At 39.3% G+C, this 72089-nt stretch overlaps 1 protein-coding gene across 1 annotated transcript; it reads left to right on the forward strand.

Moving 5' to 3' along the window:
* Nucleotides 1-13701: 13701 nt before the first annotated feature.
* DLK1 (delta like non-canonical Notch ligand 1) lies at nucleotides 13702-25414 on the forward strand. The gene is made up of 5 exons (XM_030950403.1): nucleotides 13702-14055; nucleotides 14890-14953; nucleotides 15385-15515; nucleotides 19948-20089; nucleotides 24305-25414. The coding sequence occupies exons 1-5, from the start codon at nucleotides 13983-13985 to the stop codon at nucleotides 25044-25046; spliced, it is 1152 nt and encodes a 383-aa protein (XP_030806263.1). The 5' UTR covers nucleotides 13702-13982; the 3' UTR covers nucleotides 25047-25414.
* Nucleotides 25415-72089: the final 46675 nt, after the last annotated feature.

A 72089-nucleotide genomic window follows, 5' to 3' on the forward strand; every position in this document is an offset into this window, starting at 1 on the left:
GAGAAACCCAAATGCATTCCTCATTGTTTCATCTCTTACGTGTATGTGTATGCAACACTTTGCTTTGACATTGTTTTTGAGCCAATTTGAACCAAAATTCCAAGGACAGCCAAACTTGTTAACAGCAAATAAACAGAGGAAGGAGAGCTCCAGGAGTGTTACGCAGGGAAATCACCTGTTGCTAAGAGCTGCTTTTGTCAAGGGAATAGAGATTTGCGAAGCACGTCCCTCCCTGGGACAGGAATGGATCTATATTCCCAAATCTCCCGAATAATAGCAATAAATTACATCTGATCTAGAGGGATACATTTTATGCTTGCTCACTGACATACATTTTGAAGAGAATTACTATAGTTGTTTAAATAAAAATGTACAGAGCCTGATACAAGACTCTTGTTCTGAATACCAAAGTTCTACAGCAATACAGAATATTATGCTAATAATTATAGTATTAATAATAATATCATAAGCTCTTCTATAACAAAGTACAAAATCAAATACAAAAGTCATCTTTGTCTTGTAGCAAGCTGCAACATTCAGTAAGGCATATGGAAATGCCTCAAAGACTCAGTAAAACCTCAAAGGCATATATCTTATGTGATTTGTATTTGAGAAACCAGTATTTCTTTAAAGGAAGTTGTCTCTGGGTGATAATAGGCTGGTGGTGAAGTATTTTTCCTTTCTACACCAGCTGAGGCAGTTGCTCATGGTAGGGAGACCAAGAGCTGCTTATTTCATCTGTGTTAAACACAGAACAGTCTTTATCCACCATTCTAAACCAGATCTCAGGCATACCTATACATGTTTCCAGTGCATATCCACTTATAGCAGTAATATAAATGGATATGCAGCAGCTTCCACTCCAGAGAAAGTATTCTTCTTTCTGCTGCAATGTGAATACAGTTCTGTCCCTACATCTACAAGAAACTGTTGGTTTCCTTAGGTATTTTATTTGCAGTATTAGAAATTAAATGAACCCCACTGGAATTTAAAAAAGGAATAAATAAATTCCCATCTCATTCATCCAATCCAAGAAAAAACAAAAGGCTAAATTCTGAGAGCAGACCCCTGTCACTTCAGATGAGCTGCACCTTTCATCTGGCAGAGGTCAATGCAGTGCAGTGAAATGATAATGGCCGACTCTCTTATGCTATTTTTTTAGATTATCATCATCCCACAGCAGCCAAGCAGCAAGGCTGCTCAGAGCAGCATTCTGCACTGGGTAACACATTGTCATGGCAACCAAACAAATGGGTCACCCACTCCTGCTCACTCCCATTGTTCCATGGTGAGAGAAATCACAGCACGAGCAGGGATGTCTCTGAGCTTCTGTGAGACTGAGCCAAGTCTCCTTCCCAATCTGCTCTTGGGGAAGCTCTGGGCCTGTGTGCCTGCTCAGGGACATGCAAAGCACAGGTCCATCACCTCAGCAGGTAGACAAGGGCTCAGGAGCAAAAGCAGCTCCCAGAAAACAGTAATGATATCCTCCTAGATCATTACTAGATTTAATTACTAGATAATAGCAATAAACACACTAGAAAAACAATGGCAATAAAGTGGGGATGGTCAAGCCAATCTCATGATGGGATTACCTGGGCAATGTGGTGATTCAGTGGGACAAGTGGATGAGGGAGCTCTATGAGGATTGGGAAGTGGTGTGTCTGTTGAACACTGCTTTCTCCCAGCTCTGTCTGTCCTGTGCTTTCCTTACTGCTCCAGTCTTCTTCTTCTTCTTCCTCACAGTTCTTCTCATTCCCATTCTTTTCTGTGTTCTGTAATAACTCTTTGCTGAAACCTCATCTTCTGCTCCTGTGGTGCTATAGGCTCACACCCACCCTGCCACTCTCCATAGCTTCTGATAGGACGGTTTCCGCATCACCCATATTTCACACTGCAAGATACATTCTCTCACAGGGCTTTGCTTTCAGACAGATGAGAACTTAATCAAGTTTACAGCTATTCCACCTGGAATTGTGTGTGCCAGACATCTGGATGAAGAAATTATTTTCTTGAAGTTTACATAATTACTGTCAGCCAAAATTCATGAAATGTTTCCAAGATTTGGGATAGGGTTGACATGGACATGGGCCAAAATTATTATAATTATTTAAAAATTTAAACAAAATTCCCACATTTTGCTCTATCCCCATAGTACAGAGCAGGATATGCAGTTTATCAGGACATGCAGCAGTTTTCTTCAGAGCATGATTCCTTTTTTTCTTATGAATATCTATTCTTTTCCAAATAAGACATAACCCCTGAAAAAATTGTCATTTGCACACCTCAACAGAAAATTCTTAGTGTTTGCAACGTAAGACCTCAACAGGTATTGTTTATTCTGTGCATGTTGCAGGCCAGAGACTGAGGTGCAGCGTTCCTCAAGGAGAGGATGAGACTGAGACAGTCTGAAAAGGTAAGCAGAGTCTAGAGATGGGAGCTGGATCAAGAGGAAACCGATGAGAAGAGGAGTTTAGTATGATGAGCAGAATCACTGAACCATAAAATGATAAAGGGTTGGGAGAGACCTTAAAGATCATGCAGCTCCAACACCTCTGCCATGGGCAGGGACAACTTCCACTAGACTAAGTTACTCAAAGCCCCATCTAATGGGCTTGAACACTCCTAGGGATGCGACATCCACTTTTGTGGGCAACCTGTGCCAGTGCCTCATCACCCTCACAGTAAAGAATTCTTCCTTATATTTAATCTGAATCTACTCTATTTCATTTTAAGACATTACCCCTATCCCCACACATCCTGATAATGAGTCTCCCATCATCTTTCCTGTAGAAGAAAAAGATGGCTCAAAGCCAGTGGGTAGATATTTTCAGAGTGAGGACTGAAGGAGAAGAACAGCACAAAGTTTAGGAGAGGAGAAAGTAGGAATGTTACTAAAGGAACACTGATGTGAAAAATCCAGGAAAGCATAATGGAGACTAAGCTATAAAATACTCTAAAGAAGAAATGCTGGAAACATGGAGCAGAAAGGATTGATCTTAAGGAGAAACAGAGAGAACTATGCCTGGAATGGAATTAAAAATTCATGTCTCACCATTCACATGCTCTCAGTGAATATGTGTAAAACTCCTCAGCAAAGGCTCTCATTGCTTCATCAAGAATGGGGACCTGCCATGACTGGGAGTTCCCTCACCAGCTTCAAGCTGCAGAGTTCTGAGAAGTAGCTGTAATTGTTGCCAGCATGCAGACAAACAATGAAGACAAGAGCCTGATATCACATTATGGGATATTCTGCTCCTATTTCTGATTCAAAAACAAGTAAGCCATCAAAAAAGGGCAAAAGTCATAATATTAGCTTCAAGCTACTTTTACAGCATCATGAAGCTCACATAACAGTGGCAATGCACTTCTTGCACTTTCCCCTGCAATCTTTTTTCAACCGACTTATATGTCTTTTTATGGTGGAAGGTTTACATAAATGTCATGCACTTCAACTGCACCAGGAATCAGGGCTCAGTGTCATGGAACAGCATGTTGTGAACATGAGCCAAGGCTGTGCTGTGAGAGGTGCCCAGTCCACAGGCCCACAGGTCAGAAGCTCTGTACAGAGGGGAGCAGGAGGAGAAAGACTGACCTCACTTTAAAGCTTCTGCAGAATTGTGCTCTACCCCGCCTCTCTCCATGATATTGCCAGCAATGCCAGGCAAGTGGCTAGAGCCAAACTGTTCATGCATGGCAATTGCATCTACTCATTTTCTGGTCTCTCACTTGAGCCTGAACTGATAAGGTGCTGTGCACCATGGCCTTTCACGTCTTTGAGAGCTGTGGTTTGAGTGTCTAATGTGCTAAATGCACCGAAAAAAGGCTTCCATTGGCAACACAGAACAAGTGGGAGCTGGGCTTTTTTATTTCTTTTGTTTCTCTGTTCTCCAGATATAAATTGGATGTACTAGTACTGCCTTATGTTACAGAGATGCTCTGAAAATATGTTCATTTATATTTTTGTAGCAGTTGGACTCTAATAAAAACAGCATGAGGGGTCTCAGAAAAAGTTCAACAACTTTTTAGAACAGGTTTTGAAAAATGCAAGAGGTAAGGCACAGGAGCCACATGAGTAAACAAAATACTGAAAAGCTATTTAAAAAGTGAGCACTCAATCAGGCAGATGTGCCAAGGAAAAACACAGTATGTGTAATGATGAGATTGCAGATGAAATTAGAAAGCATAATCACAAAAGGCCAAATTAAGCTTGCTTCATTTCCCATCCGTTGAGGGCTTGACTTTTCAGCCTCAAAAGCAATATAATTATACAACATTACACAGGTTTTGTACATACTTTTACTTTCTTCAGCAGACACAAACAGATGCTGAGGCAATAAGAAAGCCCCATCCCTCAGAGTCATGGGGATAGTGAACTCTTTCCTGTATCATCCTGGTCATGTTATTTTGTTGTGGTTGTGTCCCAGTTTGTTGTCCTGCTTTCATTATTGTGTTCTTTCACATTTTTTCTGAGTAAAAAGTACCTCTCTATCTTCTTATTTAGTCCCTTTTGCAGTCAGATTACAGTCGTGATGGCAGCAGCAAGATCTTTAATGCAACAAAAATGTTACATCATCTTAGTTTTGTCAAAATTCATAGGAGGCACTATCACAGGCACTGTTATTTTAGAAATGCAATGTAAAAAGACAGCCCTTGAACAAAGACATTTATAAACTCAAAGTAAGACACAGCTATAAAAGCAAGACACAAACGCATAACAAAGACACAAGCAGATGAAAAAGTAATAAAATACACTGCTAATAACAGAAAAAAATCAGTAGTTCTCTGCATTTATGAAAACATAATTGAAAGCACTGTTGTGCCTTTCATATCAGACCTGCTTTACACTGCTTTCCAAAGCTGCAGTTAAAGGAAGAGCTATTTATTCTCTTCCTTGTCACTTGGAGGCTTTTACCTATAGTAAGCAAAATGCAAGCCAGCAATCATGTAATATATTACAGATTCTTTGTTCTGTTTCCAGTTCCCAAAGCCCTGTTATGTCCATTGTTTTTCCACCATCTACAAATTTAATTTCATAAAGTATAACAGGGAGACTAGAGCAAAATCTATATGGTAGTAATGGTGAGCATTACTAAATCAAAAAACTAAGTGATTCCATGTTATTGTATTATGCAAGAAAACAGGATTCAAAAGATTTGTAATACATTTCTGTTTGAAGATTCAAAGAGAATAGCTGGAAAAATGCACATTTGAACAAAATGCCTAAGGATTATGGCACTTGGCAGAGAAATATCATAATTGTGCGTACATTCAAATTCACGAGCAATATGGAGATAAAACATTTAATTAATTTAGAGAAACAAGAGTGAGCAACGTATAGCTACCATAGTTCATGCTGGCAGTAATTAAGATTATAGAAGACAAACATAAAAATATCACTGTTCTATTAACATGAGCACAGAAGATCCATAGTTCATATTAGTTCAGGAAACTGAAACTGTGCCCACATCTGACAAAAAGAACCAGTATTTCCCTTGCCAACAGCCATCGTTGGAAATTCAGAATGTGAGGGAACTCTGCATTTAGTTCCAATTTTTATTACGGCCTGTACCAGAGAGTTCCTTTTCTTTTTATGCCCAATTTCTTTCTTCCTCTTTCACTGTTTGGAGTTCACGCCAAAGGTGAACCTTATTATTAAGGTTCTTATTATTAAATATAATAATAAAACCTTTATTATTAAATATAATAATAAAAAGAAGAAAGAGGGATACAGAAGATCTGATCATGCCTGACTTGGCCACAAGTGGGAGTTTGAACCTGTTACTTTTTTTCCCTGTGCCTCAGCTTTTGTCTCTGTGAAATGGAACCAAAAACAAAGCAGTGCAAATGCAGGATCTCAGCAAACTCGTTCTTCCTTATCAAGGTATTTACTTTTATATAATTTGCAAAAAAAAATCCTATTATTCAGATAAAAAAATCCTGTTAGTCAGTTTTTTTTTGGAAAAAACAAACCACAGTTAATTAACTCTTGCTTTGGCCACCTCACTTAATTTTCACCACCAAGGATTGGAGGTGTTTCCAGCACAACAACAACAACAATTACATTCTTGCTTAATTAATTTCTAACATTTATCTCAAACCATGCTTTATAAAAGAATTCCTATCACTCAGCATTCTACATTAATAGGTACTAAATACTGGATAAACTTCCTAAAGTAATTAATTTGTTTCATTGAAAATTTTTCACTGAAAATTGCATTCCCAAAGTTATAGATTATCTTAGATCTGACACTGGAATTACAGGGCAAAAAGTCACGCTTTTTATTATGCAAAAATTTTCAGGCTTCCTGACTGCAAGTATTTACCACCATTTACAATTTAAAATATATTATCGTGGCACCATTAACAAACATTTGTCCTACACTTGAAAATTCTTCCAACATAAGGCTAGAAAAAAAAATTACTGGGAAGTGCAGAGCTGACACATGAACTTAACTAAAGGAAACAGGTTGTATATCTTTTTGAAAATTGCTTTCTTGATATTACTTGTGTATAAAGTGTTGACAATTTGCCAATCTCTGTTTTCCTTGGCCTTGATGCTAGACTGAGGGAAAGAGCTTCTGGCTATGGCAAAAATGACTGTTGCTGGCCTATTCTGCTTTATAATTCCCCTCAGATATTCCTTCTGGTTTGGGTTCTTTTTAATTCTCAAATAATTATTTTTATGGCACCAATTGTTACAAAATCTTATCCTCACATTTACAAGTGGAATGATACTCTTGAGGCCATTTCTTCATGAGTCTCTCACCCAGGAGAAAAAAAATGCATTGATAGAGAACAGTAGAAATTTCATCAAAATTGATCATTTTCAAGCAATGGTTATATAATATCCTGTAACAAATTAAAGATTAAATAGACCTAGAAAAAATGCAAGGTAACCATAATAATGCAAATATAATGTAGTTTAGGTTCCATTTTATAGCTTAATGATATCATTAGAGAAAGCAATGAAAGCCATAATGATAAGACACCACATTAAAAAAAAGTAGCAGAAGAAAAACTAATTAGAAACAGTATGGAAAAGGAAAGAACTGTACAGCCTAGAGACATGTATAATATAAGAGGGAAGAACTATGAAAAACCCCATGAAACAAGACAATTACAGAGTTAAGCTCACCTGATTTCTAGAATTAGTGTGTGTGTATTTAAAAAAACCCAGAAATTTGAGAAAATAAACACATATTTTGAAGCAAGCTGAACAAAAACCAACTATCCAAACAACACAAGGCAGAGGAGTGATCTGGTCTCTTTGTGAGAAGAAAAACAAATTAAAAACGCCGGAAACATTTTTTGTCATGTGACAGAATCAGCAGAACATAGCCATATGTGAGGGTGTATAAATAACAGCAATGGATCTGTTACAACTTGTATATAATGGAAGAAAATGCAGCATCTTTCCCTTAAAATGGCTCAAAATCAGAGAAAGCACTAAGACTGAAAATAACAGCTCGCTTCTGTAGTTTGCAAAAAATCCAGCTGAGATCAAGACAAAATTGAAAACTGAATAGCAACCAGAGCTCTGACAGCAGTAATGAGTCTAGAAAGGCATGTGGATTATTTTTCATTTATTTTTTGTCACCTAAAGCCTCCATCAGGGACAGTTCAAAGCTTTAAAAACAGCAGGTGCCTCTAAGTATTAGAGTTCAGGTTGAAACTGTTTGTATCAGAGCACACTGGAATTTTCAGAATTTAAAAGTTGTACATTGTCAGAGTACCTCTACTCTGTTTTAATAAATGATGATTTTATAAGATATTTCTTCCTGCATTTATTTTTCTGTTATATACTTCCTCTAGATCTGTGTGTTTTCCTGTTCATGCTCCATATATAGTTAGCACAGAGAGAGAGAGAAAGCTCTTATAAAGACTAAATTTAAATAAATTTTACACACACTCAGATATATATGGCAATGCTTCCTCTTTCTGTATTATTCATATGTGGACAATTTTCTAAAAGATCTGAATAGTGGTTCAATGCTGAATTTCCTCCTCTCTCAAAAATTTAGTCCTGGATGGCTCTCTATCATTTCAAACTCCATGAAGATAAAACTAAGCTACTCATTTTGATATAAGTCTGTCTCACAGTGAATTGTCCATTTTTCTTTATAAATGTCCCTTCCAGTCAGAAGACAGAATAATTTATGCTGTCAGTTCAGAAAACCATAAGAACATTGTGCTTTAACAGAGAGATTGTTTTTCCCTCTCTTGCTTTCTCCCCTTTGGAGAAAACACAGTCAGCCCCTGTCCAGAAATGTAGTCTCAGATCTAGTTATGTTTTATGTAGGAAGTAAAATTATTTTTCTAGCCTCAGGCAAATACTTTAAAATATATTTTAAGATGCAATTCAACTAACAAGGCCAGAAAAATTGTTCTGTTTACTGGCTGACCAGTAAGAATCTACACTTGTATTCACTGCACCAAATCTTTCACAGTGCAGGAAAATGAAAATACAACAAGGTGATGTGATTTACAAATTGAGCATTATCTGCATCTCCAGGTTGGTATAGCAGGTTGGATGTATCAGACATGCTGTGATAAAAACTTCCTAATTACCATTGACATCTGTCAGGCTGTCAACTACCTTTTAAAAATCCCTAGGATTCAGGCTTTTTAAATAACAGTTTGCAAGGGAATGTTTGCCTGACCAGAAGATATCACAGGACCATAACTGATGGCTTTGAAAGGGACATCTTGGTTAAGCTAATCCAAACACCTGCTTCAAATAATTATGGTTTTATATTATCCTCATAAGTGTACTTAACCTTCCCTTAAGACACCTAAATAATTATTTTGCCTCTACTCTGGTGGCAAATTTTTATACTGTCTGATCAACCTCAGTGTTAGAAAAAAATGTCTATATACCCAGGCTAAATTAATTATTCTTCCAAGTACAGTACTGGCCATTACTTCTGTCTGCTAGAAATTCTTGCATTTTTGTCTTTCCTGGTTTCACACATCATGATGGATCTCTCTTTTATAATTTCTCTGGTTTATACCAAAAAATCTAGTCATGATTCTCACAGTGTCATTTAATGAACATGCTATTCTATAACTCTCTATGTTATTCTATACTTCAAGAACAGGCACCCCACTACTACTATATACTCTTCCAGATCTTGGAAAAATGCCTTTGCTTAGATTTCTTTAAATATACATGTATTCTTTTTTGTAACAGCTTAAGATTTCATTTTTGTTTGCATTAGTGACAGTCATGTCTTTTTTTAATGTATTTTATTTTATGCCTATAGTCCTCCAGTTTCTCAGCTTTTTATGCTGTGAAATAATAGGATGGAAAAGCTACTAGAAAAAAAAGTTTTTTGCTGTTGTCTTGCTTTGCTTTTTATGTATTATTTCTTGACTTTGCATTTTAATTGCTAAGTTCATGCATCTGACAGAAGACTCTGAATGTAGAATCTTACTGAAAATTTCTACATTTAGGTCTATTTCCTTAAAATATCAAAGCAGAGCTAGACTGTGATCTCAGGGATGGCAACATCTCTGACATTCCTCACACAGAGAAACGGGAAAATCACATCTATTTTTTGATCAAGGTTTGCTACAGACAGTAGAAAGCTGCTCTAGTGATGGAAGTTTTGCCTCAGTCTTCAGAGCAGCCAAGATTTCATATAATATACTTTCCAAAACAGCTGGCAGAATTCTCTGTGCTATAGTAATTGGGTGATAGATAGCACTGAGCTACTGCTTTGACAATAGTGAGAGAGGGAGGCTGTGAGGATATTCTGTACTAGGCTAGGGAATGAGTTTGGCTTTAACTCCTGTAAATTATTGCTGTATATTTGAGCTCTACACATTTTGGCAACCAATCCAATGGGGAAAATTTACCATGCTAAAAATAATATATTTTGGCAATCTCTAGCTCACTGGTGATAGCTGCAACTTCTGTGTGCAGTGAAATCTATTCTGTGAAGAAAAACTTTCTGGTTTATACAGCCAGAACTGGACAAGGTGCCTGTCTCCCCACTGACGCCTGCAGGCATTCACCTGTTGTCTTTTGTGAGTGCACAAACATGTTTTTGAAAGGGTATGGTGACAGCAGGAATAATTTCATGTTTTTCTTGTCAGTCACCTGCCAGCGCAGTGCACTGAGTCAGCTCACTGAGGAGCCAGAGGCAGCACAAGCCAAGCTGCCATGGGGGCACAAATGCCACTGTGCATCTGGGACATGGCAGGGGTGAGAGGGAAAGGAAAGAGAGGATGTCCTGCCCAAACCCAGCAAGTTTCTAGGCTGGTTCAGTCCGTCTGGTCCCAGCACACCTAAGGATAGGACAGCCTATCCAGAATGAGTGAAAAATAGTTCCTTAGGGCTCCACCTGCATCAGATGGGCTTTCTTCTAATGGACAGCACTAGTCATTGAGTACAAACTTGTAAAACCAGGTGACAGAGCCTAAACTTTATACCTGTGTATATTCATGGCTGATGAGGTCACTTCAAGGGATGAAAGATGACCATCTCCACTGACAGTTTCTGGTACAGTAATTCACAAAGTGCCAGGCAGGGGGCACTGCCCTGTAATTGACATTTTTCCCTTTCTCTTTGCAAAATGTATCGGAGTAGTCCAAATTAATCAAAGTTATTTCGCCCCATCATGTGTGGTCTCATTTGGTTTATGGTTTCTTTGTGACACTGCTGATAGCCTCAGATTCCAGCTACCAGAGTTTTCAGGGACCCTCAGGAGCTGCAATACCAATTAATTGCTTTGTGTTTCTTGTCACTGATGCAGCTTCTCCATCCTCAGATTCTTGCAACAATGAAATAAAAATGTGACTGTACTTCTCTTCAGTCAAAATATGTTAGAGTAGTAGGCAAACAGGATGTTGGGAGTACAAGAGCTCCTAGCCAGGACATAGCTTCAAGTATTTCTTGTTGTTTCTGCATTTTCAGACTTTGCAAAGCTCCTTGAAAGTTGCGGACCAGAAGGATGAAGAACTCTGTCTCTATGTTCAGTGTGCAAGAGGAAGTTCTTGCCAAGTTTAATTCTCAATCTCAATTTGCCTTTTCCATTATTTCAGTCCATGAACATGTTTCTTATTCCTGTGTAAGAATGAAGGATAGTTGTGCGCTATAAAATACAAGAAAATACATTTTCTTGTATTTTATTAGTTTCTGGACAAGGATCCTTAAAGACTTTTTTCTTGATTCAGTTGTTGCTGTCAATTTCTTGGATCATTGATGCCCCTGATTCCTATAATCAGTTCCAAAGGAAATCTCCCAAGATTTCCATGAAACTGTCTGTTTCCCAATAATCACAGTTAGGAGATCACTAGACCAGTGCTTCCCAATCTGTACTCACCACTCAAGTATATTTAGGTGAAGAAATAAGTGCAGTCTTTACACCTTGGATGATCTCCATACCCAGACATCTATTACATGAGATACTTTCCTTTCCAATTTCTAATGGAAAGACCCAAAAAGGTAAAAAAAAGTTAAGGTTATCCTGAGTAGAAATCACTAAGATCTGAAACAGAGAACACAGTTACAGTAATTTTCAAGAAGTATTATGGAGACAATGGATGTTTGGATCAGACTGCTTTTGGCAGTAAACAAGCCAAGTAAAAATGATTTTCAGCTTGATTTACTCAGGTGGAAGGAGGGGAGAGAAGAGAATTAGCCTGGATTTACAGAATGCTGGGTTTCTGTTCTGAAATTATTTTTGGATTAGTATCTGGGCAGATTCTGTTCCAACAGAGAGACTCTACTCTAAAAGAAAAGGATTATGACCTCTTAGAAATGAAATTAGCAAGTTTTGCTTAGATAACAGTTGAAAAAAGTAGAAGATATGGGAAAATTAAATTTTTCCCTATTTTCTGCAATCTGAGGCATCCCTGAGACACAGGAGAGGAAGAAGTAGAGTTGTTCTAAAAATTTGGTAGTTTTTGCTTAACAGTGTATCAATTAAAAAAAGCCTGAAAAGCCTGAAAAATTCAAAAATTGAAGTTTGCAATGACCATTACAACATTGTACATAGCATTGTGAGAAACAGATTTTCCTAATGATCTTTTGTAAGATGTCAGTTTTGAACAATACAGCACATATTCAATAGTTATCTCAGAAAATAGAAGAAATGTCTCATCATATGTCAGAACCTCTATTTACAATGCAAATTAGAGAAGATAATTTGACATTGATGAGTGTACGAATAAAACCTTTGAATTCTACAGATCCTTTACTCTTAAGGTCTGAAGAAAGAATACAAGGAGAAATTTCTAGTATAGAATGCAGAAAGATTAAAGCCTTCCTTTACTAGCTGGTCATGGTAATACTGGAGTATCACAGAAATGTCAGAATGCTTGGAACCCTTTTAACTACCCAGGTTATCTCTTGGTCCAAAAATGCAAAAAGGTCTAACCTGGCAGGGCTTCTACATCAGCAAGCAGAGAATTTACCACCTAAGGGAAGAATAAGCAACCTTGGACCTATCACAACCTGAGTGTGAACAAATAACTAAGAATAAAAGCAAAGTGAACAGACAAAGAGCTGCTACTATTTACCCTACAGAAGCACAGACTCACAGAAGAGCAGGGTAAAGGACTTAGCAGCCATCATTAGGACTCCACATTCTCTAGAGTACCATTGACAATACCCCAGCAAGACTTGGTCTGGTGAGCCACAGCAAAAGCTGTGAGGCAAAGTAGTCTTTTCAAAACAGTAAATGTTTCAGTAAAAGGAAAGCAAGACAAGCAGAAAAGGCAGGGATGCAATCTGTGCCGATGGAGTCAGATAGGCATAGCTTATCTCAGATACCAAAGCTTCTGGAGGACCTAGAAGAAGTAGAGTCTGCCTCTCACACCTCACTCCCTGAGTGGTCTCTTTTAACCCAACCCTCATTTTCTACTCTTCCTTTCTCTGTCCTTCACTTCCTCTATTCTTGCTTAAAAGTAAAACGCAGCATTGTTAGCAGCAAACTTTTTCAGCCTACATGACATCGCTGCCTTGAAATGCCACTACACGGACAATCTGAATCTAATGAGCGTTTTCCAGTGTGCATTTTCAAGCAGGTAATCTTGAATTAGCCCATTGTAGTTTTCTCACCATGGTATAAGGATCTCTAGTTGCTTTCCATAAAGGCAGGCAGATTAGTAAATGAGGTCTCAGGGAAGAAAGCACTGCATCAGCAGGCAAAAAACTGGTCCCTCGGGAATCCTAACGACCAGGCAGAACTTCTTTAAAGGAGAGCAATGAACTAGAAGGAACACAAAGAATAAGAAACAGCCAGTGTATTTCCTTAAGGGACAGCACAAAGGAGGAATAAAGAGATACAAAAGAGAAATGTACACTCACAGAATAAAATGCCGAATTTAAAGTGCCTTGTGCTAAAACTAATGCTTTTTCTTGATTTGTTCCGTGACTGCTAAAGATACACTTAGGGGCGTTTTGGTGGGTTCTTTTTTGAATTCTCAAGCCTCAGAACCAGAACAGTATTATACTTTCCCTGCCTTCACCGGGTCTTTCCTGAAAGTGTTGGAGCTCTGATGGGAATGGCTGAGAATTCTTCAGACTTCTGAAGACAAGCCCCACATTAGGTCTTTGCGGACAGCCAGACTAAGTTTCAAGGAAACCAGAGGCGTGCTTAACACTCCCCCTCGCCCCAGACCTCCCTTCTCCCGCGCCCCTGCAGGATTCCTCCCCTCGCCCGCGGCGGGGGCTGAGCTGCTGGAGGTGCTAAAGCTGCTGGAGGTGCTGGAGGTGCTGGAGGTGCTGGAGTAGCTGGAGCTGCTGGAGCTGCTGGAGGTGCGCGGCTCCCTCTCGGCGGCGTTGGCCTGGGGCTGCCCGGCCCGGTGGGCAGCTCCCCGCCCGCGGGTGGGGGCGGGCAGCCCTCCCCGCCCTCCGTCCCTCCCTGCTCCCGCCCCGTGCGCCCGGGCCCGGCGGCGCTGCGGGCGGGGGCTGCCGCCTGGCCGGCCCCGCGTCCGCCGAGCGCCGCGGGGAGCGGAGCGGCCCCGGCCCGGCCATGGGGCTGCGCGCCGCCGGCATCCTCGGCTGCTGCTGCTGCCTGCTGCCCCTCGTGCTGCCCGCGGCCCCAGGTAAGGACACCGGCACCCTCTGCCCGCCGGGATCGGGAAGGGAGGCGACTTGGGAAACTTTTGGGAGTTTGCCGGGGCCGCGGGGCAGCGGCGATGACCGGAGCCCTCCCGGAGCCCCTGGGCGGAGAAGGCATCGCCAGCCCTCGCTCCAGCCAGGGATGCTGGTGTCGTCGGGAAGCTTTTCCCTGGCAGCGGACGGAGCGCGTTTCTCTGGCGCTGGCGCAGGGTGTCCGTGGCTGGCGGGGATCTTTCACAGGGATGCTTGGTGCAAATGCTTGAGCAAGCAAACAAACCAAAAACTGCGACTGAAATCTCTTCTCCTTAACTTACGTTATTTCTGCATGATTTAATGGAAATGGTTATTTTCATCCGGTGTAGGGTTGAAATGAATTCAGCACTTTTATTGTAAGTAGTTTTAAATGGATTTCTTTTTCTGACTGAAAGTACTTCTGTGTTTCGAGTAGTTCTGAAACAATGCATTTGGAGCGGCATCTCGTGAAACAACATCCGTGAATCTGCTCTGACATTACCCATTTAAAATGGTGTATAGGGACATTACATACACTTTTGGTGTGCTAAAGTAACTTTGTATTCTTTTGTGATTAATTCTGTATGTCGTTTCACTTACCCTACAGAAACATTCTATAACACGTTCCAGATTAGGTTCATTTAAAAATTTTACTATGCAAAAATGTGTCTGAAGAAAAAAGAAATGGAACATTTTACAGACTGGGATTTTTCAAAACATTGTAATGTGTATAGGATATGATACATGTGTATAGGGGGGTTTTGTGGTGATTTTTCTGGTTTGATGTTATAAATCTCTTCTTCCAGGCGTGAGCTGTAAAGCTGGCTGCCATCCAGAGAATGGATTCTGTGAATTTCCCAGTGAATGCAGGTAAAAAGATCTGTCAGACTGGGGTATTAGCACAGGAGTGGTCAGCTTCAATAATTCGTAGTCCTGGTAAGAGAGATAGAAACTGAAATGGTTTGGTCTCTGAAAATATGGAACTGTAATGAAACAGCACTGTATTAGGATATAGTAACTGGAAAGTTTGGATATTTAGATACCTGTTTAGTTTACTTCTTCCAGTATGAAGTATTTACATTGATTAGTTGGGTTTTTTTCTTGCTGAATGAAATAATTTTTTTCACATAAACAGCTTCTAGTATCCCAGAAGCACTGATGGTATGCTTTTGTTCAAATAGTACAATTTGGTATGCAAAAGTTTATTTATTGTGCATTTGTGAACCAAAAAGGGGGGCATCCTTGTAATTATGTTTATTAAAAATAAACTCTGTTTCTATCTTGTCTTTTATCTCTTTCAGGTGCCAACCTGGCTGGCAGGGTGCCCTTTGTAATCAGTGTGTTCCTTTCCCTGGGTGCTTGCACGGCAGCTGCGCCAAGCCCTGGCAGTGCATCTGTGAGGAGGGCTGGGTTGGCAGCCTCTGTGACATAGGTTTGCACATCCTTTTCTCTCCTTGAATGAGTGAGGGGAAGCAGCCCCATCTGGTGTTGGAGACACGCAAAGCCCTTCTGGAGAACTAATTTTAAAATACTGAATATTAGCTCCAGATAATGAGGAGATTCTGGGCAGCACATAAACCTCGAACTTCCATAATAATTTAGGCAGAAGCAATACAGCATCTTTTGTAGTTGGGCATGTATGTGAGCCAAGTGTAAATTCATTATATTTTAAACAGTAATTATCAGGGACAAGGCCAACAAACAATTGCTCCCTTCTTGTTGCGTAAGCCCTTCCAATCAAAATACAAGTTATCTTGTATATTTTAAATAATTTTAAATATTTATGTAGCACATTATATATATATATATATATATGTGTGTATGTGCTATTTTCTTAGTACTTCTTGAAAGGAAAACATTGTGTCTATTTTTTCCTTTACTTAACCCGGTGATGATTTAGTGAAGTAACAATACTATAAGTGAGAAAAAGCTCTTCCTAAACAGGCTGCCATTTCCCCCTCAGGTCTGAGGGAAAAGCACAGCTCTGGCTGCACTCTCTCACCCTTTTCCAGTCAGAATCAGCCAGCTTAGCATCAGCAAGCTGAAGAATTGGCCTTTGTTGAGGTAGTTTATTTTGGCTGACAAAGGCAAACGTTCAGTCAGAGAGATCTGACAGGATGGAAACCACATGAGCATCCAGGAGCATGCATTGCTCAGCCCACATAGCTGCAGCTGGGAGAGGACAAGTGTCCAGGGCCTCATTTTCTCTTCATGCCTTTAGGCTTTTGTTGTTATATGGCTCATAATTTATAGAGCATGCGAGATCTCCAATACATAGCCAAAGTCATGATTGATGACTGATTGAACTGCGTAAGAGTTTCAAGATGACTAAAAGAATCAGAAGGTTTAGGTAGGTCACATCCTTGCAGTGACATGGAATTTAGTGCAAGGTTCTCAGGTATTCATTTACTCATTTACTCAGCAGGTTTTGCAGCCTGAACTCACTGCCTGCACACGTGAGCAGAGAGAGGCTTCCTAAGGTCACTCCTGGTATGTTTGCAGGAGCTGTGGTAGCAGTGGAGACATCTGTGGTGCAGATGTGACTCTAAACTCTCAGATGTTGTTCTGGATGCATCTCACAAATGTGTTTGTACGTGAGACAGACACCTAGATTCTCATTACAGTTAACGAGGAGGAATGAGTCCTTCTCTGATCTACAATCAGAGATTTCTAAAGCTGCACAGAACAGTCCCCCCTCTGCCACCTTAGGAGGCTCAGTTCTGTTGCTTATCAGTGAATAAAAAGTTCCACATTTTTAACGGTAGCATCTTCATAGCTACTTCTAAAAGCTTTAGTTGCATAGCTGAATTTCCTAGTACTAATATATCCTTGCAGTTCTGAGCCTTGCAGTGTTTCCCTCTTGCAATTGCTACTTAGGATGCAAAATAATGCATTGAAAATTGAACCCACATCTTTATGAAAAGACATTCTTTTAACACATACTCATTAAGGAAGTCCTATAATACCAAAAAGGGTATCTCTTGCTTAAGTGCAGGAACTACTCTTTCTCTCAACACTCAGAGTCATCTCAGAGTCTTCTTTGCCAATTTAAATTTAGATCCTCATGAAGAGCTGCTGACAATTTTCAGCCAAAAGGATAACTATTTTTTCATCTGCAGTGATGTTGATAGTCTTTTATCTCAGTGGCTCTGCCTACTCTAAATGCGTTTTTTGCAGTAAGGGATCAAGAGAAGGGTGCTCCTCCTCATCTTCATGCTGTTGGAAAGTTGATAGAAATTATTATCCTGACAATAAAGGACTGAAACCTCAAATGGGTTATTGCTCAGCCCCTGATCCTATCATCCTCTGCCAAAAGTTGGTGTCAGTTTCCTGCCTGTATAAAGTCATTAGAGGTAGTTACAGTTAATTTACAGGTATCATTAAATGAAACTTGATCAGGTTAGGAAACAGTAAGGAAAAAACTAGAAGGGAAAACTGTGGAAGGCTCTGAAGTGCATTGGCCACTACAAAAAACTGAAATATTTCTAAGAGATATGCTCTTAGCAGTCTACTTGCTTGCTAAGCATGGGAGGAAAAAAGATTATTTGGACTGGTGATGATGCCTCTTCTTTTTTGTAGAAGAGTTAGAATATATGTATGATCTCCTTGGCTTTGATCATGGAACTTCCTTTCTGGAGTAGTTGTAGATCACCAAGTGGTTTGCTAATGCCTCTTGATTGTGTGGCTGTTTTTAATACAGGCAGCCTGGTTCTCAGTTCAGGCCAGGAATGACCTTCCTAGTAATTTAGAGACATGCAGGTTATGGGTTGGGCTTGATCCACTGTAAATAGGAGGGCAGAATCAGTGGTAGCATTTGTGACTATTATTGCAGTCACATGGACAGACAAGGCACTTGAAGGAAAACATCTGTGAGTTGGTCTTGGTGTTAACACTGCTGGTTAACCAATTTGCAATGGAGCCTGTCCAACTGGCTCCATGATGCCATGGCATCTTCTCATCTTGTGGAAACACAGCCTTGAAATCTGGTGTGTGCACCCCTGGAACCAGGCTGCACAGCACGGAGTTTCCCTCTGCAGCTGATATACACTGCACAGTACAGGAACCACATCAAACACTGGCCATAACAAAGGGAAAATCAATTGAGTCAATTTGTTTCCAGGAGAAAAATGAGTGCCCAGTCAGAGTGTTTGATCCAGCTTGCTAGATCAGATCTGTCAGCCTGTCACCCCCGGCTGTGCTGACAGAGTCGTGTTAGCGGGCCCATGACTCCTGCTGGAATCCTGGCCTCAATTGGGCTAAAAAATCAACACACAGTGTGAGCTGGGAGTAAATTGTCCTACTTGTCACCAGAGTGCTTTGCCAAGGCCACATGTTGCCAAACTCATCAGAGAGCACAGGTGGGGTCTCTAATGCCTGTGCTATGAATGCATGAGACAGGGGCTAAAAATTGTCCTGTGACAAACTACAACTGAGCATATCTTCCTCATAAAAACACTCAGTGATTGCTTCATGCACTGCAGCATGACAACTTTGTTTGATGGAACTATTAATTATGGGTAATATGATTGAGGCCACTGGTAATATACGTATAAGTGTAACATCCTGGTTTTGCATTTCCATCTGTTACCACTTGGTGGTTGTCCTTTTTAGATGTAAAATAAAATAGAGAAAATGGGCTAATTGAGGCTATTTATGTATCATGTTTTAAAAGAACCTGGTACAACACCCTTTTAAGATGTATTATGAAATTAAATACCTGACATAAATTATTGACAGTAATGTGTATATATACATACTTATTCATAGATGTATTTCAGAGAGTTTCCATGCTCCTGCATCAAAGTTCATGTTTTCTTCTCCATCAAAGTACATGCTTTATTAGCTGCCTTTAGAGTCAGTGAAAACAGCTGGCAAACAACACTGCTTCAAAAAACATTCAAGATTATTTTGGTCCTTGTGAAAATTGGAGTTTATACTTAAAGTGCATGCTAAGTTGTCCTGCAATGAGAACAGCCTAATGCATTAGGAAATAGAACCTTTTGTCCAGGGAAGATTGTATTTGAAAGCTAAGGCTGTTGTTTTCTGTGGTTAAAATTTTGCAGTACCTCATGATATCATCTAAATTTCATGTTGCTGTGGGAAGTAAAATATAAATGCCCTTAAATCCCTTTTCATCTTCTTAGAAAGTGGGCATATGTGTGTGTGAGGCATCAAATACCTTCCAGTCAGCACTTCTCTGCAGCTGTTGCAGTAGCTTGCTAAAATATACACTTGTTTGTTTATTTAGTTTTAATTATTTTAAAAATTCAGTAATCATTTGAGTGGGAAGTGGCTCAGCAGGGCAGTTGCAAAGAAAATGTGTGACTTTGGGTCCAGACGTCATACAGCTCTGTGTTCTGGTACAGTTATATAAGGGTTGAATCTAGCCCAGCCAGAAGATGAAATTTTAACAAATTTTTTTGTAAATTGATGATCTCTGTTTTTATGAAACATTTGTTCATAAGCACATAATGATATGGGCTGGGAGCAGGGAGAATTCCCCATTCCTGATTGCTTTATCAGAATTCAGCTCATGGAGAAGCCAAGATTGTGAAAGTATGGCTAGACTATCTAGAAGTTCTTTGTCCCACACTAATATTTTATTTCTAATACTACTTATTTATAGAATGGAGCAATTAAAACACATTTTGCAAGCAGGAGCTAGAAAGAGCTAGAAATAAGCTGAAATTCCTTGCAATAGTCGAACAACCTGAACTCCATTTTACCAAAGGGGGGAATAGATCAGAATTTATAAAATGCAGGATGAAGTATTGTTAAAGCTGTATTTTATTTGAAGTATTGTATAGCATTCACTAACCCTTTCTTATTAGATTAATCAAGGCCTGTTGGGTATTTTTTAACAGATATTCACCCATGTTCAGCAAAGCCCTGCACCAATAATTCAACGTGTATAGAGACTGGTGATGGAGGATATATTTGTCTGTGTGCCCAGGGATTTACGGGAAAAAACTGCCATCTCAAGAAAGGACCCTGCATTATTAATGGGTAAATATTGATTTCTGGCATGCATTTAAAATCTACACTTCAATTATTCAGAATTCTTTGCTAGGTGGAATTATATCTGTGTTAAAATACACAATGCTTCTGATAGTTGCTGATATTATCAAACTTTACAAATCTGATCTATTAATATTTTAAAGATTTAAGAGATTATCAGTGTGGCTTTCTGTGCACAATCTGAGTACTAAAAGTGCTAATTTGCACATTTTATTGTGGTGAATTTATGCCTTCTCATGATTTTCATAAACAAACTTGAAGTGACTCCTATCTTGTGTTCTCACCTCTAGTGAGGGATAATTTATACACAGCCCAATAAGAGCAGTAGTTAGCACAGAAGCTGTCTGCATGAAAACACCTGGCCCACCAGTCTGTCCTTTTTTCTTAACCAACATATGATAATGTGCCCATAGTTAAATAAAGGAGACAATCTCACTTCCATCAGAGCAGGGAGGACCACTGCTCTCTATTCTTTAAAAGAAATGGGATATTAAGAATAGCAGTGCCAGTAGGCTGAGGGATCCCTCCCTTCTGCTCAGCCTTGGTGAGGCACATGTGGAGTGCTGGGTCCAGTTCTGGGCTACCCAACATAAAAAGGACACAGCCATACTGGAGTGAGTCCAGTGAAGGGCCATGGATGTGATTAAAGAAAGGGAACATCTCTCCTATAAAGAGATACTGAGAGCTGGGGCATTTAGCCTGGAGAAGAGCAGGCTCTGAGGAACTTGTCCATTGTGTGTGAGTACCTGATGGGGGAAGCAAAGATGACAGAGTCAGACTTCTCATAGAGGTGCCCAATGAAAGCTCAAGAGGCAATGGGTACAGGCCAAAGATCTTACAGGAGAGTCACTAGTAGAACTGCTTGAAAAAAAAGGAAGACCTTTCAGTGCTAGAGAAAATGTGAATTTGGGTTTCTGTTCAAATCTAGAAGCATTTGCTGTCATCTGCTCATCAAAGTTCTGATCCCATAAATATACAGAATGCATTTATGGTGGATACAAACTTGGTAAATCTATGACCCTAAAATCACAGTTTTCTTTTAGGAGATTGCCTTCTTGCTCTCTAGCTCTATATGGATACCTCTGGTTCTCTTTTTGCTCAGTGGTAGATAATTATGAGTTATCAGATCTACTTTATGACTGAATCTTCTTGAATATTTGTACACTCTTGTTTAAGGAATATTAACATCTCTCACTCTCTCTGGCAAGAATTGCCATTCTTTCACAACTTCATGTCATTAGAATTTTTTGTCATCACCTTTATTTGGGAGACACTCTCACAGTTTTTTCTGGGTTTACTTTCAGCTTCTAAGATAGCTACTCTGATTTGACTATTTTTATTCATTGACAATGAGGAAATTTAAGTTCCTTGAAAGAGCCATGATCAAATCCAAGCTACTTGCCTATTGTGGGGGATGTGGATAGGTTTTCTGATTTTCACCTGTAGACCAAATATTTCCATAATTCAGTGTAGACATATATAATAGTTATCCCAAAAAACAGGTGAGTTCCAAAAACACAGCATCAACAAAATAATAAAGATTAGTTGCTTGTACTTTCTTAAACACCTTATAACCATTTAAATTGCTGAAATTCCTTTTTTTGTGCTGGCACTCTGTTTTTGGGCTGAATGCTGATGAACTAGCCTGGAAACTGTGAAAAATTTTTCTGAAGAAAGCAACATACTTGAAGTAGTGACTCTTTTTCTCTAGGAAGCTGTCTTTTTCAGGAAAATGAGTAGCAGGCTCTGCAAATCTGCATTTAGTTCAAAAAGACAACTGTTGCCAGCATAAGCACTCCATGTCTGCTAATAATTCACAGTCCACCAGAGAGTGCATCCCACATTGTAGAAAGAGACTGCATCAGATGGTGCCATTTCATTCACATCTCAATTCCTCTCTACCTCAGTGGTAATGTTAAAAATGTTGATATTACTGAGCATTACTGCTGGCTTCTTAGTTAATATTCACAGATGGAACCAGGACAATTCACAAATCAAAGTGTTTATTCTAGTCTGCTTACATGTATCTGCAGTAGTGACCTCTCTGTGATGTTTGGAGGTTTCTGCTTTGAAGCAGAGCAGTGAGTGGTACTTTCTAAAAGAAACCAGGCTATCTGAAAAGCAGAGAAGAATGGTATGGAATGCTTCCTACAACTAACCCTTCACGTACAACACCTTGCTGTGTTAAATGCCAAAAATGCAAAGTAGAAGATTTTATTCAAGGAAATTAATATTAAGGCTTTATTTATTTAAACATATTTAAAATAGACAAATGCAACTCTTTTAGTAAAAAATAAAGAAAATTTTCATAATCCTGCATTTTTCCCCTTAACTGTTTTTGTTTCAATATTTTACATCTCTGAAAATTTCAGAAAAAGGAAAAAATTCAGAACTTATGTTCTCCAACAATTTCTTCCCATTTCCCTAGAAAGTACTGAAATTCAACCCAGCCATGAAGGTCCAAACTTCTACACATTTTCCCATCCAAACCAGCTTGTCCAATTTTCCATGGTACCTGTAAAGCTAAGAGAGGGTGCTAGGTTCTCCAAGACAGCCATAACCACTGAAGGACTGTATAACTCCAATTTCCATATTTTGCTTAAAAAGACATCATGCCTGGTTAATATGTTGAAATTCCTCACCTCAAGTTATCACTAACAATGTCTATGTCAAATACTGCTCCCAGACTTCCAATATGTTCTTTTAGGGCTTTTTACCCAGCCAACATCTAAAGAACAGTACTAGAGGACAGAGCAGTTAATGTGGAAGCTGCAGAAAACAGACAGATGATTCCTCTGCCAGAATGTTCAGTCTCTCCTGATGGGTGGCTGCTGAGTGTTTCAGTCCCCAGTGAAGCCAGAGGTTCTTGGAGCAATCTCTACCAAAGGTAGTCCCAGAGCAATGGTGGCAAGCCCAGCCTTGTTGTGATCAGGGACCATTTGTAGACAGGAGTTTACACCTCTTTCACAGTCGTCTCAGCCAGACATCAACAGATCTTTTGAATCTCTGTGTCCCACCATGGAATTCCACAACAGCCTGTTGCCACTGACTGCTGCATATGTGAAATGTCTGCAACTGGAGCTGTGATCTTCATTACCCCTGGGACTTTGCCCTGGAAGTGGGGAGGCCTTAAATGACAGCTTGGACTTTCAACTATCAGACAGTACTGTGCTGTATGTCTTCAGGGATGCACAAGTATTCAGAAAAGTTTTGTTGTCAAAGAGATTTGTCCTAAACTTTGCCAAGTATTTTTCATATTTTACAGAGTTTTAAAAGCTTTGCTGATGTGTGATGAACTGCCATGAAAGTTTGAGGATTTGAGCTTTATTTGTAAACCTGGGACTCAGGGACCCTTGTTAAGGGTTAAAGGACCAAGTGCACTTTGCACAGATCCCCTGAATTGAGTCAGTGGTGGCCTCATCTTTTGGCATTACACTCAGTAAGGCACAGTTGCATTGTAAAGATAAAAAAGATCTCTCAGTTAATTTATGTCACCTAAAACATATTATCAGGCTACTAGTTGGGAAGTACTAAAAGAGTTTGTAGAAATACTTGGTTTCCTATGGTCCTGCTCTCACATTACAGCTGTCTTTGCCCAGGCTGAAATTCTCTTATTGATATTTTTTGTTATAATTGTATCTATCAAAAATTTTGGCTGAACAGCTGTTTATAGGAAAGTGTCTGTTTGCTTCTAAATTGTTTGTGTCATGGAACACAGACAGGCAGAATAAAAACAATCAGCTTTATGCCTAGCTGCTATGGCACTGTTTTGTTCTGCCAATACAATATATAGATTGTTTTAGGAATAATCAGGTAGAAAGGAAGCAGCCATGGCTGCTCATATCTTTGTTCTCTCTTGTATGAATAGTTGCTCTGCTAAATAGATCCAAGCATATAGAAATAGTGGCAAGCTTAATTTGAATAAGTGTTTGAAATAATTTAAAATCCCTTCACAGCTCATTGGGTTGAATTTATATACTGGTGTACTAATCCTGGCCAAAGGGTCAGCAGAAGATATTATAATCTGTATTGACAATGCTGTTGAACAAACTCATTTTTTATTCAGCTTGACTGACTTCAGTGGATTTGCATTTGGAATTGGCTCTTCTAAAGAAAAATAGCTCATTTTATTATATAAAGTGTTTCCTAATAGTTTCTTCCTTTGAACTTCAATTTTGTCTCTGTGTTTGTCATGTATCCTAGTTCTCCCTGCCAGAATGGAGGAACATGCATTGATGACAATGGTTTTGCACCCCATGCTTCCTGTCTGTGCCCTTCTGGTTTTGCTGGCACCTTCTGTGAAATAGATAGAGACGACTGTGAATCCAACCCGTGTGAGAATGGAGGAACATGCACAGATGTTGGTGTGGGTTTCAGCTGTTCTTGTCCCCATGGCTACACAGGGAAGCTGTGCAGCAGCCGTGTCACTTTCTGTGCAAGTGGCCCATGTGAGAATGGAGGCACTTGCAGTGAGCATCCCCAGGGAGGGTTCGAGTGCATCTGTAAACCAGAATTTGTTGGCATGACCTGCAGACATCCCAGCAAAAACACAAGCCTCTCTGGAATGAATATGGAGACAAAGCATATGCAGAATTACAAGCCACCCTCAAAAGCTCACCATAGATCAGTGCATCAACAACAAGAAATCCTGAAAATAACAGTGAAAGAAACAATTCAAAATGCAGATCCCTTAATGAGTAGAAGCCAGGTGATATGTTTTGTTGTGCTGGGCTTGCTTACGTGTCTTGTTGTCTTGGGTACAACTGGGATTGTTTTTTTTTCAAAATGTGAAATGTGGCTTGCTAATGCCAAATACAGTCATCTCCTGCGCAAGAAAAAGAACTTTTTTCTGAAGTCTAACAATGGGGAAAACCTCTCAGTTAATATTATCTTCCCAGAGAAGATCAAATTGACTAATTACACTAAGAACTACACTGCCATCTAGGCCCTTGAAAGCCAAGCGGCATCTTGCAACTTTTCATAGCAATATGTAAAATTTATTGCCTGTGTTTGGCCTCAGTATTTGTGTGTATATTTGCTGTCAATTGTTCTGAGTGAGAATGAAGAAATGTAATGTATCTGTCTTGCTAAGGATTTTTTCATTCCCCAAAATAAAAGAAAAAAAAAGTATTAAAAAGTAAGGAATGTTATTTTAATTTCTCTTCAAGGCAGCTACTTTTTGTAAAATAAAAAATAACTTATCACTGCAACTGTATTGCAGCTTTCTTGTATTGTGCATAGTTCATTTGGCAAGTACAGTACTTGCAAATTACTCAGTAATGCTTTTTTTAAAAAAATAAACAGCAGTTAAGGGCTACACTGGTTTATTTATTCATTTGTAAACCTTACTCTACAGCAAGGTCTGCAACAAGTGTCCATGCTGGACTCGTTTGATATCTGATAAAGTCTTTAGAAATTGCAACCAGCAGGAGCAAATTCACACTGATATCTCACCTATTCAGTCAGTGTTGCTATTTTTACATGCTTATAAGAGAGATTCTGTGGAATCTTAGAGGTCTTTGGGATATTAATTTCAGGTTAAAGGTCTCTCGCTTGAAAACCCGCATCTATAGATTGTTCTATTTATCTATTTTAAAATGTTAAAAAAGTGTTCAATGTCTTTCTTTTTAGAGACCTAGTAGAGATTAAAGGATCAGATTCTGACTTTTCTATAAATACTCCTTAAAGACCTCTGCTGAGTGAAGTATCCTTCATGACTGTGTCATGTGGAGAAAGGAAAAGATGTCACGTGTCACCTGAAATAGGACAGCTGCTTTTAATTCTTCACTTCTGCTTTTTCGGTCACATTTCAAGGAGGGAACAAGGTTTTCAAGAATCAAAAGCAGCAGTGGCAAATAGGCACGGGGTCATGAAAGCCATAATATTGTCGGGGGCCTGAGGGCAATAAGAACATTTAACCTCCCTGAGGAGCCTTGCCTGGGCTCTCGCACACCTCCTGCCCATGGGACCATTTTGGGTCAGCCCAGTACTGCAGGTTCTGGTCTGAGCTGGGCTGTAGCCGTGCTGGGCTCCACCTCTGCCTGCGCTTGGTCCTTGGACTACCTACAGTAGGTAGCCCAGCTGCTGAAAGGACCCTTTGGACCTGTGCCCCAGCCCTGTCTCTGGCCCTGTCTGCTTTTGCTGCTGCCTGGAGCCCACGGGTGGCCCCTGGAGCTGGTTCATCACCTGCTGTGTCTGGAACTGCCAATGGGCCCCGTTACCAGCTCCAGCTCCAGCCACGTGTTCAGCTCCTGTGAGCCTGTGGGGTCGGTGAGGCCAGGCATCTGTCTGTCCCACCCTGGGCATGACCCTCCTGGCCCTCCCAGCTTTTTTCCTAAAAGGCCAGCCTGACACTGAATGCTCCCTGTAAGAAAAACAATTAAAAAAAAAAAAAAAACCAAAACCAAAACCAAAAAAAAAAAAAAAAAAAAAAAAAAACAACAAAAAAACAACACCAAAACAACCAAACCAATCACTTCCAACAGCAGTGCTCAAAGGTGTCTTTAACTGCAGTTTTGTAACAGTTTATTTCCCCAGCCACCCTAGATAGGAATGATTAGCAGCTTCTTCTCAGCTCTCGTAACTATGCTATTCCCAAATCCATTAACAGCTGCTCAATTAAAAAAAGCCTTAAAGCACATATATGGCATTATAGTAAGATATTTTTTTTGTTAATATCTCTCTGAATTGCTACAGGTATATAGCAAGTTTGCTGTATTGTTGATAATATTTGCACATATCATAGTATTGTGATGTAGTGCTAAGAGGAAAAATGGTACTCTGATACTACTGTGGAAAGTGTTGAATTTCAGATAACAGGGTGAAAACTTTAAATGAAGAAGATGCTCCTTCTCAAAGCTCTTGTTGGAAAAACAAACATTTATCAAGACTAGCAACTTTTCAGTCAGCTGTAGGGAAGTTTGAAGATGACTTAGAAACCCAGATGAATGTAAAACCGGGTAAGCAGAGTTGAATTTCAAGCCATGAAACATGAGCCTTAGGAGCTAACACACTTCTTTTAAACCAATATGTTTTAAACATATAATTCAGTATTGTGCATTTTAGCATTATTAGAAATATATTAGAGTTAATTTGGAGATAACCATAAACATGCATAACTCAGTTGGGTATCTTGCAGCTTTGATTTAAAACCAGTTACAACTTTAAGTATCTGCTGGAAGTCAGTGGTTAAATTCTTGAGCTGCCTGTACACCTTCCCCTCACTGTTGAGCAAGGGTTTCCTTAACTCTTACAGCTTGGTCTGCTCCAGAACAGAACAAGGCTTTAAGTAACAAAGCTTTGTATTTTAAACATACAAAACTTAGGAAGTTATAATTCATATTTATAAACTGTCACCATTTTTATTTGGCCATGGGGACCCAGTGGACAGTTCCTCCATCACAGGGCATTTCTTCATATGTAGACAGAAGAGCATTTTTGAGAAAAGGTCATTTGCACAGCATGGAAAAAGAATAGATTTCAACTCTCAGTATCTTTCTGATCATTGGTGGTCTATTGTCCTGTCACCTTCTCCAAAGGCAAAAAGTGTTGCCTTAAGCATGGAAGTCTGGAGAAAATAGTATCTTTCTTTAGCTCCTTCGTTCCAGGAAAGAATTAAACTTGTATGTTTGTTCCTTATATTTGTGCTGTTAGTGTAGTGAATAACTCCAAAGCTTTATCACCACACAAGTGACAGACAACTAGGATGATAAAAAGATTATGGATCAATAGCCTGCAATAGGTCTCCAAAGCAAGAAGTCTAAAATAAGCATTGTGCATAAACACTGACATAAGAGCAAAGAGAGGATAGAACATTGATACCAGTTCAATTATATGTTAATTCTACGTATTTTTTATCAATGGACAGAAAACAACATATCTATGATACCCATTGCCATAGGTACCAACCTATGTTGCCACGTCTCACATTTTGATTTCTGAATGTTCTCCTTTAATCAAGCAATGATGCTTCTGAGACTCAAACTCACCTCCCTGCCTTTTTGCCTGTGTAAACCAAAAAATAAATAAGGACAACTAGGCTGAGGGATGGGTTAGGACAGTAGGACACTTTGTAAAGGGGATTAGCTCCTTCTTGTCCCCAGGGCATGGGGGAATATATTATTATAATTTTTTTAACCACCTCCCTTTGAGCCATCTTAGCCTCTGTGTTAACAGAAAAAAAAAAAAAACAACAACAACAAAAAAAAACAAACAAAAAACAAAAACAAATAAAACAAACAAACAAAAATATGTTCCACAAATATCTGGTTTTTTGAGAGAGGTCCTGGATGCTTTTCCAGTTTGGTTTGATTGTTTTGAGCTTGTTTGGTTGGATTTTGGTTTGGAGTTTTTTTGAGGGGGGGGATGTTGGTTTGCTTTTTTCCAGGGAGGGGGAAAAACACCCATGGTGGGGGAGAGGTGTGTCTGCTGCAAAAGTAGAACATATGAAGGAACAATCACTGAATTCTGGAGAAGAATATCTGAATGGTGAATACATATATGGTTTTTCCTTTTACCGCCATTCTTGATGTTGGCCCATAGACCAACAAGGTATGCATTGGTTTGGATCAATGAGCATTACATCTGTAAGTGCTAAACCATCTGCTGATGATAGATCCACAGCAGCCCAGCTAGTTTGCTCTTCTAGGTTGATAGCATAAGGTTCTATTTTCAAAGAAATATTTAGATCCAGGTGGACTACAGTATTGCAATTTAAAACAGAGCTTCAGCTCTTGAGAGTGAAGCAGTGTTAAGGATCTGGCTGCAGGAATACGTACAAACCATCCCTGAAAATAACAGGGCAGTTTGCACTGGCTCAGTACAATACTTTTCACAACTATGTCATTCCCTCTCCAAGTTCTCAAATTTGCCTTGGCAAATTTATTTACTATCACAGCCTGAAGGGCAAAACAATTTGCTATAGATATGGAATGCTTTTTTGTTTTTATAAATACAGAACCTTCCTGGCAGAACTACACGTGTATGCATCCAGAGAACATGAAATCATTGCACATGTACTATACATACATTGTGAATTTTCCAAAACACATCTCATTTACTATGGATTTCTTGTGAATGAGGCATGGACAAATCCTGTGTTCCTGGAAGTCACACAGCCTAGGAAAGTATCCAGTTATGCCTGGCTTAGGTGGAAGAAATATCTTGAGAGAATATTTTGTAGTTGCTCAACCCATATTGGAGTCGGCACTTGAGGTCCACAAAGACAGGGCAGCTTTGTTGCATCTCTGTGCAACATTAAATGAGAGAAACCCAGAAAATTTTACTGGGATTTTGTCCTTTTTAACATCAAGTAATATTTTGAAGTTTCTCTAACTTTTCTTGAGGGAGATAAAGGTACATTTTAAAATTATTATGGTGAAGGTTGTTTTAAAACTTTTCAAGAGGACGACTAAGACTTCATGTAAAGGGGAATATTTCAGTTTCAAATATAAACTGAACTGTTGATCTGGGATTTGAAGAACCATTGAATTAATTAATTTTTGGTTATTAGCTCTAAGACTCAAAATGATAATTTTTCTTGCATTTCAGTCCCCTGTAGGTCCTTGAGATGGGGTGTGCTGAAGCTCATATCTGAGGATCTCAGAGAAGTCCATGGGTACACAGTGAAGAATGTGGCCTCTGTCCCTAGAAATCGAGACAAATTCTACAGGCACAGAGCAGCCTTCTTATATCTTCATGGTCTCTCAAAGTCAAGTCTGAGCAACTTCAAAGAGGCTAAAATATGAAAGTGATATAATATAGAAGAGGGAATTAGCCAGGCTTAGTGAGAATTTTTTATTAGACCAAAAATGTTTTTATAACATGAAGCTTGGAGCAAAAATACTGTTTTATACTTTGTCTCTCCATCCACTTTCCTCTTTCAAAACAATGTCCTTACAATTATTAGTTCCAGTCTTCTACTGTGTCTGCCCGCTTGATGGCAGCATTTGAACACAGAACCGTTTGGATCTTCTCAAACCGCTCCCTTCTCATTTCACGTTGGAAAGTTTGTAACCCACTCCCGGTGACTGGTTATGGGAAAATGGCAAAAACAGAGAACCAGGACATGCCAGTAGTCCTTCGCCTCTAGGTAACCACTGCTTCTGACATGGTGAGCTACAGCGAAACCACATCTGCATCCGCAGAGAAAGATAGCAGTGTTTCCCCAGAGAGAATTACTGTTCTCCCTTGGAATTAAACTGAAAGTAGAATTTGGCCATCCTTCTAACTTGTCCATGGCTTTTGGTAGCCCAAACGCAGACACTGTGTACTTTTAAAGGGTTCAAGGACAGTGTTGGCAAGTGCTGGATGGGGCTTTGAGCAACCCAGTTGTGTCCCTGACCACAGTACAGGAGGTTGAACTAGATGATCTTTAACGTCCTACTCAATCCAAACCACTCTAGGATTCTGTGATTTATAAAGAACACTACAGTAATGGAAGTAGCTTAAATTAAAAGTCACTGAGAGGAAATTAGGACTAATGAAAGAATAACCAAGAAATAATGTTATATAAATTCAGCTACATGAAAAGATTTTGGTGTACTGGTATGCTCCTAGACTCTCTCATTTTGCTTGACTATTTTTTTAAACCCAAAAAAGGCATGCACAGAAACTTTGTCAATACTCTAATATCCATTCTTATGCTTCTCACACTGTATGGTGAGATTTTTATTCGCCCCTGCTTTTTTGCTTTCTAAGATGTTCAAAGTGGAAAAAGGAAAATGTGTGCTTTATTTTTTAAAAATCTTTTTGTACCAAATTGAAGGACAGAACTTCACTTGGATTTCCAGAGCAGATGCAGGCACATCACAACTTGCTGGGAGCTGTGCATCTACAATATTTCCAGCAAGAAATAGTTACTATTTTAAAAGGATAAATAAACCTGGAGTTATTCCATTCTACTTTCCAGTGTTTAAATTACTGGAAGTATTACATGAGTCCTGCATTTTATCATGGGCAATTGTGAGTTTTGAAGGGATTCAGGCCTCTACTCTCACCTGTGCCTGTTTTTCTTCCTAACTAATGGGACTTGGAGGACTAAGGAGATCTGACTGATGTGGTGGCTGGGAGCCTGGATCGCTGGGAGATATGAAAGGCAGCCTGTTTTCAGGGAGTGTTGGAGTAGTCCCTGTAGTTTTGAGCCCAAGAAAGTTTTTGATGCCTCCTTGCTGAGAGAGAACAAAGATTGCCTGGAAGCCAGAGATGAAAGCGAAAGGATCACGTGTGGGCTTACTGTTGGGAAAGAGCCATAAAGGGACCAAGTCTGATGTGGAGCCCTGTCTGAGGCAGTTTTTCTTTAGACAACTGCAGGGCTGTTATATTCTAAGAGATTAGCTCAGCAGGGGAGATCGTAGTTTGTGCTTTATAGAGCACGTGTGAGCTTGAGGGAGCGAAGAGGGAGAAGCTGCAGCTTTATCAGGTTTGCTCTGCACAGATGCCTGCAGGCCCAGTCCTGTTCTCCCCTTCAGAAAGATGGAATTGTCCAATAGTTTCAATGAAAGTGCTGCTGTTACCTTGGGGTGTCGTCTTCCTTTTGAATATCAGTCCTTTTGATATTTTGCTCATTACTGCACAGATGCTGCATTGATCTTGGCTGGAGATTTTCATTTTTCTATCCTACGGTTATGATCTTCATTAAAAAAAAATAGTACTGATGAGTGAAAAAAGGTGCAAAAAATTCAGGCTATCCCCCAGCCTCAAGACTTTTCCTCTCCAGAGAAAAGGTTAGAGATTGTTAACCCTGTTGGCCAAGTTACAAAATTGTGGCATGCAAATGGCTTTCCAGTAGCTCCTTCCAGTTCCTAAGTAGGTAGATCCAGGGTGATCATGTCCATTGACATCATTTCCAGAAGTATGAATTTGGGGAAAAGCGAGCTTCTTTAACATTATGTGCACTAGTGTCTCAAATCCATCTGTCTTTGAGAGCAACTACAGTGGCATGGATAAAAGCAAACAAACAGAATGGTGGTGGAGCATTTAGAGTGGAAGATCATGCCCAAATTGATGCAGCCATAGTCCACTAACAACTTTAGCAAAGGGCTTCATGTTCTACTTAGCAGAGACATACAAAAAAGGAGAAGAAAATGGAGAAATAGCCTAGTTTAAAGAGACAATGGAATGGTGAGTCCAAGCATTTGCTTTGAGGATGTGAAGTAAAACAGTGGGATGGTCTCCACAGAATCCCAAGACAGAAGAGGAATGAAGGCCACCCAGTTAACCTGGAAACAATGAAAGTCCTCAAAGTCTGTGTCGTTCTAGCAGGCGTGACTAGCTTCAGGCAGGGGAGGAAATCTAAGTAGGTGGCATAGCTAGAAGAAGCAGGGAGTTTAGGCTTTGTTCTTTTCTTCTGTTCCTCCTGAGATGTGCTGTTTAGATTTGCCATACTCTACCCAATTGCTTACAGGCGGCAGGGCATGTGTGACCACTACAAGATGGTGAGGAATTGGACATCCTGGTATGGATGAGTGCCCACCATCCATTGCACAGTTTAAAGAGAGGCAAGAAGTGAGGAGGCTGAAATGGGATTGATGATATTCAGCAAATGGGTTTGATGATATTCAGCAAACATGATATTCAGCCTGCCTGAGGTCCTTGCACATGAAAAGGGCAAGTTGGAAGAAAATGCATGTGCAGTTTAATTCAATGATATTCAGCAAAGACTATCCTAAATAGTTGAAGAGCTGTCTGTTTGTATCCTGATGGTGCCTATACTTTGGCAAAAATAGTGTCATTCCTTTGGGTAGGACCATGATGTAAGTCTTCCAAAAATGCAATTGTAGCTGAAAAGAACTCCTTGCTGTTCTTTCTTCTCTCCGGTCTTTGGAAGGACTTGATGTAGAGGAGACAAAATGTTATTGAAGCCTGTGGTACAAATGTTGGAGCATTAAACTATCAGCTTAAATAGGTCTTCAGATGTATTCACATAATAAACACTTACATATGTTCTGTCTCTTGTGGGCAATGCTGAGTTTGCAAATGAGTGAGTTTCCACTGAAAAGTTCCAGCTAAGGCTGCCCACAAGCTTCTGCCCAATCAATACTCATGTTTTTTCTACAGAAATACATTTGCCATAAAGTTCCAGTGAACCCAACTGATTGTATATTTAAAAAAAAAAAAAAAGGAACACTTTGAACATGGACAGTGTTTGCTTGAATGTTTGCAAGGTGCCTTAGCAGGCCATGGCTGTGGCAGTGAGCGATGCTGTGACTAGATGGTGCACTTGCCATATTATACATAGAAACTATTAATAGAGTGGCGATAGCTGCTTCTTGCACAGGTGTTTGTGAAAGCTCTGGTAGTGATTGCATATCTGTCTTTGGGGGAGGATAATTACAGCTATGGGACAAGGGGGAACTCTGGATTTTGAGAACATATATTAAGTATATACTAAGGGTATATATTCATATAAGAGTATATAATAAGTGCAAACCCCCTAAGAAAAAAGAAATAACACAATGACTAACAATGCATTCACAACACACTATAGTATTTTCATCCAATCATCCAGCAAGTCTTATTCACTGCTGTTTATGTTGTCTTGTTGACATTTATACTGTAAATCCTGCCTGCACTGAAACACATCTGACAATCCTTTCAATGATCCTGGGCTGGGGCTGCAATAGCAATGCCTGATGAATATCATCAACATTCAGTTTTCCCATGCTTAGTCTCTGGCTCAGACTAATGTTGTTTTAAGTCTCAGCAAAAAAACAGCTTGGTCTCCAAGGATGAGAAGATATAGTCTCTTCTAGTTGTTATTTAAAAATAATAATCTGACAGTCATGTTGAAGCATAACAGCACCATTCTGAGGGCTGCTCATACAGACTTGATGTCCTTTTGACATGAGTTTATTGGGCTGTCGTAAATTTATAGTTATTAATGCAATAGTTAAAACAACAAGCGTGAGGGAAGAAAATACCATCTTTATTTGAAACAACTATTCCATGTAAATGTCAAGCTTTTTAAAAGCAGAAGAACACCTCCTACAGGTCAGAGATCAACCTTTGCAACATCTTAAGAGTTCTAGCTGAAATACATTCCCTCACAGATAACAAGTTGTGCCTCAATTGCCCTGGTTACAGGCTGCATGAAGATACCCCAACCTGGAGCAAATAAAAAAGTAATTGGAGTTGTTTTGTCTTCCACTTTCAGTGAACTCAGAATGCCTTGTGTTGCTTGTGAGCTGCCAGTTGCGCATGATTACAGGATGCAGCTGGCTGTAGTGTCCTGTCATCCTGCAGGAGCATGTGGTTCCCTGAGTCTCAGGTGTGATAGACCTCAGAACCTTACTCTGAATTAGTTCCAGTGTCAGAAATGGGGATGGTAAGATTGTTAGAGTGAAAAGTTTCATAATGTATATTCAAAGCCTGCCTGAGATCCTTGCTCGTGAGAAGGGCAAGCAGTGAGAAAATACATTTGCAGTTTGATTCAATTTTTGCATGTGTGTGTGTGTCTGAATAACTATTTCAAGATAAAGCTATTCTGAAATTAGAACTGAAATGGGAGCCACAGGGGGCCTAGGGTTGCATTCTCATTTCACTGGCTGCATTCTTCTCAAAGTACAGTGAGGATGTCTTATGGTTGCTGGGATATGAAAGTTTAGTTCTTCCACAAAGCACTGCACATCACCCATATGGCAAACTTGTTTTGCCTTGGCACACCACTGCTGGTGCGGCTCCAAAGGTTCAGCTGGAGAAGGGCTCCAGCAATTCTTTCATTCTATCCATTCTAATCCAATGGTCAAAGATTTTTCAACAGGTCCACTCTGCAGAATCAATCTGCACTTTGTGATAGCATTTTTGACATGAGGGAACACCAAAGAAGCTGTGGATTACACTTTTGTACATGCTAAAAAGTGGGAAAAGGAAGGAAAGAATGGAAAGGAAGGAAGGAAAGGAAGGAAAGGAAGGAAAGGAAGGAAGGAAAGGAAGGAAAGGAAGGAAAGGAAGGAGGGAAAGGAAGGAAGGAAGGAAGGAAGGAAGGAAGGAAGGAAGGAAGGAAGGAAGGAAGGAAGGAAGGAAGGAAGGAAGGAAGGAAGGAAGGAAGGAAGGAAGGAAGGAAGGAAGGAAGGAAGGAAGGAAGGAAGGAAGGAAGGAAGGAAGGAAGGAAGGAAGGAAGGAAGGAAGGAAGGAAGGAAGGAAGGAAGGAAGGAAGGAAGGAAGGAAAGAAAAAGAAAGAAAGAAAGAAAGAAAGAAAGAAAGAAAAGAAAGAAAGAAAGAAAGAAAGAAAAGAAAGAAAGAAAGAAAGAAAGAAAGAAAGAAAGAAAGAAAGAAAGAAAGAAAGAAAGAAAGAAAGAAAGAAAGAAAGAAAAAAAGAAAGAAAGAAAGAAAGAGCATAAGTACCAACTTTTCTTTGATGCAGCATTATGAAAGGTAGGTTGCTCTTGCTGTGTTTCTCTTTTGCATCCTCTTTGGGCCCAGAAGAAGCCAGAGAGGGATCCTTCATCAGGAACTGCAGTGAAAGGACAAGGAGTAATGAGTTCAGACTGAAAGAGAGGAAATTTATAGGGAAGAAATTCTTCCCTGTGAGGGTGGTGAGGCACTGGAGCAGGTTGCCCAGAGAAGTTGTGGATTCCCCACCCCTGGCACTGTTCAAGGCCAGGTTGGATGGGACATTGAGCAATCTGGTGTTTGCTCTCGTGGGAGGTCTCCCTGCCCATGGCAAACCATTCTATGCATCTTTCCAGAACAACTAACCTGCTTGACAGGAAGAAGGCTGAAGGTTTGTCACCAGTCACAACAAAGGCTGGATTGTAGCACAGGTTTAGGTTTCGATCTCTTCCTATGAAAAACACAGATATGACATTGTTTTCAGCTGTAGCAATTAGAAGCATATATAGTCTAGGCAAAGATTGACATGTAAACCACATTTTAGTGCACACTCCAGTTTTGACTCTCATTCTGGATTCAGGACTGAGTTCCTCTTTTCATTAATATCGCTGAAATATTTTTAGAATAAAAGCTTCAATTAACAAATTTCACGTCATTCTTTTGGAAGTTCTGTGAGAGGTAATTATTTTTATTTTCCTCAAAATTAAAGAAATTATGTCTTGCCAAGGCCCCGTCTTCTGGCTCTAATTTCTGTCATCAGGTCCCAGACTTATAGGTCCTTAGCCTTGAGACACATCTTTTCCATGGGCTTGGTTATCTCCATGAATGACACAGCATTTGCAAGGTAACTATTAGCTGTCCTCCATGGAAAAAAAGTAATTTTTGACCTCTCTGTGTACTATCTTAAAACTGTTCTTCTCCTTAGTACTTCCTGACCTATTGCCTCCTGAAAGACATTTGTTCTGAAGTGAATATTTTAAATTTCTGTAGTTTAATTCCTGTTTTTCTCTTTTGTGTACTACTTTGGTGTCTGTAGTCAGATGGTAAAGCACACTGTACAACAACCAGTGGTATTGCTTACAGCTGAGTAAACCCTCTTTAAGCTTACCAAACCAAATGAAATTTTGCTATGTTTTCCAGCAGAGACATAGACTCTGTTAGCATAAAATAGTCAAAGGGTAGTTGATGATATGTATTTACCAGCGCAGGAGTGAGTTTGAGTTGGTAAACCATATGTGCTGAGGAGGCTGAAGAAACAGAAGGTTTCACAGGAGCAGGGAGGTGACTTTAACTGTCATGTTATGACAGCATGTGTTCATTACTTTTCTGGGCATGGCCCTTTGTTCTAGTGTCTTGCTGGATGTGTTAAATCCTACATAGCACTGAAGCTCTGGAGACTTAAAGAAATAAAAAATAAAATAAAATAAAACAAAATAAAATAAAATAAAATAAAATAAAATAAAATAAAATAAAATAAAATAAAATAAAATAAAATAAAATAAAATAAAATACACTATGTAGTGCAGGCTGGATGTTACGCTGTGTCTTCAGAAGAGCATGAACAGGGAGAGCAGGGTAGCTGTGTCAGCTCAGCACTGCCCCTGTGGCTGTGAACTCATTCCCTAGCTGGGTTTTTAGGTCAGGACAGCAGTGCTTTGATGGAGCTGTGCTATTTCTGCTGCCACAGCTTGTGCAGTCAGCACTGGTGCTGCTCCAGTCCTCCAGGTACTGCAGCTTGCCCAGACTGCCTGACTGAGGGCTCCAGCATCATTCAGCTTCCTTGAAAACCTCCTTCCTAAAACTGCCCTACTGAACTTAAGGCATAGGCAGCAAAAGGCCAGTGAAATAACTCAGTTCTTTCTTATATTCACATTCAGTTATCATTTTCTCTTTTCCCACAACTTATCATTTAAAGTAAACTAAGCCAGTAGTAGTTAAATCTGAAAATCTGTGAAGTTTCTGTTCACAGGTATTGGTATCATGAAAAATGCAAAGTAAGACATGTCTGTTTTGACTGCCAATAGACTGCTTCTACCTACGTGATAAGACTTAAATTGTGCAAGCTGGGAGGAAAGTGTATTTCTCACTGTGTGGAAGCAGCAAATGTTGATGGAACAGAGCACTACTGAAGAAAAAGCACTCTTCATTGCTTAACAGCTCTGTAAAAGGTCATTGTAGGAACAAAAGAGGAGGTGAGCTCAGGTACAGCATCTATATGAAAACATGTCATGGTACTGAATAGTAAATGGATGACAACACAGTAGAAATACATCTGCATCTCTGGATATGCGCATGAACACTGCACAATCAGAACTCAGTTCTGCACCTGTCTTTCATCCACTCATCAATTTCAGTTCCTTATATAGGCTCAAGCCAAGATAGTGCTTTCTTTCTTCTAGAATAAGTCTATAAAATTACACAAAAGAATAAATTCCTTTTATTAATAGGTAAAGTTTTTAACAATGCTAACAAGGAAGGGAGGTCAGTAACAAGACTGCATTCATTCAGAGGAGAGTAGAATATCAACTACCCTCATTCTCTTGGGACCCTGTCTTGCAAACCTTTGTGCTGATGTTATTTATAGAAAAGATTATGAGAGACTTCAGTTGCATTTGCCACCTGTAGGGAGAGGATGCCAGTTTGGATATCCACAAACTGAACTGAAACTTTCCTTTGAACTCAGACTGATTTTAGTTCTCTTGAATTATTATGTTTTCTTTCAGTGCCAAATGCAAGAGATATTGCAGGAGAAAATTAAAAACACAACCTGATTTTTTTAGATCTCCATCCTATTCTTGTGGACCAGAGATTTGGCTGACTATCCAAGCATCTGGAAGCTCCATAAAAGCATCTTCAGAGGTTTTAAAGTCAGCTTTTTTACAAGATGGTTTCTAATGGGCTGTGAACCCTTCTATAAATAATAGCATCATCTGTGTGTACATCTGCACACATAACAGTTGCACTGAATCTACCTAGAAACAGGTGTCATTGATCCAAATACAGTGATAGTTGTGTAATTTTTTTCATTTGCAATAAGTCTCTGATTGGCAGTGTTCCCAAAGAATGATTTATTTTGCCTTCTAAAGAGATAAAAATTTTCTTTTGCTATAACTTTGGGCTTGAGTGCCTGATGGTTTTTTGAGAAAGGGGCAATAGTACTGGGAATTTTATTTAGAAAATGTACATATGCAATGAACAAAAATACTCTGTGCTAATGACAACCACTCTTATAAGAAGAATTTGAAGTACATGTGGCTGTTTCAGCACTCCCCATCTTTCATTCTATTTAAAAGTCCCTGGCAATATGTTCGTCCCCTGGACAGAGGGAGAGGACAGACATTATTTAGCGAAGGGGCGGTTATCTGATTTCACTGACATTTAGAGAACATCAGAATCACAACAAAGCTGGGGTGAGAAATCTTTTGGCAATTACTGCAGACATACAAATTCAGTGCCTAATACTGATGACACAGAACAGATTTCCCTGTTTGTGTTGTTGAAACTTCAAAACCAACCCAGAGCTGAGACTCTTTTCATATGTGCACATACCTGGAGAGCAATTGGGATGAACTTAGCCAGAGCAAAAAGGGCATCTTGCACAAGTGTCAAGACTACGGACTTTATTTAAGGATATCTTGATTTTATATATGAAGGGAAATTTTCTGGTTCCATCTTATCCCATCTTACTACTAACCAGCATGTAGAGTCTTTTACTTCTGTCCTGTTCTACAAGAAAAGAAATATGACTTACAGCAATAAAATTTCATCCTCTAGCTAGTCAGGTGAGCAGAATTACATGCAGAAACCCCCAGAAAGGAGGATGCATGCAGATAAACTACATTCTCCTGTTTGTGGTTTTTTTTTTGTGGATCTTCACTTGTAGCTGGTCACAGAAGTCTTCAGCCTTGACTCTCTCATCTTTTACTTACGATTAGCTCAGTGTACCTTGTAGAGGGCCCAGTTTAAATATTCCTATTTGTCTCTGGAATCTGCACGAAGTTAGAAATCCCATGAACTGATAGCAAGATTGAAAAACAACATCCTGTGTCTTTTCCTGTGACCCAACCCATTTTAAGGGATCTGCAGTTCAGCATTTTCCTTTTCAGGTCTGCCCTAGGTGACATCAGGAATTCACACACGTCAGTAAAGGATACAAGGAGAAACAGCCACCAAGGTAAGCCCTAAGCAGTTCCATCGCCTCCTGAAGAGATGTTGTGAGGACTGCAGGAGCTGGGAGAGGGGACTGAAGGGTAGTAATGTGGCATTCAGAATTCACTGAAGCAAGGGATTGAAGATGATGGCCAGAAATTCCAGAGATAAAAGAGTATTCCAGAGGAAGCTGAAAACCTTGTTCAGTCACCCTGATTTATACAATATATGAACTTTTAGGTGTACTTTTTGGAGGCTGAGCTCTTGCAAAACTGCAAGTCTTCTGTCATAAACTTATGTACTTGGTAATGTGGAGCTATTTGTGCCATCTGGCAGCTGTCAGCTTTCTCTATTCACTTCCCCCCTACTAATGCAAAACACAGAAACTGGACCTTTTACATCTTGCTATGTGAAAAAGTTTGGTGTCTAGAGGCTTTTTGAGGCCAAACCATTGCACTGTTCTGGTGCCTGCTATTTGGGCATCCATTGCAAATGCTAAAATAATTTATCCTGGCTGGCAACAACCATATATATTCCTCTTCCTCTAGTATTCCTTTACAGCAGTGTGTTTTCCAAGAACTTTGCATATGTCCTCTTAAACACCTGAAATTCACTTCGTACATTGCTTCAGAAGGATTTAAAAAACAGCTGGTGTTTATCTCATTGCTATCTCCATTTTTAGCTGCAGTTTGCTGACCTCCATCATTTTATCAAGGATTACATTATTTTTTTTTTCCTTTTTGCCAGAACACTTACAGCTATTCTCAAATCTTTTTTAGTCAGCACTGACACTTTGCTATAAGACACCTGTGAAATTATTAATTTGCTTGTTTTCCTTTTGTGCTGTGTCCTGTGAGGAGAGGCACTGGGTCAGGGAGGCCCTTCAGGTGAAAGTGGAGAGGTTGTGCCTGGAGGGGACAAGAGGGCAAGGCAAGGCAGCAGACAGGAGTAGCTGCAGCAAACAGCCAGGAGCTTGCCCTGCAAACAGACTGCTGAGAAGGCAGTGAGAGACAGCAGCCAGACCTCCATGGGGAGAGGAAGACACAATCAACTGGAGTGGGAGCTTTGGATTTGGAGTGGATTGGAACAACCTGGAAAAAGGGTTGTGCCCCAAAGGAGATGGCGAGCAAATGCCATTTGGTTTAAAAATTGATTTAGTCTGTTCTGCGAGTAGATTTCTGTTTGTCAGAGTAATGGAACATTATAAACCTATATTTTGCAGATTTAAGGTAATATTTTTCTCTTTTATTTGTTTGTTTTGTCATTGTGGGGGTGCAGATTATAGGGAAAGAAAGTCTAAACACCCTTGTCATCAAGCTGTGGTAGTTGGGATGGTCCCACTCTGCGGTGATTTCTCTGGTGGCACTGACAACTGCAGGCTGGATGTCAGCTACATAAAATGGTCAAGCACTTTCTTGAGGGTGGTGAGGCACTGGAACAGATTGCCCAGAGGAGCCCAGAATGTTCCACCCCTGGATGTGTTCATGGCCAGGTTGAATGGGACTTTGAGCACCTGGTCTAGCAGAAGATGTCTGTGCCCCTGGCAAAGGGTTTGGAACACAATGATCTTTAAGGGCCATTCCAACACAACTAATTCTACCATTCTATTTTTTTCACTATATCAATAAAATAATAAAACAGTATGAGGAGTTGTGCAGAACAACATGCTCTGTATTGACATTTCAATTGACATTGCTGGGATCATCCCTGCCTAGAAAAGATGCTCTGGCTTTGCTCTCTAGAGGCTGCTGTAAAGGCAAAGGCTTATGATGTTCATAATGTAAATTAAAATCTCATGTATTTCACAGGCTGGCCTTACAGCACCTTTCTTTGCCCTGAGGTGCTCAGCTACCTGGAGAGACCAGCTAAATGCACAACTGAGCTCACTCTAATACCTGGCAGAAAAAAAGGAATCTCACTGTAATTCTTCTTTGCAGCTATACATTTCAGATGAGAATAGTGTAGGGCAAGCAATAGCAAACAAATCCCTGCTGCTTTTCAGCAGAAAGGTAAGATAGTGCATGAACCTTACTTTTGGGGAGTTTTGTGCCTTTAGATTGGAAGTAGTATTACTGGAGCACTCCAGAGTGGTGAGATTTTCTGTGTCAGGATGTCACAGTGCTGTGAGCATGCATCGTAGGCAATTGATTGCCAATCCCCAAAACAGTGCCAACTTCAGAAATGAAAGATGTTGGTGGGGGTGCTGCTAACCACACATCTTAGGTTCCAAAAAAATAACATATTACCTGGGTGAAGTCCATCTGCTGAAGCTGTAAAATTCTGAGCTCTCAAAGGCCATAACAAACCTCACTGTGGAAACTTGATTCTCTGCTATTCAAAGAAATTTTCCCTGTTCAGCACCTTGCCAAATGTCTACAAAGTTCTGGCTTTACAAATTTCTCCTAAGTTCTTTCTTGGTTCCATTTCACTTTTATCCTACTCCTCCAAGGTCACCTCTGCTTGTGGCATATACCATTTTTCTATTTTTTAATTGATTTTTGAATAGCTGTTCTGTGACTGTTGCCTTTTAGTTGTAATGTAGCATCATCTGTATTTCTGGACCAAGATCAGGGTCCCATTGTGGCACAATGTGAGCAAACAGGGCAGGAGACAAATCATTGTCCCAAAATCATATCAACAAACCATAACAGAGTAAAGGATAAGAAGAGGGGAAGATGAATCATGATAAGGTGGATGAGATTTGGTTAACAGTTGTTGTGACTCAGGAAACAAGTCTGAGCTGGATAATTGGAGCTGCTGTCTTGCACCCTGAGTCTGGTGGCACAACCCCAGCCCTGTCTGTTGACATGGTGTGGCAGGTTTGTAAGCATCCCCAGGGCTGGCTGCAGGCAGCATTATTTGAACCAAGATTGTGAATATGTCAGCTCTGGTTCCAGGGCTCCTCTACAACACTCCTCTGTGACTGTTTCCTCAAAAGCAGAACTAAGAGAATTGAGCTCGATAGAAACTATTTTATTCCGTTTCATATGTTTGCGGCTCCTACCTCCCAAGAATCTGTTCAGCTTGCTAAAAAATGAAATTGCTACAGATGGATATTTCTTTCAATTACTGTAGAAACATGTAACAAAGCCTCTGGCATGCCAAGAACCAAGCATCAAAGCTCAAGAGCTTACATATTCTATTAAGTGGTTTCATATTGTAAAAAAGAACAGGAAAAATACTGTGTTTTGTCCCTCATGGCATTCTTTAGGAGACCTCAGGGAACCAAAAGGTTGCAGTTTTTCTGGTGTCCCTGCTCTAATATTAAAACACTTAATAGAATATGTAAGCACTTGAGCTTTGATGCCTGGCTCTTGGCATGGCAAGTACAGTTCATACTGGTTTGATGATTTGGGGTGGTCTGTGGGAGGTTATTCCCCCATCCTGTTGAGATTCCACAGGAAACACAGGACTGGTGCATAGACTCTTCCTTGTTGCCCTGGGTGTAGCTGCTACTTGCACTACTACCCGTAACCTCAAAAAACTCTTCATTCAAAGAGAATAGCTGCAGCAAAGGTGAGTGGATGAGCTCACAGCTCCCATGCTACAACAGAGACTTTCCATTGCTTAGATCCACTTGGGACTGCAGAGTGAGACACACACAGCACCAGGAATAGGAAAGAAGCTGAGAAATGCCATAGACCTGAGGTGTCCTGCAGCTCAGTAAACACAGATCATCTTATTTGTCAGCATGGGCTGACCAAGAAGCTGTTTCATCCTGTTCCCATCCACCAGCACTACACTCCTGTGCTAGCTGTGCATGCACTAGAACTGCAACAGCAAAAAGTCACCCCAAAACCTTATTTTCATTTATTTTTCCAGGCACACATGATCCAAATTAGAACCTAGTAAGAGTAGGAAGTCATGTTCCATGGGAAGTTGTTCCAAACTTCATTGGAAAAGATGAGATGAAAAAAAATTAGATTCATTTAGACAGTAAACTGTGTTTTGCAAATGACTTTGTTAGCTTCAAGGTCTGGTACACAGTGCTCAGTTAGCTCAGGACAGATCTCCAGCCATGCACCAGCCATGTGACTCCAGGTTGTGCCACAAGGTTCAGAAGTAACCTGGATATTTCCAACAGAAGAAAACCTCTAACCTCTAATGAAGAATGAGGAGAAACCTGGAAAGTAGGGCCAAACTGCACTTCAGCAGAGAAAATGGTGTTGTAGTAAAGCACTTTTGATTAATACAGCAAAAAGATAAATAGAGCTGCAGCCCTTATGGGGAAATTGGTCTAGAGGAAAATGAAATAAAACACCTCATTGGAATTAAGTATTGTGAGCATTGAAGGTACCCAGGATAGGGGTGAGAAACAGGTTAATTTGGGTAAAAGAAATATTTAATTATCAGTATTTTGAAACAGCTTCAAAAATTCCTCTTCAGGTAACTTGAACTATTCTCACAGAATCAACTGTCTTACTGAAATTTCAGGTAATTTTGACTGAAAATTTTTTTGCCTGTCTCTTATTTTGCAACATGGTCTAAGAAGTTTTGATATGATTTCGATAGTGTATCTTTGATCCATCTCTCTTTTTAAAGTTGGATCCTTCTCTCACTCTTAGTGCTTTTGTGTTAGTACAATTTCATGCATTTGGACACCTAACAAAGACACAAATTGGTCTGTGACCTGAAAATATGCCAAGATTTTCTAATTTTAGCAACATGAAAAAGGAAACAGTATTTCCTAAATTCTGCACTCCACCTCCATCAGCTCAACATTGGCCCAAATCACTCTCTCTTCAAATGTTTTGTGATTGCTATAATGAAATACTCTGGCTGTGTATTAGATGTGGAAACATGTTCTTAAGCCTTGTTTCTAATTTTAGAATGAGTATTATGAGGGATTTCTATTCCTTGCTCATTTAAAGTCTGGTTTAATAGCCACAGAAGAGGCTATTGAAGGAGATCACCAAAATACTCAGCTGAGCTTTCGTAAACCAGTATTTCTCCCTTTAACATGAGGGGAATTAATTGTTTGCAGAGTTTCTTTCCTTCTTTCTCCCATCTGCAATTTAGGCAAGTTCTTAGGCTGAGGTTTTATTGGTTTGAAGGTTTTATTGGTTTGAAGGTTTTAGCTACATTATTGAGTATATCCAACAACAAGCGTTTAGAACTTCGCACACCATCTCTAGAGCTTTTCAAAAACTTGGTGACAAATTCTTGTCTGTGCCAGAAAAATCTGTATTAAAATCACGGATCAGAGGTCACAGAATGGCTGAGGTTGGAAGGACCCTCTGGAGTTCATTTGGTTCAACCTCCCTGCTCAAGCAGGGCTCCTATTAAACCATGTCCAAAGAGACTTTTAACACCTCCAAGATGGGAGAATCCTTAACTTCCCTGAATCAGTGTTCAGCCATCCCACTGTAAAAAGTGTTTCCTCTTTCTTATCTTGTCACTGGGCACCACAGAAAAGAGCCTGGCAGCGTCTTCTCTGTACCATCCTTCAAGCATTTATATAGATTGATAAGATCCCCCTCAAACCTCCTCTTCTTCAGGTGGAACAGCCTTTCCTCATAACAGAGATGCTCTAAAACTTTAATCATCTTTGTGGGCCTTTCTTGACCTCCTTCCAGCATGTCTATGTCCCTCTTGTACTGAGGAACCCAGAACTGGACACAGCGCTCCAAATGGGGCCTCACCAGTGCCGAGTAGAGGGATGTAGCCCCACATTTCTCTTCACAGAGAAAAGCGAGGCACAATTCTTCCCAAGAGTATTGTTATCTCATCTGCTGTGCCTGTGTTTGTGCAAAAGTAGAATGCAATGTGGAGATTGTTTACCCAAAGCGATGGTGCTTTGTTTCCTTGGCCTATCAGGGCCAAGTGTGCGTCAGCTGACAGTCATGAGATTCTGGGCTGCTGTGTGCAGAGTTGAGTGCTTGGCAGATTCAGTTTAGATGTAATGTAATATAGTGTAATATAGTATAGAATAACATAGTATAATTAAGTAATTAATTAGCCTTCTGATAAGATGGAGTCAGATGCATCATTTCCCCTCCTTTGTTGGGGGGCCCTGCAAATACTATAGACGGGAAGGGTCAGCTCCCTGAACCTGGCACTGTAATGCAGCTCAGGATGTTGTCAGCCTTTTCTGCAGAAAGGCATTTCAATTTAGTGTCCAGCAGGATGCCTGGCTCCTTTTCACCTTATCCATGGGTGAGAGCTGTAGAGGTAGAGCCTGTATACCCAGGACAGGGAAGCTTTTTTCGTCTTCACAACCAGAGACGTAGAAGCTGGTTCCCACCTGCTGCTGGATAACTAAGTTAGTAGTAGAATCCATGTGACTGGATCCTGCCCTCTGCAAGGGCTTCTTTTCTCAGGGCTTCCAGCAGCTGCCATGGCTACAAGGCTGCAGAAACTGGCTCACATGATGTGGCAGAGAGGACACAGGGTGAGCTTCTGGGAACACAGAAGCCACTCAGAAGATGTAGTGGCAGAGTGATGCTCAGTACTTGCATGAGGTGGTGGACAGAAAAAGTCATAATTGTTCAGAAATTGGAAGATGAAGTCAGATGAATGCACAGGAATCTATGTTCATTTTTCTCGTAAATTAAGCAAGTAACCTCTGAAGCAAAGTTCCTAGTGTAGCAATGGATTTTTTATCCCTGTAATTCTTCACACAAAGGTTAGCTACACAGTTAAAGGACACTATAGCTTGTTTAATTGCCACAATATATTTTTATACAGACAGTCAAAGAAGGGAGTTTTGCAAAACATGTGTCAGTTTGATTTTTCAGCAAACTAGCTAACACACAACTGATAGGCATAATATTCAAAGAATCTGCAATAAGAATTATCTATGTTGTAAAATAGGAACACAAAATAATAAGCTGTTACACTGGTAGCACCTTTTTTTGTAAGTTTTAAATGTTATAAAGTAAATTATATTAATTATTTAAGACACTTAGGTTTCTGTATCTTTCAAGATAATTTAAAGTTCATCAGTGCTAAGTATGATGATACTGTGGTAGAAGAATACTGGAAATGAGACATTAAACAGAAAAGATATTCAGTGTACACTGCTGAGTGCATTGTATTTTAATAAACTTTCTAATTACATATTAAATTTCTAAGTTCATATTTTAAAAAAGCAGAAAGTCTAGTGTGGTAAAGTGCTAGGGCTGGTTATGACTTCATGAAGTCCTACAGACATCCATGTACACTAGTGCATTATATCTACTGCTTCAGAATACTTTCAGCATACTAATGAGCCCTCATAAATGTTTTAAATCATAATTTTGCAGCTTTTATGTTTGCTTTACTTGCTTCTTAAACACACTAAAACATTTTAATAAAGCTTTTCAATTCCAGATTATAGGACTTTCATGGAGAGGCCCTCAGAGCACTTCAGAAATTCCATTCACAAACCCTGTGGATAAAGATTATCCTCATTGTACAAGATCAGTAAATTAAGAAACAGAGTTTCTCTAATCTGCTTAAAGTAACTGTGGAGTACAACTCTCAGTTCTTAATTTTATCCCTTGTTCTAATAATTTCCTTTTGTATCCTCATGTATTATTCCTAAAAATATATTTCAAATGTCAAGTGACGTTAATTCATAAAATCTACAGAAGTGGGTTTGAAAGAAGAGCCCTGTGTAATGATATCTCTGTGTTCAGACCTGGCTTTCTACAACTGGAATTTAGGCTAAGAACAGCAATACCTTCACCAGTGCAGCTCCCTGGGTACCTGCTCTCCCTGTCTGTGAGGGGGTCTACATTGGTCAGGCTGTGCTGAGGGAATAAGGATTTTATTCCAACCTAAATATATGTTTTGATTTTAAGTCCCTGTCCCTCTTTGTTCTTTGCTTGCTGTTCAGGTACAGATCTCAAACTTTTTACCTGCCAGCTACTGCCAATTTCTCCTGTCTCTCCTCTAAGACAGTTGTTCTTAGTATGGTTTTATTCCATTCACTAGCATGTCTCCCATTCTTTTCCATATATCAATAAGATCAAAGCCCAGCAAAGTTTTACCGTCATTAGAAGGGGATTAGAGGATGGAATATCACCTTTTCTTCCCACAGTGGATCTCAGCCTATCATGTCTTTAAACTGACCAGAGCACAATCATCATTCAGTAATTACCAGAGTAAAACTTTATGCATGTGGCTGAATGAGCCATAACATGCTGATCATAACATATTCAAAAGAGGTGCAGTAGTCATGCTTTGTATATGCTAATACTACACAGACCCCAGGCATAACATTGGAGCTGTGGCCACTGTATCAATCTCTTAGAGCACTGTAACTTTAAGATGTCCCTAAATAACTTGCAAAATCAGCCTAGAAAGAATAAAGATCAGATAGAGAAAAAATTCTATTATGTAAGACATCAGTATTCTTTTAGTCTAGCCTTTTTTGTGGTTGAGCTGAAACAAAAGAATACATATTTCCAGAGAAAGGAATTAAAAGAGCAGATTTTAATGTAGGAATCCAGCAAGACTAAATTGTACTTTTTATTAATTGCTGAAGTGAAGACTTGTACATGAGTTTTTGTAGCTAATAGCCCACATCCAGGAACTATCATGGGCTAAAAGTCTTCAAGACTGTATACTTAAGTATTGATAGATTGTTAAACATAGGATGGTACTGAGTAGTCCAAATCTTTATGAAAACCTGATACTACTATTTTAGCTGTTATTAGACAAAATGCTGGTATTGGGGTTCAAGACACATCCTCTAAGGAAAGGATTCTGTTACCTGTGCTCCTGTGTAGTACTCTGGTCCTCAAGTACTCCTCCTAAATAAATTTAAGAGTGATATGGCCCTAGCCTGACAAAACATAAAGGCATTTTAAGACTCCTATTTTGGTTAAGACACCATCTCCCAGGAAGGAATTTTGGTCACATGATCAGAAGAACAATTCTGTTTGATCTTAAAACACTCATTCATGCCAATTACCTCTGACCTTGACTTCTCATACCATAACTCCCCCTCTGATAAATCTGGGATTATCACAACCTGCACCAGTCTCATAACTGTGGATTTTTCCTACCTTTCTTTTTTTGGACATAAACATGTTTAGTCCTGTGGTTTGGAAAAAGTGTCTTTTTGATGATTAAAAGTAAAGAACAATGCTTGGTTCTCCATGTGCTGTAATTCATTAATTTGCTAATCTGATCTCCTTGACCTTGAACAAACATGTGCAAGGCTGTCCTGAGTAAGGATTCTGAGATGCTAAACTCTACAGAATATCGGGCATTTAAATGTTATAAACAAAATTCAGCTTTTTGGTAGTGGCACCATACATGGCAGAAAGATGACATTAGTATTTAGAAGATCTGGGGAGACTGCTTCTCTAGCAGGTGATAAAATTGTTTGGCAGAAAGCAAATAAAGAAATGAAATACCTTCTTTAATTTAAGAAAAACTTGAGAATTGGCAAGGAGCTGAATAAAGAGACTCCCTAAACTACACCAAACTTCTCTATTGTAATTCTTCCATCCTCTAAGATTAGCTGTTTGAAAATCCAATTAGTCCCTCAATAATCATGACTGTTATCTAATGATGAACAAACCATCTGCAGAAAATATTGCAATCACAGGCACAGCTGTTACCATATGCTGAAATTTTCTTCCATGACCTTGGTTGCTACAGTACCTACCAGCTGAAATAAGACGTGGAAATATTGCCAGCTTCAATTAGACAAGCAAGCTGTTCCTTTCTCAAGGCTGTTGAGGCACTTCAGCCATTAACATGAAACACAAACCAAGGCATTATTACAAATTTTGATTACTTGTTCCTAAGCTGAAGAGGTGAAATTCTGGAAAGAATTTCAGTTCATCCTTATTAGCGTGGCTAAAAATAGAAAACTCAATAGTTGATTTCAAAAGATCCCCAATTATCTGTTGCTTCTAGAAATGGAATCTTAAGCCTGGAGTGGGAGGGGGTGCAGGAAGCAGAGAGGCTCTGGCAATGAGCTGCCTTGGGTTTATTCAGAACAAAGGCACAAAAGGGGATTTTTGGCAAAGAAATCTGGCATGCTTTTCCCTATTCAACAGGTAGGAAGTATGTGACCTTGTTTACTGTTTGTCTACCATGAGGTCTATTTCTAGCAACCTGAGATATTTTAATAAAAGTAATCCTTTAAAACCTATCCAAACCTAAACTTTCAAACATGCATTTGTAGTAAGGAGGTGCCAGCTTGATTATGTATGCCTTTGTTAAGTAGTAAACATTTTAATCTTTTGGAGATTTCATGTTAGCCCTTCTAATCCATGTAACCCCTACTGTATTACATGGATAGTATTAGTATTAGTTTAGTATTAGTATTACACTAATACTAAAAAACTGAATTTTTATATAAAATTTAACAAGCCTAATGAAACCAATGTAATTTCTTAGGCCAGGAAAATTATTTTGCCTTTTAATTGCTTAAATTATCCATTCCATTTAATATATGCAATAAAAGAATAAAAGAGATGGAGAGAATGAAGAGTGTGGGTTGCATTACAGTGCCTGCAAGCATTCCCAGACCTATTTTGTTTTATAGATTGCTCACTAATGGTTTAGTGTGTGATATCAGTATTTAAAATCCAGTTTCTCCAGTAATTTTGGTAGGATGACTAAGTCACATGGCCTTTTTTTTCTCTCAGAAAGCTGAAACTAATTTTGTAAGGGGGGGTCTGTGGTGAAGATAATGACTCTTCTGACTCATTTTCCATGGACATTTTCTAATACCTACTAAAAAGAAATGTTTCTGCAAACAGTCCAGTTGCTGAAATTATTCGTTGCAATAGGGAAACTAGAATTGCTTGTGAGATACTTGCTCATTATTTGTAACTTTTAATTCCTTCTTCTATCTGCAAATAGTATCACCTGAAGTTAAAAGTACATTAAATGCAGTTAGAATAATCTACATGACACAAATGCTTTTTACACAGCTTTGAAGGACAGAAAAGATGATCTATACTGAGATATGGGCCAGCTTCTCAGTAGGTAGGGAAGAGACAGAAAAACAGAAGTAGCCAGTCATATACATTGCCTGGCTTCTACCTACACCACAATCTCCTTTGTCATTCACCACATTTGTAATTCTCTGCTTTCTCTCACCTACACAATGAATTCCCATTTTCTATTTCAGTATCCTTTTAAAGCATGTTCCAAGTGTCACATTAAAGAAGCAGAAAATGTCTGTCCCGTTGCCAGACCAAAAGCTCATTCACACAATATGGTATCTGACCTATACTTTCCAGGTCTGTGCTCCAGGAATACACCAAAAGCATTGAAGGAGCTTTAATTGTATTTCCTGTTAAACTAAACAGTCCCACTTAATAGATAGAAAACAATTACTAGCTCGTTGCTAATAATTTTTATAGTAAGGCAAACTCTAGCTTAGGGATGGCATCAGGAATTTTGCTACTGCCTTTGATAAATATGAGACTTTCCCCTCTAAGATTGCCATGGAATTATGCTAGCATTTGCTTTAGAATGCTTGCAATTCTCACTGGTTCTGATGACTAAAAAGCTCAATGCATGAATCAATTCTTTATAGTTAGAAGAGTGTGTGTGTTTGCACATAAATCCATGTATAACCAAGCATACTCACATTGGAATATTAACTAAACCATGTATTAACCTTAAAGCTTTAAGAACTGATTGCCATCTCTTAGTAATGCAAGAAACTCGGACCGCAGCTGCTTTGTGATTGCAGTTTAAGAATTCTGTATCCCTCTTGCCAAATCCACTTATCATGTTTGTTAGGCTACTGCAGAAATCAGTCCACATCTTCCTCAATAGATACAAAAAGCTTTTGAATCAATTATCACCTGAGGCAACCATGATTTTTAATTAAAAGGGAATAATATTTTGTGTAATTCATACATATGTCCTGATGCCGTCAAAAAGCAGAAAAAAAAGTCCCAAACTATTTTCTAGATGTAGGTAGACCCAATTTTGGCACCACTTAAGATATGGCTCTTGGATCAGCACAGAGACAATATCTAAGACCAGTAAGACTTTCTCAGTCTTACATTTCTAAGTGTAATTAGTGAATTTGTGTTTACAGTTGACAAAAATTGTGTTTGCAGCGGTTTTACAGATGAGCACCTTATCATATTCCTTTCACCAGTCTTATGATACAGGAAGAAAACAAGATTGATCTATTTAAAATATAATTTAAAGAGTTAGGAGCCTTCCCATGTCTGGGTATCACTTATTTCAATAGACATAACTGTAACCTTTCAAACAGTCTGTAGTTTTTCAGGGACCATACATATTTTAGGACAATAAGTGATTTATGTTCTCTCTGTCCTGCTTATGAGAGTATGGTATGCTCACCATGAGCATTTGTTTGAAACATAGTGCACTAGAAATTGAATGCAAGGTTATGCTGAGTGAAGAAAGTAGAGATATGAGCTACAAAACTTCTTTTTATGCTATGTTTCTTTAAAACACTTTCATTATCTTTCTTAATAGTGTGCTGCCATCATGATGTCACCCAATTGTTTACTGCCTGAACCTGGCCTCTGTGCTGCTGCCTCAGCAAACTTTTTTGTATTTGGCTGCTTCACAAAATTATTTCTATTTGGGTGAAAAATTGGTTTCAAAGTATGTTCAGGATCTATCTTTTCTTTCTGCATATTCCCTCCAATTCAACCATCTGTGCAAATTAGCAATGCTGAAATGCTTATTAGAGCTTTTTCCCCCTCCTTGATTAACACTTCTTGCATTTAATGAAGTCTCTTATAAATTGTGGATCAAATGTTCAGACTGCTTCTGTCACCTGACACAAGTCTAAGAAGAAACAAGATGATGCATCCCTTCAAATCTGGAGCTCTGAAGCCCCCAAAAGAGTGAGCAAATGGCAGAGGTGCGATGCCAGTTTGTGACCTGGCAGAGAGGATAAACCAGCCTTTCTAGAAAAGGTGAAACATCTGCAGCTGTTTCAAATCCTGTCTGTCTCATGGGCTCAGGCTTTTAAATGTAAGTATAGGTTGGATGACACCATGAAACCTGGATTCACAAACCTGAGGGTTTTAGGAATGTAGGCAGGCATGCAGAGATTTACCCTCAGGAGAGCTGTGAAGGTACAGAAGCCCCTTTATGTGGTTTCACCTTCACCAGAAGCACCAGCCATCTGGGCTGAGTGTGGAGGGCGACCAGCACTCATGGCAGCTGGAAGAGAGCTACAAGATGAAGGTGTCCATCAGGAATGTGCTCTGGAGAAGGACTGAGGGCTCAGAATCAGGGATGGGGGAGCAAGGGCCAGGGTCCAGTACTGTCTGATAGAAGAGCCCCCAGTATTTTTTCAATCAAGACTAGGATGCCTGTTCAGATATGTTCTCACACTTTGAGAAGATTCATTTACCTCCTAAAATTTTCTAGTGAAATCAAACTTCTATCAGGTCAAATTGTGAAAATTAAGGTTCAAGGAAAATGTGATCAAATCTCAAGTTGCCAGATGCTTGAAATAGCCCTGAATTTTTTTTCCCCTCCTCTCTCCTTGCCAATATTGTGAAGAGAGAAGGAAGGAATGGATTAACAGTTGGGTTTACCTATGAGCTTGGAACATAACGCCAACAAAAAGTTTGGGGGGGAGCCACTATCAGAAGACAGGAAAGACATGTTTCATGCTTTATATAAAATCTCTTTATCCTCATTTTTCATCTGTGAATCCAACACTGCAGACAGTCTGACCTAGAAACATACATCTTTTATTTCCAGGTGTTGTAATTCCTGCTGACAGTTTGATTTTAAAGATCCACTCTGTAGGCCAGTGTTTCTTAACTTCATTTAATTGAATGACTGTAAGGATGTTTTCAGGAAAAGAAAAACACAGACCATGTCTACAGTGTTCCCACAATTGTCTTCATTTACAAGCAACTTAAAATTAGGCTAAAGTTTGAATGTTCATTTATTACGAAATGAAAGTCTGTTTTCTTAGAAGTACAGGGAATATGTGTGGTTTCTTTCAAATTTCACAGACTGATGTATTAAACTCTACCAGTGATGCATAAAGCACAGTTTGAGAAACACAACCCCCAGGAGCTTTGCAGATACTGCAGACTGGACAATATCTTGGTTCCTAGCATGGTTGTCTAATGTATTAATGTGTTGATGGCCATATTTAATCCTTTGATTGCTCTCCCTGATGCATCTGCTAAAAAAGTAACCCAAGTGAATTGTATCAGGTAAGCAGCTTGTTGCTGTTGCATGCATGAAATTTGGCTATCAGCTGTCTTATATCAACCAGCAACTGCAACCAACACTGGGTTTGCAAGGCTGCCACTGTCACCTTAGCAGACAGAGGGAGACAGTTTTGCAGCAACCATCTGAGGATTTCACAGATTAATTTCTCTTTTGCCACACTGCACAATTCTTTGAGGAAAAAAAAAAGGCTCTTCACAGAAAAATGAAAATAAAAAGTGGTGATCCAGTACTGGCATAAACCAAAAATCCAACAGAAACTCTATAGCTTTCTGAATCCTGAGACCTTTAAAATTTAGTCAGATACACCAGGAAAAGCACTTGACAGATGAAGAAACTCCCATGTTGAGCCTGGCAAAGCTATTGCATTGACATAATTACTCCTTAAACTTCTAAGGTTCAGATATTTCCCTCTTGGAAGAAAATACCAACCCAGTTCTATCTTCCTTTGCTCCATTGTTTTACTGCTTTTCTCTTATACTGCTCATTCAGAAACTGATTAGCTTTGCAAATTTCCTTCCCTTGCTCAGGAAATACATAGCCAGAATTGTAACCCTCCACTTTCTGTTTCAGTCTTGTCAATGAATCTCAATCAATTTTATTTTTTAGAAATACTGGTAGGGCACTAAATGTGCATATTATTAGAACCTATTTAAAATCATTGGGACAGCTGTTTTAGAACACATTTCCTTGAAAATAATTTTCAGCCTGAAAAGCAGGATTAATTAGCTTTGCAATGACCTACATAGATTGTTCAAAGTGCCTGATTGCTATCAGCCATCCAAGGAAAAAGCTAAGCAAATTGCACTATGAATTGATCTCATACAGGGGGCATTGAAAGAGAGAGAACATTATTTACAAGGTACAAAAAAAACTTGGTAACAACATCAAACAATATACTAATATCATCTGGCAAGTCATTTGAATTTATATTCAAAAAAGATCTGCTAGAACCTGAGGGACAAGGCAATTGAATAAAATAATGCCATTATTATGAAAAATGAACTGTTGACAGTCTCTGATGATTTTTCTGTTGCCTGTCTGTCTGCCAAAAGAGGTAAATGTGTGTTTAGTGCATCTCTTTCTTGCAATACAGCATCTCTTATTTTTTTGTCTGACATTTTGTAACCCTCTAAGTAGTCTAAAATTCAGTCTTTTTTGGTGTGCTTTTATGTTATGTTGGACTCTGCACAGATACTTGACTGGGTTTAGGGCTCTACAATAATATTTCTAAGGGAAGATGAATCAACCCAGTATGTGCAAGACTTGTCTATTCTCCTGCGAAAAGAAATGATAACGGTAAAAGTGCACAGTGTGGACATGGCAGGGTATGTGAGAAGATACATTTTTGTGTGGACTGGACTTCATTCTCTTGTGCTACAGCATCCCAGGAGGAAAGCCTAGATGGGGTTCCACTAGGACACTGACTGTCAGGGCAGCCCTGAGAGCTGCTCTCAGTGTTATAGGCTGTTACAGGGCGAGGAGAACCCACCCTCCCATCACTCACATCAGCAAGGCTGGTAGAGCAGCAGCAGGGAGCAAGGGTTCCATGTGCCTGTTCAAAGCTCAGCATAACGTGGATGTGGACTAGACTGCTGTTCCTTTGATGCCTAACCCTGTGTTTGCAACACTGCTGAGTTGAAAACCACCTCCTCCTACCTCCCCTTTCTCTCTGCTTGGTGAGGTCTTTCTGATCTTCCTCACTACCAATGGGGTATCAGATGATCCAAAACAAAGTTTAACATCAGGTGCAAACATGCAAATTTCCCTGGGCATGTCCTTGCTCAGATCTCTGATGAAGATGTTGTACAAAACTAGTACCACTCTTTTAAGGACTCTGTGCTATGTATATTTATACATAAAAATAAGGTCTACAAAAAGGCACATAAGGTGGACAATTCTAATGCAGCTAAATAATAAGCTGGACATTTTATCTAATTCTTATTGAATCTAGAATGTACACTCCATGTGCAGCAGTGAAAAGTGGTACAGTGCAGAAGACCTTTGTGAGCACTGTAAAGTCAAAGGCTCATCTATCCAGACCACAGAGATTTTGCAGTACATCTCTCCTCCTCCCTCCTGCAGTCTGCATGACATGCTAGAAGATTTTTCAGATGGCTGGAAGGTACTTACATGGTGAAAGAGATGGGCTTTGTCTAGTGATTAAATCAGAAGAGAGAGTCCAGGTTAAGATGGACTTTGTCAATAAATTCTTTTCACTACTTTATTCTTTACCTTCAGTGTTCATAAAATTATGCTGCACCTCTTGGGGAAATAGGAAATCTTTGCTCCTTAGCATTTACAGAGTTCAGAGCTGAATATAAAAATGGTATTGAGTTACAAAGTAAAGTCATAACAGTAACATTTCCCTGAGAAGCCAAGTCTAAACCAGATCCAAAATATGTCATCTCCCTCGAGCCCTGTGTTACATCTGTAAGACCAGACACAAAAACCTTGGTAAAGTCTCTCTGAGTAACTAAGAGGATGAAAAGACAAGGCCAAAGGAGATATAAAAATTATCCAGCCAAATACATAGTCTGCTTTCAATAGCACAGAGACTAGAAGTACTAAGGCTCCTTTCTGAAACTGTCAGAGACATGCAGCTTGGGCAAAAAAAAGTTAGGTGTTTGACCCATTTGGGCTCCAGAGCTTCTGTCCCAGCTGCATCTGTTCCCTTTATGACTAAAGAGAATTTTACCTTCCTGAAACAAGGGAGGAGAGTTGCCAAGAGAAAGACATTCTGTAGCCCCAGGCTCAGAGCTGTGTCTGAAAGGCACCAGAACTGGGATTCTGCAGCAAACACCAAGAACCAGTCGGGGCTCAGAGCAGCAAATTGTTTCTACAGGTAAGCAAAAGGAGCACCCAGGGGCTGCACACCAGCTCAGCTGTAGGAGGAAAGAGGTTCTGGACTGCAGACGCTTGATTCCATTTCAAAATCGGTGTGGGAGGGGGAAGTGATAATTGTAACAGCAATTTTTGTTTTTCAGGAAGACTGAACACAGACAATGAATCAAATAAGGGCTGGCAGAAATTTATGCAAGCTGGGATGTCCCTATTCCTATAGACAAGATCTCCAGATAAAGAAAAACTTTTTAATAAATGGCAATATAAAACTTCCTCCTACTCAGTTTGTTACAGTCTTAGGAAAACAACAGCTCAGTCAGGTAGAACTCCTCTTGTCTTAGTGCAGAAGGATGATCCAGGACAAGATTTTTTCCAGTCCCATATTCCGCGGTAATAATTTAGAAGAGTTACGAAAGATCTTAAAAGTTCACTCATGAAACCTAAGTGTTTCTGTAGAATGTGATAAATTTCATAATAATTTGAGACACAAGAGGAAACAGCAGCTCTGTGTGGTAGAAGGAAGGCTCACTGAATGTTGTTCATTTGCAAATGTCCTAGAGGGTATGCTATTATATAAATTGGTTTATGGTATTAATAAGGAGAGAATTCAAAGGATGATTGTTGGCAGAGGAGAATTTAACCTGGCTCAAAACTTTGAAATTACCAAAAGTAATAGGAGCAGTACTGAAAAATTACAAGATATGTGAGTATAACTCAGAGACAATCAAACTGCTTTAGTAAACAAAATATGAAGCCAGTTGGAAGGAACTTGTTCTCCTGAGAGTTGTTTCCATGTGGAGGAGCTCATTTTACATCAGGTTGTCAGCATAAAATGGCCCAATGTTGTAAGTGCCTGAATTTACAATGCAGGCCAGAAAATGCAATGGTGGCTGTCAAGCAGCATTTCAAACTCAGGGTACAAACCCCATCAAAGGATGAGGGGTAAGATGAGCAGGGGGGAAAGGGTTTAGTGCTGATGGGAAGGTACACATTCCATCTCCTAGGGGGAGGGCTCTCTGCTTCCTCTGTGATTACAGAAGTTTTGGTAGTCTGAGGTCCAAGACAAAGTTTGTTAGGCAGTGAGCACACCAAAGAGCTGAAAGATAATCTCTCTCATTTTATGAACACAAAGCTGTGTTTCTTCAGATGCAGAACTGATCCAGCTACATGCAGGTTAACAGTGGAAACCAGATCCCTGTAAAAGGTCTGTGCTGAGGCAGCAACAGATCAATCAGTATTGATCATTATGTATTGGGGATGGCTCTGTGCTCCTGCTGGAAGAGGCTGTAACAGGCTACCTCTGCTAGATTCCAAAGCAAGCCTTCTGTGCAGGGAAGCAAACTGAATCGGGTGGGAAACAAACTGAATGATGTAGGAAAAGAAACTTAAGAGAAAACACACATTTAGATCAAAAACTACAGAAAAAAAGCAAAGAACCAGTCAAAACCAAGAGGTTAAATGAACAAGACGGTAAATTAGGCATCACTTTTATTCAAGAAATGAAATCTCTCTTTTTGGCAAAACATGGTTGAAGACAATAGAAAGGAAAGGGTGAAAGACAGGAAAGCCATCAGTGCCTAATTCACCATCCAATATTCCAAGCTTGGCAACATTCACAAAAATTGTTCATAGACAGCAAAATTATTATTGATGTGTGTATTGAACAACAAATATACAGGAGAACATAACTGTTGATCACTAAATGTTCTGCTGTTGTAAAGGATAAAGAAATGGACAATTTGATAAGGAACATAAAATGTGGTTTTAGAGACAGTTTCAGCTATTAACATACTCTAGTTTTTGTATTTCCCCTGCTATACTTCCCCTACTTCTTTAAGTTCATGGACATCCTGAACTGACGTTTTGACGCAGACTGGCATGTTTAATTAGTGGAGATTCTACCCTGTGCATCTGTTTATTTCTTAGCCAATTTTGCTTGCTTGTTTTTGAACTTACATGGAATTGTTGTCTCCTCAGTATGATCTACCAACGAGTCGAGTAATGTAAATATTTAAGTTTGGGAAAGGTACTTTTAAAAACTATTTCTTTTTATTGCTTTGAAGCTTCCACATCTCCACACTTGTATATAGAGAGAAAAGCTCAACAGTTTTCCTTTTTATTACTTCATTGTTCATACTTTTATAGATCTTTCCTTTCCAAGTTGAAAAGTCCTTTGTTGCTGCTTTACATGGAACAATTGTTTCAAATTTCTGCTCATCCTTGTTCTTCTCTATACCTTTCCTAGGTCTACTTTACCTACTTTAGTTCCAGTTCTACTGTATGGAAAGACCAGATCTAGACACTGTTCAAAATATGTATCATTCAAAGAAGCATGTTGATGTCTTGTCTGCTCTCATCAATTATCTAAAACAGTTCCTCTATCATGGAAGATAATGCCAAGATTTCAGATTATTTTCCTTCAAGCTGCTTAAGAATTCTTTAAGAATTCCTGTTGCATCTTGATAATTTGTGAACAAATAAATTCTCTGACTGTTGCCTCTTCACAGCTTCCCAAAATTCTACAATTTTTTTCCATCTTTAGTATTCTTTGCTCTTCCTTTGGTAGCTTTTATGCCCTTTTCTATTTCCCTCAACTATATATGACTTCCATCTATTTGAGAAGATGTATTTTTAAGAGCTACTTTTGTCTTTAATTTGGCTGTTTCATTAAGCTGAATCCTTTTTATTTTGTGGTTGGATTTTCATTGACTGGTTCTGTTTTCATTGAATGGTTCTGTTTAATTAGCACTGTTCATTAGCTGCAATCCTCAGATGTGGTGGTTTTAAACTTTCTCCATGTGAGCTATAAAAATTTGTCTTCTAGTTGCTCCTTTTTAACTTCCTGTTAACTAGTTTTCTCATGATAATATGTAGCTCTATTTAAGAAAGAAATGCTGTTGTACTTCATCTGGCTTTCCATCAGTTCAGTTCAACATACTTATATGAAACTCTATCACAGTCAAATTGCAGTGTTCCTTACATAAAATGTATTTGGTGGGGGATTATGTTTGTTTGTGGGTTTTGTTATGTTTGGGTTGTGTTTTTTTAAATGTAGATAAAAATCAGTTTGCTATAAAAAGAAGAATTTCAAGACCCTTTCAGAAGCAAAATCCTTTCTGGATAAAGACAAGGCCTGCCTTTTTATAGAGAAGATGTAGATTTTTCTCCATAGTAAAGATGAAGTTGCTTCTCTGTGCTCTCATTATTTACACTGGGTTGACCTTAAAGGACAAGAAGGTCTCCAGCTGCTTAAAAAAGTGTAAAGATGTGGAAAAGGTTGAAAGGCAGATGGTGATTGCAGAGAATCACTGCTGCCCCTAGGCAGCAGCCAGTAAGCAGGAAAAGGCATGGTACATCAGTGGCTCTGACTGTTAGTCAGGAACCCTGGTGGAATGACCAATGTAAGCTATCTTAGTCAAATGTAACACTTTCGAATTGGAATAGAGGAGTTAGCTATGTTTACAGAAAAGAAGAAAAAAGTCCCAATTATTTACTATGTGATTGCTATAAATGGGAAAAAACTGGCTATCTCCCACCCCTGCAATCTTTTCTGGATTTTCTGAATCTTTTAGTCTTCCACCATTACCTTTAAATTACATTTAATTGGTACTAAAGTAAAATTATGTGGCACACTCCCTGTTTGAGATTTGTCACATAATATTATGTACTTAAATTTTGCTGAAGTGTCCCTGTTTCACAGCCCAAAATAAACCCTCAGGCTGCTCTGAGTACATGTTGTCCCTCACTCATATTTTCTTCTTGAGTTCTGATTTTGCCATTTTGGAAAACACTGGCAGCAAAAACCATAATAAGTGGAAATAATGTCTGAGTCAAAACTGCAGGAGCACAACTTTTCCACACGTTATATCATATATTCATTGTTCATTGTTTCTCCATATAAAATGTTTCCTGACAACCTATAACATCAGGGCCAAAACTAACTTGTTTTATGGCAGCAACTGATGCATATAATTTAAATTAAAATCAGAACACTTGCAGGGATTGTCTGTTTGGAAGGAGAAATAGACCAAGAGGTATTTGAAGATCTCTTCAAAATCCTACAATGCACATCTGTGATGAAGTAAACACAGCAAGGAGCTCTTGCTAGTGACATAAATAGGATCAGATACGAAAGCTCTGGATTGTAATGTTCTTGGTACTTGAAAACATAAGCCAGGGAAAGACTCATGCCATAGCTCGTAAGATTTGAATTTAAAACATAGAATTGAAGTAAATTAAAGAACACACAATTTAAAAAATAAATCCCACATATACTTTATTTAATAATTATGCTGAAAATTTGGTTTATCTATAATCATCTAACAAATTTTTAGGATAAATGTCAGGTATTCATTTCATACAGTCAACACATGATACATACATTAAAATGAGTTAAGATATGTATCCTAGCTAAGTGGGAAGAAAATAACTTAAAGGTGATATCTCTCAGAGCTTGTACTTCTTAGAGCAGAATCAGCAAAACTTGCAACATTACCAGGGTAAACATTATGATCAGTGTGAACAGCATGCACACTTCTTGACATATTTCAATTTTTTTCACTCGCTCTCTTGCGCACCTGTTATGATAGAGAGGCAGAGAAAAGATAATCACTCTTTGCCACAGAATGGTTTGCATGGTCTCATTACCGCGTCTTCTCTCCAGGCTCCTCACCTGGGTATAAGAAAAACAAGATGTCAACAACTCAGGTCAGCAGGGATTGAAGCTAACTTAGATGCCCAAGTGCAAACCAAAATCCTTCTTTGCTACTAAAAGACCTGATATTTGCCTAAGCTTTGCAGTTCACCCAGCATATAGGATTGTACCTGCAAACATGGTGAATAACTTTGGCACTGCACTTGAGAATTCTAGATCTCAGTCAGGTTTTGGTAGAAAAAAAACAGAGAAAAAATCCTCCTAAAATTTCAGTCCAAGTGGTAAAATCAAAGCATACCTAATCTGCTGACTAGCTCTATTTCTTCAGAAAATGTAGTTTGGGCTGCTACCTTTTTGTAAGAGTAAGAGAAACATCCTTAAATATTGCTCTTCAGAATATTTATTCAGGAGATGGGAAATCTAGGAGGAAGAGGGAATAGAAAAGAATATGAAGAACGATCAAACACAAAAATGCAAGATGGGTTAATGAGGACCCATGCAGAAATCCTGTAAAATAAGAGCTAAGTCTCTAAGGCTGTTTTTTAATAACATCTGCCAGAGAGAAGAGTGAATGTGATCAAAGCAATTTGTTGTTGCATGTACTTCCTGGATTCTCACAAAATCACTCTGCTTGGATAGCAGCTGGTGGAATGGGACCTGAAATCCTACCTCTGAGAACAATTCAATGGGCAGTTTTCACATTAAGAAATATGTAGTTCACAAGACTAACCAGCAGAGAGCAACACTATTTAAATTTGAACTGAGCATGATATCTTGACAAACTAATTATTACATTACTGTGCATAAAACTGTATAATGCAGCACATTAAATGTAATGCTCTGTTACATTAGTCACAGCCACTCGCTGCCAATGCATTCCAATGGAATGTCTAACCCAGAAAAACATGTATGCAAATCATCTGCATACTTGCTTTTAATTTGCATGATCTTGAGGGGTTCTTCTGAGGTTATGATGTATGGCAAGCTTGCAAAATTAAACACAGATGTACTTTTATTTCACACACAAAATTTAACTGCAAAGCTTTAACAAGGAATTTGCACAATGAAATTATTCCCTCTAGCCACCAAAAGGGGTCAGATGGTTCAGAATGAACTCAGTTTGTGCAGGGTATATTGGGCAAATAAAAACCTTCTGGTTTATCTGCAAGTTTTTCTGTACATGTTGATGGAAAAAGTTTACCATTTGCTTTACATGGCAGTCCTTGAAAGTTCCTAGTCTGGATATACTCCAATCACTCACTTGTTGCAGCCACTGGACAACAGCTATAAAACTGTCTGCATAGTTCAGGTTGGGGCACTGGTGAGGTGATCTGCTGAGCTCAGTCATCCTGAGAGATGCCCTTCAGTCTAGGCAATGATTTTTTTTTTGGCCCTTGTTTCTGTTTCTTTCAACTTCCTAAAGATGTAGGGACCAGCTTAAAATCCAGCTGTCAAGAGTGGCAGAGTAACAGGCTTTCCCAGATGGTGGGAAAGCCTCATGTCTATCCCAGTCCACAGATTTATACTGGAAGATGATGTGTCTGCCAAAAAACATAGTTTCTTAATGCTGCCAGTGAGCAGAGCATCTCTACTGTTCTCAGCCTGGGAGATGTCTTGGAACAGTTCTCCAGTTGATAGTAAGAGATACTGTAAGGTGGCAGTGGATTCCTTTGCAAATGTGAAATAGGCTCTGAAGGGAGAAATCCTGAACTGTCTCAGCCATATAGTATCTTTAATGTTCTTCTCCCATCTGCATAATTCTCCACTGAGGCTGAACCAAAAGGTTATCAAAAGCCACAGAATATCCCTTTCAATTATTTTAAGAAGAAATTAAATCTTTTGTCCTTAAACATGTTCCTAAAAAGAACAAAAACTGGGGGGGAAAGTGTTTAACTGACAGTGTAGCATTAAACTTGTAAAGTTAAGTGGCTTACTGAGCATCTTACAGCAACATGGTACATACAGTATATTGAAGCACAGGCAGGCAACCAACTTTCTATGAAAATCTTTCTGTTTTGCCAAATTAAATGATTCGGTCTATTTTCATGCAGGTTCACCCACAAAGCATTCTTGTAGACTGTCTTACAAAAAGGGATATGCAGAGTAAATTTTAATTAAATATTGTTAAATATTTCCAGAAGGTGAATGCGGAATTAACATAGAGATCTCACAGCAGCAGTCTGATCCAAGAAATTGTACTCAGTTAGTTAGGAAAAAGGAATTGTACCACATGTCAAGGCAAAATACTGGACGTGTTACAAATTATGAGATTTCAAAACAAATAGTGGACAGAAGATGTAGAGGTCAATCAGAAGTCATTTTGATTTTTTAGTAAGATTTACTTCCTAAAGATTCTGGAAAAGTATGGAGATCTTTACAACACACAACCATGGAAATATCACTGAGTAAATAACCTGCTTCAAAAGATCCTCCAAGCTTGCCTGTACTGCTGAAATCATGGTGGAGATTATGTAATATACAGATTTAAAATAAGAATATGGGACTTTCAATATTAAGAAGTGTAACAGCACTGAGAGGAGGTAAAGAGGTACTTTTTCATTGGTTGATTCTGTTCCTTTTTGGTTGTTTCCTAGTCTGCTTGTCCTGGCATGGTTGAACAGTGGGAGCCAACTGAAGTCAGTTGGTTTCCACTCTGATCCAAAGTGTAGCAGACAATGCTTTCAGTACAGAGAGTGAGTGATGTCTCACACATTTGCATTTATCAAATTGTTTCAAATGCAGCAATTAATTGAAGTTTCATATAATGCCAGGAACCATCCTACCTTGTGTAAGCACAGTACAGAAGACTATAAAAGCAACTTTCTCTTAGAGATTAATGTGACATATCTTAAGTCATTCACTTCACTTGGACGGTAGTCAGTATACTGTCAGTATTCTTCCCCTATTACTACATACCACAGGAATTTATGTCACTGATGTCTATGGGGCTGGATACTTATGGGAAAGATGACAAGGGTCCAACTGGAAACTCAAGTCAAAAGGAATACTCCTCTGGGAGAACAGATGCAAGGGGACCCTCAGAAAGGAAGGTCTTCTTGCAAGAGAAGTTATGAATCCCATCTGAATTGGAAGAATTAGGGCAAAGAGCTAAAAGAATATGAGTTCATGAATAGGGGTCTGCATAAGAGGCAAAATACCCCTTTGTCTTCTGGAAAGGTTGCTCAATTCCATCATAAACTTTCTGACACTATGGCCAGCTAGAGGAAAATGCAAACTGAAGAGCATCTTTGCCATCTCTTATAATATCTCCTCTTATGTTTTCTCTTCTAATTTTTCTCAAGAGCATTATTTAAAGTAAAGAAGCACAGACAAGGCAGGCCAGAAATTCATTTTTTGCCACATGGTGTGGTGTGCTTAGCACTCCCTCCTACTTGTGCCTGAGCACAGCCCTGTCCCACTTGATAGCTGTGATGTGTTGGCTTAGAAGGTACAAATTGCTACAAGATCCAGTGGACTCAGTCTAGAGTGTATTTATTCCAACACCTTTGGGGCTGTCAAACATTAGGCTTGCATAACCACAAACAGGACAAAGGCATAGCCTCTTCAGCAGACTACCTGTCTGCTCAGAAACAGACAGCAAGATACAGGAATTGTGAGCTCTATTCCTCACATATTAACCGGATGCTGATTGGTCCTTTTCATGGTTTTGAACACCAACAAGATCTCCAGAACCGTATTGGAGGAAGATATTCTGGTCCCAACAGGCACATATTCCCTAGACAATTTGGAAAAACCTCCATTGCAACTGTCATTGCCTTCTTGCAGTCAAGGTCAGTTGTCCTGGAGGGCTGGTCTGGTGGCTGAGGGTGACAGTGTCTCATGGTATCCTTTTTGCATACTTTACAATTCAGCCTGCTCTTTTTTCTATGTAATTATCTTTTTTGCCACTGATGCCTCTCTCAGTTGCTAGCTGGGATGAACTGGGGGTCAACTGAGATAAACAAGGATATCCAGATGCAGAGGGAAGGACTGCTGTAGCACTTTTCTTTCCAGGGGAAGGCATAAACATATCTTCAGTGAACACCTCACTACCTGTCAATCCTGACCAGCCTATGAAGTTCTGGGTTTTTCTTTCACTAGCTGTTTCTAGGATCTTGATCCTCCCTTTCAAAGACACCCACACATTAAACAGAAGGGTCATGACATGAAAATTAGACATGTAAAGAAGACTATAATAGTCTCTATCAAGCCAGAACCCAAAGGTTTCCCGATCCTGATGCAGTATTGTTGTATAGCAATAAATGAATTATTCCTCCATGAACCTGTCTGGAAAGATTGCAAATGGATTTTCGTGACTTGGAGGAGGCTCAGCTGTGTTTTGTTTTAGCACCACTGCTGAGCATGAGTAGAAGACATTCTGTAGTCTTATCTTCCTTATCATCATGTTTCAAATTTCTGAGTTATAGATGAGTGAATTCTTTGGGAAAATATTCCCAGTTACACATTAAAGACAATTCTTTAGCTGTGTGCTTTGGTTTGGGAAGATCAATAAATAAGTGTCCATCATATGAACACATGCCTAGCAAGTTGCATGCAGAAGAGATACTAGGCACCACATGAATCCATAGAAGGGTTAGAGGCCTAGTCTTCTGGAATTATGACTTTCAAGTTAAAAAACAAAAGCATCAATTTAAAAACTGTACTTTTAGCTAACTCTTTCAGAGATTGGCTTTAGAAAATATGAGAGTTCTGAAAGCATTCCTTGGAAGATGGCATAATCTTCAGAATCATCCCAGTGAGCACACTGCCAACAAGTTATTTCAACACAGCTGCTAATTCATCATGTGCATTTTATGGAAAGAGTTTCCTCATATATCAGATCTGTTGGGCTGCAAGCTAGTCACAGTATGTTGTGTCTTCACCTGAATTTTTTGACTGGAATAAAGGATAAAAGCTATCAACCCTGTGTGTGCCAGGTTCTTGAATGACAGAGATAAAAATACAGTTTGGAAGCTGTTCATTGCTACATTATGCAGTCACTTTTGAAATAGTTAAAACTCCAAAACCCCAAATAAATAAGTTGGAATATCATCTGCTGAACAAAAATTTCTAGATGTCTGCCCACAAGGGAAAGAGAAGCCACTTTTTGTATTTGTTGAACAGAAAATGTGGCATTGCAAAGTCTATGAATTACATAGTGTTCTCCCTGAAAAATAGAATTGCATAATATGTTGTTTTACTACTGCACGTAGTAAAAAATCATTCTTAGGTCCCAAAGCCAGAAAAAACAACACATGAAAGGACAAACTGACTACAAGTTCACTGCTTTGGATATAAAAAGGTATCTGGCATGATGAAGTCTTTTTTAGTCCATGTGGTTTTCATTTGAGTTGGTTCATGTAAGGTTCTTTCAAGAGGAGGAAAAAAATGTGATAAATCTCCTTAGGAATAGAGCCGTGCAAGCTTGGGAAACTCACTGGGCAAGGCAGCTTCTTTTGTTCGCCAAATTCTAGGGGCATAAGAGCCTAATGAGAGCTTAATTAAAATTGATGTGAAAAAATTAAACACTTTAAAGTATTGTTTGGGGGCTTGCAGAGCTCATACCAGTGAAAGTTGATAATTTTGTGGGTTTGGAATTTAATTAAATTTATTTTTTTCCATCTACAGAGCCCTGTTGCTATCTCTTTTCTTTCCGTCTAAGAAACAAACTAGAAAAACATTGGTAGGAAAGAGCCTATCTTTCTCTTTTCCTCAGTTTCCCTGGGTCCAGGAGAGTGAGTATTTTAGTGTTCACGTCAGAGTTGAGACCTCCTTCTCCTTTCAAGACATTTTTCTACGTGGTCCTTTGCAGGCAAGCATGAAATCATTCTGTCTGAGCTCTGAGCATATGTGCATTCATGCTACGCATCCTTGGACAGAGCACTCTGCTGAGCACAAATTGATATTTTCTGTCTTTCAGCAGGAGCTCTAGCTTGGGCTCGGCGCTGTAAATGCAGTAACATGGCTTCCAGTTCAAGGCTGTCATACATCCAACTGGCTCAAGTCTTGGGCAGAAAAACTTGTATTCTGCCTGCAAAAGGCTATGTAGACATTCTCTGATACTCATTCACACTGAGCTTGATCTGATGCCTGCTGGAATCAGTGATAGTCTTTATACTTCAATAGGTTTTGCAATAAACTTCCTTCAATGCCTTGCAAGAAGTATTTCTCACTCAGAACTTCTAGGGACTTCACTGAGCTCAGGATGCTCAATATCTAGATGTTTTAGATTTTGCCATTTCAGTTCAGACATCCCTTTCACACAAAAATTGACACTTTTGTTCCAAGCAAATTTCCAGCTTGGTGACAGATTTAGTGAACATGAGCAACATTCACCAATCCTCATCTCCAACCTCTGCTTGGAGAACTTTGAACTCTGGCAAGTTCGTGGACAAGACTGGAGCTCACTTTGCTTGCAGCATTGCCTGATTAGAGCCTACTGTGCACCAGTGCAAAAAAGGGCTGGGAATCTGTGGTGTTACATCAGCCCCATGAACTTGAATAGTCAGAGTTTAAAACTACGGTGTATAACACTTTATAAGGTTGTTTGAAATACGAGTGGCATCAGAAATGAATGTATTTTTTAATGGAACAGTTTTCCCTAGGCCCTTAGAAGTGACATTCGCCATAGGTATTCTAACAAAGTTTCAATGTCAGGTAATTAATTCTCTGCTTATTTTTGCATCAAAAATATTTACTCAAACTAGAACAGAAAAGTTTAGTCTATTGGCAATTATTTTTTGGGGGTCATTGATTTTTTTTTTTTTCATTTGGCAAGAGAAGCTAAAATAAACAGGTTCTTTTTTTTTTTTTTTTTTTTTTAATGTCATCTGGTTTTGGGAGGAAAACACCCATTTCCTGAAGTGGTTAATCTTGAAAACAGAATTTTTGGGACCCCTCTCTTGTAACTTTGTATTACAAACCAAGTAGAAAAACAACTATCTGAGTGGTGGAGCAACATGGTCAGCTGTTTTTTTGCTAAATTAAGCCTTTCTGTGAGCTAGGCCAGTGGATATCAGCTATCTCTGGATATGAATGCATTTGTGTCTCAAGGGAATATCATGGGTATTTTGATGAATAATCAAGCCTCTAGACAGCACAACAGAGACTATCTCTTACAAATCGTTCCCAGGGAAACCAAACTGAAAGCAGAACTTTCCAAAGACGAAGCAGCCATCACAAAACACTGACCAGCTGTAGGTGGATGTGCTCCACAGAAATACTTCTGAAATACTTTTATCTCCTTTTATCTATTTCTTAACAGTAAATAGATCTTTTAATGCCATTTCTCCTGCAGGTTAATTCAATTCACTAATAAATATTCATTTTCCAGCCACATCAATTTTACATTTGTATAAAGTCCAAAGCAGTCTGTTCAGTAAATACAAAATTCTTTCACTGGCCTGAGAGGTATCAGGACAATGAACAGAAAACCCAGTAGGAAGAATTTGCCCGACTTAACTTTTGCAATGAAAAAATGTCTTCAAATCACCTGTAACTAAGCAATAAAGCTCAAGCACTGTAAATTCATGTATAAATTTGTTCTGTAGTACCATCCCTACCTCTATACCAAAGCTAGCTTCTTATATTATATGCACTCTTATCTGTGATATTTTCTTTTAGTAGTCTCATCAATACAAAGATCTTTTAAAGCCAAGTTATGGCACTATCAGAGTCAACCCAGAATCTTTTGATCAAATAATCAAATTAAATATCAAAAGGCAATTAAAATTAAAAAGATTTCAGTCTACCTCCAGTTTTCAGTCAAGCATGATGAAAGCATTATTATTATTTTATTACCTTCCATTTTCTTGAATCCTGCCATATGGCTTGGGTGATGTGGATCCACAATTATTGAAGAAGGTTTAAATTAGATCAAAGCATCATTGAATTCAAAATGTTACTACTTTCTTTTAATTTCAGCAATACTGTTCCATGGGTTTCTTTCTGACCCACTGCCTTATAGTACAGCAAAGTCTCAGTTTACGCAACAGTTTTTACATCTACAAAGGCATCAAGTACATCACAAAGAAATACTATTGCACTTAGATTTTTTCATATGCACTTATTTTTTTTTCATATCCTGTCTTCATCTTCAATTAAATGTTCTTATTAGGAAGAAAACAGATCTTTTTTTTTGTAACCACAATACTTGGTATCCTGGGATATAATGTGAACAGTATCCTGCTCTGGCTATAATTATTAGTGGTAGTTTTGTATTATGTGATTTACACCTTACACAACATTAAAAATCAGCATATTCCTGTGCCCAGAATATTTCTGATTTAGGAGAACATGTGTCACCAGTTGCACCTGGATGAAATACAATAAAAAATAACAGAAGAGGGGCGTTAAGAGCTCGGTTACTGGTGGGTTGAATATGCCCTCCTCTTTTGGCCAGCCAACTCTCCTGGCTGCAAAGCAAGCCAGTTCCATGAGCTCCCAAAATTGTTAGGATGACAAGAAGATTTCCATCCACTGCCCAGAAGCTTGTATTGCACATTTAGATCAGCATTAGGAGGCTGAACTCCCCAACCTGTTCCCCACATATAGAACAAATGGAAAGAAACTGATTCCTTAAGAGGAATTCAAAGCAGGATGTGTCCTGAAACACTGCTTGCAAAGGTACTTTTGGGTCTCCAGTGATTTTAGGAGGAGTGAAGGAAGCCTCCTAACTTGGGCTTAGTAGTTAGATATTTTATTATGTGAGTACTGCAGTGGTACAGGGACAGGGTAGCTCTATTGTTTCTTTGAGGGCTCAGCCCATTTTTCTTCCATTAAACTTCCAAAATTTTTATAGCAAGAGCTGTGGTCTTTCTGCACCCTTTGCATTTCCCAAAGCCCAGACATCCATCTGCAGAGCAGTAGAGAGATCAGACACCAAGAGAATACAGAAAAAGAAACTAAAGAGAAGCATGGAGAGACAAGTTGTGATGTTTGTGTGTGTGCCTCTGCCATGATGGTTTAAGTATGTTTTGGTGTTGGCATGCCTGTAGGAAGGAAAGGACAAAATAATTGCAAAAAAGCATAACACCAATAAGATGATTGTGAGGTAATGTAATTAAAGGGATATGAGGCTGTGAGTGCTGATACAACACAGTGGAAAGGGAAAGGAAATCAGAGGCATGGGAGCATAATGGCTAATGAAGGATCTTAGAAGCTGAAGCCAAGAATTTAGCTTCATAAAAAGTACATCAGGAGCCCAAGGATGTGCTCTCTTCAAGCAGACAAAAGCCAGACACAGTGGGGCTTGCTACGCAGCTTTGGGTCATTATTACATGTTGGTTCCATTATTTCTGTCTTCATCAAGTGTTATTAACTCATCATCACCACAGGCTGCCTTTTTGTCATGTAAAGCTTTGTACTCTGAGCAAAATGTCATTCATTGCTCATAGCTTCCTCCAAGCAGAGGAGCAGTACCTTTGTGACTGGAAGGATAGTCCTGATATCTGAATTGCTGAAGCATGCTACAAAAGTGTGCCAGATCCTGCCAGGGAGCTGGTGCCTTTGTGGAGGAAAATAGAGCAACAACTCTGTATGTTAAACCTCTAAGATGCCTAAGTGTGCATGGTCAAAATTTTCTTCATTGACAAAAACTGCTAGGGTTTGAGACCCAAATAAAAAGATAGCTCATCTGAGCTTTAGTTGGGTTTAAAGTAAAAAGCCTATTTCATCCTTTATTTTTGAACAAAGTTATTACCAGGATTTTTTCAACACTAAAAGGAGTTTTCAGTGTCAGCTATATAGCTACCTAAATATTTAAAAAGTGTTACCAGATTCCATGGGTTGTCCTTCACAACAGATTCTTCACTTTTACAAGAGCTGTAACTGTTATTGTGACTGAGTTTCCATTCAGATGCGCATTAGGAATGGTTTTAATCATATTAACTGGTTGCCACTCATCAAATAAATATTTACAAATAGGTATTTTTTACCTGTGATGGGGGAGAAACATAGCAGACATTCCTAGAAAAATTTCCTGGCTAACTCTTTCTAATGCTTTTGTTTCTGGCCCTCATGATTAAGCAACTATTCATTGCTCGATAAGCCTCTGATGTCAATTCAACCCTTTCATACTTCAAATGGCTCTGGGCTTTGGTTTAACTTGCAGCAGATTATTCTGTCTCCTCTCTGTGATTTCCTCGTAAAAGCAGGTATTTTCTTTGTGAATAAATTTTTCTTCTCTGAGATTCAGCTTTGTGCAAACTGGCACCGCTCAGAGGGGATGCTCTCTGGGTTTCTTCTCTCATCTGCTCTGTACCAAACACAGGCACCTTCTAGGACACCCATTTGTGCCCTGGGAAGGTGTGCAGACCCTATCTGCTCAGTTTCTTCTCACTTTCAATAAAAGGCAAGGCAAGTTGCCTACTGCTGGTTGTAGTTTCTCTTTTCTTGACTTGTTGCCACACAAGTTTATCAGTAGACTGAGCAGAGTCTACTCTGAGACTCTGAGATGGTGACTTGTTTCCCCTGTCACAGAGGTGTAGCACCAGCTCACCCCCAGAAGACGTATGGCAGGAGTGTGATTCCAATGAGCCAGAGACAAAAATCTGCACAGCACATGACCAGAATCAGCCATTCTGCTCTGTTGGGGACTACAAGATCTCTCACACCAGCTGGATGGGTGTCACAGCTGCAAACTGAGTGAGAAGTACCTGGGTTTGCCTCTGTCATGGAGCCAGACACAGAATCTGACACAATCCCACAATCATGCCCAGCTCCCAAATGCATGGCTCCTATTGAAAATCTCCATCCCTTTCCTGAAACCATTTATTTTAGGGAACATCTGTTATGCTGGTGTAACTGGAGGGCACATTGTGCTGGGGTAAACAAGCCCAAGGGAAGTTTCATGCTGTCTTCCCACCA

This window comes from Camarhynchus parvulus, chromosome 5, assembly GCF_901933205.1.
Source record: "Camarhynchus parvulus chromosome 5, STF_HiC, whole genome shotgun sequence".
Classification (NCBI taxonomy): domain Eukaryota; kingdom Metazoa; phylum Chordata; class Aves; order Passeriformes; family Thraupidae; genus Camarhynchus; species Camarhynchus parvulus.

Excerpts from the sequence above, each read along its gene's own strand:
- DLK1 (XM_030950403.1), top strand. The coding sequence starts at position 13,983 with ATGGGGCTGCGCGCCGCCGGCATCCTCGGCTGCTGCTGCTGCCTGCTG. Across the intron at positions 14,954-15,384 it reads GAATTTCCCAGTGAATGCAG|GTGCCAACCTGGCTGGCAGG; the intron begins GTAAAAAGATCT and ends TATCTCTTTCAG. Across the intron at positions 15,516-19,947 it reads TGGCAGCCTCTGTGACATAG|ATATTCACCCATGTTCAGCA; the intron begins GTTTGCACATCC and ends ATTTTTTAACAG.